This window comes from Dasypus novemcinctus, chromosome 12 (genome assembly GCF_030445035.2).
Source record: "Dasypus novemcinctus isolate mDasNov1 chromosome 12, mDasNov1.1.hap2, whole genome shotgun sequence".
NCBI classification, from domain to species: domain Eukaryota; kingdom Metazoa; phylum Chordata; class Mammalia; order Cingulata; family Dasypodidae; genus Dasypus; species Dasypus novemcinctus.
The window spans coordinates 32,149,814-32,219,254 of record NC_080684.1 but is presented as its reverse complement, the minus strand read 5'-3'; the positions used below and the strand labels follow the sequence as shown (position 1 = coordinate 32,219,254).

Sequence of the window (69,441 nt, the reverse complement as noted above, 5' to 3'; positions counted from 1 at the left end):
TGAACATGGTCTCATCTGAGAGGCAGCAGAGATGTCTGGGGACTGGCATTTTCCCCCCAAGAAGAATCGAGGCCGCTGGACTTTGGGTGGGGGGCAGTGTCGGCTCCAACGCAGCCCAGAGGCCCCTTCGGTCCGTCCTCTCATGGCTGAGAGCCCGGGCAAGTGCCAGAGGCCTAAAAGAGAAAAACGAAGATGCGGGATCCGGGGAGGGTCCCTGTGACCCCTCTCGGCCCCAGAGGTCCAGGCCCTGCAGCCGGAGCCGACAGGGCGTGAGAGGGCGAGAACGGGGAGAAGAGGGCAGCAGAGGGGTGTGGGAGGTGCAGGGAAGCAGTGTGGCTGGCGGCGCCCTGCGCCCCGTCCCCGGGCCAGCGGCCTCGCCAGCAGCGCCTGAAGCCCAGTGCCCCGGCCCTGGCCTGCTCACCGCGCAGCGCTCTGGTCGGTTTTGTTTTATGTTATTGTCATCGTGTCCGACTGATTTTGGCAGTGTCCCCCATCCCATGTTGTCTTCCAATGCGAGGACACCCAGGGTTTGCTTTTGAATGTTTTGTGTGTTGTTGTTTAAGAAGTGACTCAGTGGAAAATGTGTTTCTCCGTCTCTCTTTAGACCAAATGGGTCACTCGCTTGCGGAAAAGAATCCCAAGCTCTGAAAAAGGCCTGTGACTTAAATCTTTTTAAAGTTCTCATGTTGGCTTGTTTTAGGGTCATCTTCTTTTCTCCCTCCCCCGCCCCTTTAAAAAAGTTGAGTTGGCTGGTTTGTGTTTTTATATTTTCCTCCTTTTTGGGGGGTACAATGGCTTTTAAAGGAGAGATTTCGTTGGACCCGAAACTTTGAGGCGTGCCTCCCCTCCTGCCAACCCTGCGTCCCTTCAACTCCAGCCTCCCCCTCCTTCAAGTAAATAAAGTAATAAAATTGTCCGAAAATTGTACCTGGAGAAAACGAAGAGGACGTTGCCGGAGACGGGGGAGCACGGTCTTGTCTTCCTTTTATTGAAATCGGCTGCGCTCCAAGCCCGCGAAGGGAAAGTCAGCGCCTCGCCCCCTCCCTTTCTTCTTTTCTGAAAAGAACCTCAGAAGGGAACTTTCCTCTGGCCCCGGGAGCCCCGGGCCTCGCTCTTCCCGCTCCGGGCGGCCGTAAATGCTTTTCCGCCTCCGCTCGTCCTCCTGCAGCTCTGCGGGGCCCAGGCCGGCCCGAGGCTGCGGCCACCGCCTCAGCCATCTCCGCCCCTCGGCCTGGCCCCGCATGTGTGGCCTCTTCTTTGAAACGGGGGCTCCCAGAGCGTCCCCAAAGCCGCCAAGCACCCTCATATGTGGGGTACTGTCCTCTGACCGCTCAAAGCAAAAGCTGGAGGGAAAAAAAAAAAAAGCAGGAAAGCGTGCTGTCACTGCTCTCCCGCCCCTCCGCCAGCGGAGGACCCGGTCCGGCGTGGGGGCTCGCAACCGCAGCCCCCCAGGGCCGGTGGAGAAGCTAACTTTCTCCCTCTCTCTCATCTTCTCCTCGGATGCTGTGCTACCGTCTTCTGCCCCTCTCCCCTTAGCTAAATAGCCCTTCTTGCATTTTATTGTTATTCTGCTAGGGAGGGACTGTTAACTACTGTTATTATTATTATTTATTATTTACTGTTACTATGATTGTGGTTAGGGATTTGTTCGCAGGGTTCAGGGGACAGCAGGCTGGCCCAGAGGGAAGCCTGCCTGTCACACACGAACACACGCGCACACATACCCCTTGCACGGTGCACACCCTTCCACCAATATGCCCACACATGCCTGTTCAGCAATTCGCCGGAGCAAGCGTTCCCCCACCCCAGCTCACAAACAACACACTGCCCGCACACGGCAGCCTGCGGGCGAGCACCCGCCCCCACCCCACCCCACAGAGCTGGTAAGTAGAGGAAAACACACAAGAACCCACTTGCAGAGATCCCTGCTCTCCCACAACCTGGAGGGGCGAGCCAGGCCTCGGTCTCTCTCCCCTAGTCTCTCTCCCTCGCCTTCTCTTTTTTTCCTCCTTGTTTACAGCTTCAGGGAGCTCAAGGCCCATAAATCTTGAGGGGCCTACGGAGCGCGGAGCACATTTGTATGCATCGTTAGGACTCGCTAATACCTAAGCCCATTAAGAGCGTGTATGCGCGTGGTTTCCGGTGTGTATTAACTTAGAGTTAAATTCTGGAGGAAAGGGCGTTGTGAATTAACATATACGAAATCCATCACCGGCTTTTGTCACAGCAGCCGTGGGTTTGGGGGAGCGGGTTACCTGGGTCGGGGTGCACTCACCCTCCAAACTTTCTGAAGCGAGCCGGGCGGCCTTGGAGGAGGCCCACCCCCGACCGGTCATTCCGATCCCCCCGGCCACGAGCGCTGCGCCCCCGCGGGCTGGCGGCGGGCAGGAGTCCCGGGTCGCGAGGCCGTGGCCGGCGGAGGCGAGCGGGAGCCGGGAGGCCCCGCCGGCGGCCGCGGGGTGGCCAGGAGGCCGCTCGGCCGGTGGCCGCCGGGCTGTCTCGTTTCCGCTTTCCGGGAAGGAGAGGCGAGGCGAGCGGACTCGCTGAACTTTAATTAAACCGAAGAGAAGTCAGTGGGAGCAGGAGGAACGACCAGAGGAGGAGGGGGCCGAGGGGCGAGGAAGGGAGCCGGCCCGGGCCGGTGCGGGGCGCCCGGCGAGCTCTCGCAGGAGCTGCACGCTGGGTCGCTGCGCGCACGCCTTCCTTCCCGCCCTAGGGTTACTCCGCCTCGCTCGGGGCGGCTAGGTCGGCCCTTGAAAGGAAAGAAAGAAAGGGGAAAAGAAAAATCCTTTCTTTCTAATTACATGGCATGTCTCAGCCAGGTGTTCCTGGTTCCAATGACTCAGACCTTGCTGGAGCCCCAAGGATCTGGATAATTGGGCCTGTATAGACAGAGATGAAGGATGCCAGTTCGGGGGTGGGGTGGGGGGAGGAGAGAAAGGTCTATCTCGTGGGGTCCTGGAGAAAATGCCAGACAAAACAAGCTAAATTATTGTGCCTGTATAGACCTATTTGCCTAGTAAAGACAACAAACCGGGAGGGGGGAGCAGGGCATAAGCTGCCAGGACCGAGAGGGGCGGAAGGGGAGAAAACGCCGCTCTCCCCGCTTCTCCCCCATCCCCCGCCACCCCGCGCCCCCAGTCCTCCTTTGCAGGAGCAGAGCGGCCGAGGGGCCTCCTCCGCGCAGCCCGGGCGGCCGTGCGGGCTGGCGGGGCCGGGCCGGGCTGGGGGAGGGGCGCCGGGGGGGGGAGGGGCGCCGGGGGGGAGGGGCGCCGGGGAGGGGAGCGGGGCGGGCCCTCCCCGGGCGCTGTGAACTTTAGCTGGGCCGCCGCCTGTCAGCCCCAGAAAGCGTTAAAGGTGCAGCAGCCCGCGCCAGCCTCCGCAGCCGCCTTTGTACGCGTGATTTATGACTTCAATCTTGGTTCACCGAGAGTTCACACGGCTTTCGCTGCTGTTGAAGGTTAAAAGATGGTCTTCGCTTGACAAGTGGGACTATTGAAAATTCCTTCTTCTTCTTCTTCTCTTTTTTTTTTTTTTTTAAGAAGCGAAGAGCTGGAGACTCAGGAGAGAGAAAAATTTGGGGGGAGGGGACAGGGGTTGCAGGTGGGGCGAGATGGCAGGTCAGGAAGGTTTGCCCCCTACTTGTGGAATTTTTTTGGTAACTAGGATTGGGGTGTGACTGTTGGAGAAAGGGAGTAGAGACTAGGCGGGAGCTAGGAAAGGGACTTAAAGGTCTTTCGTATTTGGAGGGCAAAGGAATGGCATTGAAAACAAACAAACAACAACAACCACAAAAAACCCACCTCGTGGTTCCGCAGTTAGTTATCATCCAAAAGCAGGCCCGGGAAGGAGAGAGCTGGGGGTGAAGGGCCCACTGTGTGTTTTTCCCGGCAGTGGCTCTCTACCGGGTGTGCTTGGGTGCTTTTCAAGATTTGGCAAGGGTCTTTTTAGATAGCAATCTTCCAACCCCCTCAATCTAAAAACCTAGCTTGGCAAAAGTTAAGGCGAATGAAGAGGCTGATGGGAAGGTTGTAGTGTTGGGACTGGAAATTGGAAATCCTTCCTCTTCCCTGCTTCCCATGCCCATGATCTGGTCCCTCTTCCTTCTAGCATCTTGGAGAATGGAGTGTCACAGCAGAGATGTTGGCCAGGCAGCTCCTAATGGCCAGAAGATAATGCTCCTTTGCAGACTGAGGCTTTGAGTGTTTGTAAGAACAAGAACCTCGCCTCCTTTTCAGATTCCCTGTGGGTGAGAGGTGTTGGGTAGGCATAATGATTTTTTTTTTTAACTCTGGGAGTCCAAAGAAGGGAGAGAAACCTCAGTCACTGGAGGGTGAGAAGACGAAAAGAGAAAGGGGGTGACAGAAATGGAGATAAGAAGGTCTCCTCAAGCTATGAAGACTCCTGAGTGACTGGGGTTTCTTTAAGAGATATTCAAATCCCCTGGAGTGGGAATTGGGGCTTATGGTATGAGGGAGGGGAGGGGAGAGAGTTGGGTCTGGTTTTGGCATGCCTCCCCAGCTCTGTGTAGACATCTGAGGTCAGAGCCAGCCCCTCGAACTCAGATCCCTGAACCTACCCATGACATCCACGCTAGAGAGCGCGCCCTCTATTTCCCTTCCTGGGTAGAGTGGGAGAGGTCTTTCACCACAAGAGGAGGGCTCCAGGCAATCCCCTGAGAGGAGAGGAGGAAGGAGAGGAGGAAGGAGAGAGAGGAAGATGGCCATACCTCCCTGGGACACCCAATGCCATCCCCTCCCGCAGGACTCCACACCCAAACAGCAGAACAGAGGGCAGGTTGCAGAGAGACCCTAGAAATCCAGAGTCTCGATTCAGAAGTCACGTTGACAGGGAGAGGGACCCTCTGGCCTCGGGAAGAACAGAGAAGCAGTGTGGCTCTGTTTAGAAGCTTGGGGGGTGGGTAGCTGTTTGGAGGAGTGGGCTGAGGAAGCTAATGAATCTCTTCCAGCTTCAGCTTGGGAAGGAGAGGAATGACTTAGCCTCTGGATATAATGGTTCCATTGAAGTCCCCTTCTCGCCCCCTCCGGCTGCATTCCTCCCTGGGAAATAATTTCAGTGGGCTTGTGTTTATCTGCAAGTCTGGAATCATTATAAATTATTAATTCATAATTAAGACTGTTGATTGTGACCATCGCTCTCCGATGGACCCGTTTATTTCTGTCTTCTCTGTGAAGCTGAGGGCAGCCTCTGTTAGCCCTTGCCCTCTGTAACAAGCAAACCCCGGGTGCAGCCCCTCCTGAGGGCAGCCCTTGAACTCAGGACCTGTGTGGGATGGTTGCTTCGTTGCTGGTCAAGTCACATTGCACCTCACAGAGGATTCGTGCTCAATGCGGCCACCTCCGCCTAACTTCAGATTTCCAAGGGCTCTGTGTACTTGGCTCCTGGAGAGAGAGAGTGGGGGTATGGGAGGGAGGCCCCACCAGAAGAAGCTGCTTGGCCAAGCTCTTTGTGGAGAAAGGACTCAAGCCCCAGCAGCGGGGCTTCCAGGCGCAACACCAGAGCTCTCTGGGTCAGGACTGGGCCTTCTGCGCCCCCTGCCCTGAGCTGCTGCCGGGGGCCCTTGAATATACACCTGGCTCCTTTCCCCCCGCCCTGCCCCCTTATAGGAGGCACAGGCTTCAAGACACACCAGACACTGGAGTGGAGGGGGGGTGGGAAACTGAGAGCTGACAGTTGTTTCACATCTGTAAGGACCTGGACAGGGAGAAAACTCTCAGTGTGGGGGAGAAGGGGTGAGGCAGCTCTGGAACAGCTGCACCTAGAGAAAGAGACTGAAGGAGGAAACGAGAGAGGGCTCAAACCAGAGATCTCCGCTGCTTCAGTTCTACCGCCACTCCTTGAACCCAGCTCAATACGCTGAAATGAGGGCCGCGGAAAGGCCCCCTTCTTCCTCATTCCAAGAACATTGCTCTGAGAATGCCACCACCTTCCGTAGGACATTCGGGGACCCAACTCCCAAGCATCTCTCAGTCCCTCTCTGCTCCAAAGCGAAGCCTGTGGCCCAGCCAGCAGATCGCCCCTTCCCACCCCACTAGGGAGACGGTCCGTGGAGTTATCTGGACCTCCACCCCAAGCCTCGCTCGCACATCCCTGGAGACCTCCCAGCATCCCTTGGTCTCCCTCAAGCAGGAGGCAGGTAGGAAGCCCATCCAGGAGAGTCCCCAGGAGCTGGGGAGTATATTTTAATTTACTGTTTGATGCTAAATAAAGAGACCTTGGGAAAAAGGGGCAGGAGCAATTGCACAGGCCCCTCCTCCGGACATTGGCTTTCTCCATGAAACAGTGCACTGTTGTTCTTGGACTACCATTCCCTACCATCTCCGTTCGAAGGGTTTGAGTTTCACCCTTGGTTCACCCCCATTAATCACCCCAGCAGCTAAACATCACCCAGCCCCCTCTGCCCTTTCTCTTCTTCTTGCCCTTAGTATTCATGGCGGGGCATTCCTCACTGCTGCCTGCCTCACAAAGACCCCTCCTCCGTCACAAGGCCCTGCCCGTCCTCAGCTACCCAGTGCACAGTGGGCACTCGCCGCTCGTGATGTCCTGACCACCAGCAGTCAACCACTTCTGAACCCCATTCCCCACCTTTCTCCATAGCCACTGCCCCATTCCCATGCCACATCCTCCATCCTGTACCTCATTTCACCCCTGCACACACTCTTCAGCCTCTCCCACCCACTATCACTCCTTCCCCCATGCCTCTTCCACTGTGGTCTCCATCTGCCTTTCGATACTTCTCCTTGCTCCTCTTTTTCTTCTTTTTTCTTCCAAGACATTCCCTAGGTCCATTGGATAGTGGCTTTAAAACATTTCCCTTCCAGCCTGAGAAACTGGGAGGCAGTGTAGCACAGTGGCTAAACACGTGGATTTTGGATTCAAATCCCAGATCTGTTCTTGCTAGTTGTGCAACCTTAGGCAAGTTCCGTAATTTCTCTGAGCCATCGATAAAATGGACATTCCCACTGATCTTATAGGGTTGCTGTGTAGACCAGATTAAATTATATTTGCATAGATCCAAACATTCAGCAAGGGCCTGATGAATGGTAGTTATTAATGTAAGAAGCTTCTTGTGAGGCAAGAATGGGATGCTCTTCAGATTCCTCCAGCACCTGAGAGAGAGAATTAAAATTACAGTCTTTCGATAACCCATTTACCAGGCAGCCATACTCTTCTATTAGCTCTAGAGCCAAGGTTCTCCACTGTGGCTGCACACTGGAAGCCATTAAAAAGTACCTCGCCCCTAGAGGGTCTAATTCTTTGGGTCTGGAATAGAGCCCAGTTTTAAAAACTCCCCAGGTGATGCTAATATGCAGCCAAGGATTGAGAATGGGGGCTCTAGAAGATGATACTAGAGGTAAGGGTAAGGGTGCCAGCTCTGCACCCCTTTTGCGTGTGCGTGAAGAGCAAGGAGAGGAAGGGGAATGAGAGCCAAGAGCTTCTTCTCAAAGTGGGGTACCCCCCCACCAGCCACATTGCTTCAGTGTGGGAGGAATGTCACCGAGAAGGAGTGCTCTTGAGATTTCAGAATTTCAGGGCCTCTCATCCTTTTCATTTCCTACAACTATTTTAGGATTTAGAAAGGGGCCACCCCAAGAGGGGACAGGGGAGTGGACAAATTGACCTCATCAAGAACCCTCTCTCATCAGAAATGCGTATTGTCCTCAGACCACCAGTGACAGAGGCACTCCCCAGTAGCAGGAAAATTTGTAGTTACGTAGTAAATGGAGTATCTATCTGGTTGCTACAATAATAGGCCAAGCAATTAGGATTCAAGTTTCCAGGATCTTTTCCTATATTTCCAAAAAGATAAATCACCCCCAGGAACAGAATCTGCATATTGTAATTAACTGATAAATATTTCATGCCTGGTTCAAACTTTCTTCTCTTCTATTTAATGGCCACAAACTTGAGCGAAGAGGAAACAAGGGAATGTAGAAGGTGGGGGGGGGGAGGGTTGGGAGGGGAGAGCCTCTATGCTGGCTTTGGGGGAGGGAGAATCTGTCTTCGTAGCTCCTTTCTTTATTTACGTTCCTCCTGTTCCTTTAAGAAAACATTGCTCACCTGGAGAAAATCAGGTCACAGCTGGGAGAGGGTGTGACTTGGGTTTGTTGGCCTCAGCCCTGACCTCCCCCTCAAGAGGCCAGTGTCTGGTGACCCTGGGGGCCCTGGGAGCAGCTGGCTCTGGCGTCCAAGGGCCCAATGTTTGAATACAGGCTGTGTTCTATGACTTATTAACTGGATGCTTGTAGGGAATTTACTTAATTTCTTTGAAACTCAGTTTCTTTTTCTGTAAAACAGGTATAGCAATATTGACCTCATAGGATTGCCTGGGTCCAGTAGTTGATAACTACCAACAGTAACAATTTATAATCACTAGCCACTCCATTGCCTTGCACAGCTTCCCTTGCCCACCCGCCACTGTAGTGCGTAGGGCACTTACTTGGATGATGATAAACCAGCAGTCAGCAACTGAACGCCTACTGCCAATACCGTGCAGGCCTCATCTCATTTCATCAGCACCATGCCCTTAGGAAGGGGATATATTATTATCCCCATTTATTTTCTGTGTTTTGCAAATGAGGAAACTGAGGTATGTGGAAGTTGAGTACCTGTCCCAGAGTCACATAGCTAATGAGTGGTTAAGAGCAAAAGCGCAGGCTCCGTAGCTGACTGTGTAGGTTCAGCTATTTCATTGAGAGCTGTAGGGTTTGGCATAAGCCTTTTAACCTCCCTAAGCCTCAGTTTCTTCATCTGTAAATTGGGAATATCAGTGGTACTGCCTGGAAGGTAATTGTGAGAATTAAGTGGGAAATACACGTGCAGTACATAGCTCCGTCCTGGCCCACAGTAAGCACCCAATAAATGCTAGTCACCACGCTTATCCTCTTGTCACTGCTAACAGCCCCAGGGCGCCCTGACCCAGGGCCAGGGTGTCTCTGCTCCTGGGTGTGGTCTGGGGGTGCGTGCGTGCGTGAGGGCTCTCCAGCACCACAGAGCTGCACTCTCATTAACTCCTCCCCACCCCACCCCCACTTCAGGATCCAGGACTTGGGAAAAAGGACACTAAGCAGATTATGACTCCATTTCGAGAATTAAATCAAAACTCAAGGCTAACTCAATTTGGCTTCTGACGAGAGGGAAAGGTTAAAAGGGAGTGAGGAGGCGCCCGGGTGTGCTCTCAGAATCGTAATTCTAGATCCTGGCCCTCCAGCCCCAGCCCAGGGTCCATGCCTAAGGGGTGCCCTCGGGTGGAGGACTGGGGAAGCCTAAGTACACCTGGAGGCAGGTGAGGGCTTGAGAGCTGGTCCAGGAGCTGGTCTCCCTTAGACCGCTTAGCCCACCTTACCCAGGCCTGCAGGAGGCCTGGGGGCTTAGCCTGGGGGTGGCCTGGGTGGAGCCAGAGAGAGCCCTGCTTGAGGCGGTCCCTTCCCTGAAGGAACACCTGCGCCAATGTTCTCCTTAGATGTCTGAGCAGTACTGGCACTGTCAATGCTTACGTTCAGATGTATTTATTAGATAGCCTAAAATTATTACGCGTATGTGTATCAGCATATATCCTGTGTGAATAGCCACTCGACTCTTGTTCAGCCTCATCCACATGGCCCAGATTTTCCCAAGTACTGTCATCTAAAAGTAAAAATCAAGATTTCTACCGGAAGAGACTGTAACTGCAATCCGTGTTTTCTCCTTTGCTCTCAGCGCTCTTCACCCAGGCTTGCAACCATTCCCCATTTTACAGAAAGGCAAACTGAGGTTCCAGATGAGCAACCTGTTCAGAATCACAGACACAATGTGGGATCCGAGAATGATTCCAAGACTGAAACTAGCATCTTGGGAGAGAGAGGGCAGGGAAAGCCTCCTCCTGGGCCCTGACCCCGAGGTCTCAGGCCCCTCCAAAGCCCAGTGGGATGGGCAGAGCGCGCAGGAGGCAAGCGCTGCGAAGGGAGGGCCTGGCCGAGCAGCGGGGCCTCGGGCGAGAGCGTCGCCAGCGCGTCCTCATTCCGCGATTACTGTCAGGGGACCATCCATCAGCGCCGCCCGGGACGCTCGGGCCAGACTGCCCGCCGCCCGCCCGGGTCTCTCCAGATCGCATTAGCGCGGGGCGAGGGCGCAGCGCGGCACCGGCTGCTGGGAGAGGGGCGGGCCCGTGCTCCCGGCCCGGAGGTGGGGCAGAAGCGGGAGGGTTGGAGGACCGCGGGGAGGCTGCTTTAGGATTTTCGGATGCCTCCTCTTCTTCCAGGGCCCTTTCCGCTGTCCAGGGTCGATAAGGGTAGTGGCGGAGGAATCACCAGGGGCAGAAAAAGGAGAAACGCTGGTAAAGGGGAAAAACAGGAGAAAGGGTGGGGAAGGGAGAAACATCACAGAGGAGCACAGTGCAGAGAAGGGGGTTAAGTAGGAAAGAAGGCTGTAAAGGGGAAGGGAAACTGGATGGAGAGAGAGAAAGAGACAACTGGAAAGGAAGAGGAGGGCAGAGAAATAGAGAACCATAGATTGCCGGGGATGGGAAAAGCCATGTAGTGTCCCCCCATGTTTTACAGATGAAGAAACTGAGGCCCAGGGACATCCCTTATCCCAAGACCCGCTCCAGCTGCTCACTGGGCCAGCTCTTGGCCCCAAGGCTCATTTATTCATTGAACCCATTTTTTTTTTTAAGCCATGCACGTATTTTTTTTTAAGATTTATTTTTATTTCTTTTTTTTTTTTTAAAGATTTACTTATTTATTTAATTTCCCCCCCCTCCCCTGGTTGTCTGTTCTTGGTGTCTATTTGCTGCGTCTTGTTTCTTTGTCCGCTTCTGTTGTCATCAGCGGCACGGGAAGTGTGGGCGGCGCCATTCCTGGGCAGGCTGCACTTTCTTTTCACGCTGGGCGGCTTTCCTCACGGGCGCACTCCTTGCGTGTGGGGCTCCCGCACGCGGGGGACAACCTTGCGTGGCACGGCACTCCTTGCGCGCATCAGCACTGCGCATGGCCAGCTCCACACGGGTCAAGGAGGCCCGGGGTTTGAACCACGGACCTCCCATATGGTAGACGGACGCCCTAACCACTGGGCCAAAGTCCGTTTCCCTATTTTTATTTCTTTCTTTCCCCTTCCGCCACCCCCCAGTTGTCTTCTCTCTGCATCCATTCACTGTGTGTTCTTTTGTGTCCACTTGCATACTTGTCAGGTGGCACCAGCAATTTGTGTCTCTCTTTGTTGCGTCACCTTGCTGTGTCAGCTCTCTGTGTGTGCGGTGCCACTCCTGGGCGTGCTGCGCTTTCTTTGCATGGGGCGGCTCTCCTTGCCTGGCACACTCATTGCGCGGGGGGCACCCCTACACGAGGGGCACCCCTTGCACACCGCAGCGCTGGGCCAGCTCACCACATGTACCAGGAGGCCCTGGGTATCGAACCCTGGACCTCTTATATGGTAGGTAGGGGCTCTATCAGTTGAGCCACATCCGCTTCCCTGAACCCACTTTTTTTGAGCACCTGCTTTGTGCAGGGCCCTGGGGCTGCTGACCAGGCAGGATGTTTCTGCCCTACAGGAGCTGTGCACTCGCTCCTCCAGGGGTGGGGAGGGGAGCTGCACAACCAGAAGAGCTCTCTCGCCCTCAGCCAAGAGGGGTTCCCTGACCCCCACCTCTTGTACTCACTGAATCCCCCTTGCCCTCTCCTCTCCCACTTACATCCTTGTGGAGTGTGGCAGCTCCATGGAAGAGAGCCATGAACTGTCCACAGGAAGTAACATCACCACACACTCACCTTTGAAGGGACTTCCCAGGAGCAGGGGCAGGCGCTTGAGGGTTTGGCCAACCTGTCCTACCTCCCATGGCCAGCAGCGAGGCCTGAAAGCAAGGCCTTTATTCCCTCCTCAGTTTGTCCTTTGGGTTGGATTGAGATCCAGTGGCACTGCAGTGAGCAGGATTGAGGGTGGACATGAAGAACTTTCAGGTCTGTCCTACAATCTGGAACCATTTTTTGCTGGGGCTGTAAAGCAACTGTGCCTCCCCGAGTGTGGGGTTGCTGTCGTCTTCTAGGAAAAGACTCATCTTCTTCAGATTCTCTGATCTGGCCTGTGTAAAGCACTGTGCCGGACATACTGGGGCTTCAAGATAACCTGGTCACTGCCCACGGGGCTTGTTCTCTAGATACGGGTGGACTGACATCTCCTTGGCTTCCTCCACAGTCTCTGCCAGCACTGCAGCATGGAATCCCTGAATCCTTTGCAAGAATTAGATTATTTCCATTATCCTCCTGCCTCTGGGAGGGCTGTGCCTTGGTGGTTCCATCTAACCGTCCATAGCCTCTCTGTAAACTCATTTCCTAATAATCAGGAAGTACCTCATTACATCTAAACTTATTTCTTCTTTGCTGCACATGTCCATCATCGTCGCCTTGGCACAGATTTTGTCATCACCAAGGCTGGAGCAGCATATTTTTTGTACAAATAGCATCCCCACCTCCATCTCCCCCAACCCCCACAGTGATCCTCGCGTAATCCTCAGCGGCCAGGCATGGCGTGGGACATCCTCCGCCACGAGCTCTGGAAACTTTTCTTTCCTTCATCTGAAACGAGATCATATCTACTCTGAGATGGTGGTGCTGGTGGTGGTTTTGAAGAAGGGGCTATCTTTTCTCCGCTCCCCAGGTTACATTCAGAGGGAGGCAAAATGAGAGGATCTTCAGCCCCAGAATCTTAGCCTCCACAGCAGTCCCCAAAGAGAGTGGAGCTCAGGACAGGCGAGGACAGATGCCTGAGCAGAGCTGGGACATTCCATGAGTAGGTTCCATGCCCTATCCCTTTTCCAGTCCTAACTCCCAGGGGCGGGAGAGGTGGACACTCCTGACGTCCCAGACTAAAGACTCACAGACACGATTCAGCATTATTCCAACTTGCAAGGAAAGTGATCCCCTCGGGATCAACCCAAGTGGCAATGCCTGGAAAGAGGCGATTTCTGCAGCCCCTGACACTTCATGTAGAGCAGGAGGTCAGCCTCCCCCTTGAACAGTGCTAGAAGGTGGGAAGGGAGGAGTAGACGGAGGCAGTCCCTCGAAGGGCATGTCAGATAAGGGAGTGGGAGGACCCAACCCGGAAATGTACCCATGGAAGGAGGCCTTGGCAATAATTCTCTCTGTCTCTGGCCTCCCTTCCCTACATGGTCTTGTGTGATCTTCAGTGCCAGGGTCCCGCACCTGGCACAGAACGCATGCTTGTTATACAAATGGATAAATGAAGAGCCGTGGGAGGTAGGTCACGTTCCTCACTTATAGATGAAGAAACAGAGACACAGAAAGGTTAAATGGCTTGCTCAAGGTCACATGTCTCGTCCGGGGCAGAGCCAAGTTTCAGGGGAGAGCCCCATGGGTGGTAGAGGCTCTTGAAGAGGAGGGAGGCAGGACGAGAGGGGATACCACACAGGGGGACCAGGAGCGTCCATAGAGCTGACCCCCTTTGAAAGATGACATTTAAGATCATGCAGCTTTTAAAACACAGTCCCTGAAGTCTGGTTTATCGCATATACTTGGTCTTGCAAATATCATGGAGAAGGCAAGGGGGAGACTGGACTCCTAAAGGCTAGGATTGACACTGAGAGGCCGGGCACCTGATCACCAGACCTTTGCTAGCCCCTAACTGCTGTGCAGCATTGGACCAGCCACACCGCATCTCTGAGCCTCTAAGAGAACGGAGATGCCAGATGAGGAGGAGGGTGCACTTGGGAGAGAAGGGCCAGCCCCTCTTCAGAGGAACAGTTGTAGGCATTGTGTTCCCATTGCCCTGGATCCATTCGTTGTTGTTGTGGTAGTTGTTGCTTTTGTCTGATTTTAATCATTTTATCTTTTTTGAATAGGAAATACATGTACATGGGTCAGTACTCAAAGGGCACCAAAGATTGTACAGTGACAAGTAAGTCTCCCTCCCATCCTCGGGGCAGCCAGGCCACTCGGGTCCTTTCTGCAGCCCCTGTCACCACTGTCACCACTATCCTGTATAAGATCCAAAAATATTTTCCCCTTCTCCTGGCTGGGTTCATACTCTGCAGGTGCCACAGCGTTTAGCTGAGCTGATGTTTTGAGAAAAGGTGGAAAAGGGGGCTCCAATCTCCTGGACTGATGGGGCGCCTTGGAGTACCGAAGACTCTCGGTTTCTCCCGCCCCCCCCTGGTAAGAGGCGGGAGAGAGGGCACGTGGCTGCTCACCTTCAGCGCTCAGAAGCCGCGCAGGTGGGAGGGTGGGCGGGGGGCGGCAGAGCAGCAGCCTCACCAGGGCTCGACACCCCACACTCCTTCCTCAAGGCTTCGCACACCCCCAGCTCTAGCCTGGCTGCGGCGGGCGGGCCCGTTCCTTCTGCCGTCGATGCGGCCCGCGGCCTTTCATTCTGTTCTCAGTGGAGGTGGAATAGCCTCCGTGAGCGGATAACCAGAAGCGACCCCGCTCCCTTCTCCCGGCTGAAGAGCACGGCCTCCCTCCAGGCCCTGTGCTCCCACCTTGCTCTTTTTTCCCAGCCTCAGAAGACATGTAGCTGCGCTGCTGTCTCTTTGCCACCCTCCCCCCACCTCGGTGGCTGCTGACTTCCCAGTCCACCCTGTCATTTCCCCCCACCTCATTCTTGCCTGGATGCCCCGTCAGTATTGTTATTCCAACAGTACGCTGTGCCCCGGAGATGATGAAATCCCAACCTAAAGCCAAGTCCACCACCAAATCCAGGGGGTGAATGCAGGCGGACGCCTTTGCTGACTGGATCTCCCCATTTTCGGGGATGCCCCGGCCCAACTCCCGTACTTGTGCCCATCACCTTGACCTCCCAGCTTCTCACACATGGCCTGCTGTGAGAGGAGACAAGCTGAGCCCAAGCTTCCTCTCCAAACCCTGTCCCGGGCAACCTCATTCTTTGCCTTTACGCACTGAGCAATTACTATTCAGCAGCACTCCAGGTTCTTGGGATACTCTGGTGAACAAATCAGAGTCATGCCCTTGGAGTTTACGTTCTAGCAGGGAAAGATAGATAATAAATAATACACTTACTGGGTGAGAAAATTATATTGTATATTAGAAGGTGAGAAGGGTTACAGGAAAAAAAATAGATGAGGGAATGGGAGATCAGGATAGACAAGAATTCTGCAATTTAAAATATGGTAGACAGGGAGTCTTGTTGAGAAGATGGCATTTGAACAAAGATCGAGAGGGGAGGGAGTCAGCCTGCAGATATCTTGGGGGAAGGGTTTGGTAAGCAGAGGGAACAGCTAGTGCAAAGGCCCTGAGGCAGGAGCATGTCTGGAGGCCAGTGTGGCTGGAGTGGCCCGAGCAATCAGGAGAAAAGGAGGGCACGACCTCCCAGAGAGGTGATGAGGGGCCAGACCACACCGAGTTTTTAGGTGATTTTTTTAAGGACTTTGATTTTCACTCTGAATAAATGGGCAGGGGGCCTGGACACGTGATTGGACTTCGGTTTTTCAAAGGGCCTTCTGTCTTTTGTGTGGGAAATAGAGTCCAGAGGCCGAGGGAGGACGCAGGGAGGCCTGTTGAGAAGCTATGGCCTGAATCCGGGTGAGAAGCGAGGGGTCTGGACCGGGCGGCAGCAGTGGACAGGGGACGTGGTGAGAAGGGCCCGGATTCCCGATGCACTTCCAAAGTAGGGCGGACAGGATCCGGCGGCAGTTCTCTCTCTCTGGGCTTCCAGCCCGGTGTTCTCTCCTCTCTCTCGTCTAGGCTGCGCGGTGTCTGTTCCCTTGAAGGTGGGGTGCTCTCTGAGGGCGGCGGCGGCTCCGTGTAGAGGGCAGACCAGGCCGGCATGGGCCGACGGGGGGGCTCCCGCCTCCCCCAGCCCCGGGCTTCCTCCAGCGGCGTGATGGACGGTTATCGAAGGCGCTCAGCTGGGGCTCCTCTCCAGTCTTAATGGGAGCTACCCTAAAGGAAATCATAACCAGCTCTTAAAAACATGTTAAGACCAAAGCTGGCGTGTGCGTGTGAGCAGGCTTCAGACAGCTACTTAACACCGGGGGCCTCCGGGCCTTTGATTCCTCTACCCCTCGCCTTGCCGCCCCCCCCCACACCCCCATCTGGCTGGTGTTTATCGGCCAAGCCATTGTTTAAATCCCACTACTTTCCCGTAAACATTTCACTGACATGCCATCCGCTGCTCCGGAGATTCATCTATCACCGGCTCAGGGGGTACTTGAGGAGCCTCGGGGTGACGGCTCCCCATCTCTCGCCCCTGTCCCCCGTGCCCCCGCCTCTCCTGCCCGTGCTCTCAGGTTTCACGCCCTAAGAGCTGCTTCCCCTCGCTGTAACAGGGCACTTAGTGCCAGGGTTATTTATAGCGGTGGAGATGGCGACGGGCTGTGGGGAGCAGCCAAGCCCGTGGACTGGCTTTCCAAGCTCAATACATGGACCTGAATCGCCGTGGGCCGCCTGAGCTTTCCACCTCCTCTTTGCTCGGGCCTCGGGGGGGAATTGGGGACAATGAGGGGGCAAGGGATGGGACAGAGTCAAGGCTGCCTCCAAGCTGAAGGTGCTTCTAAGTCAGGCCACGTAAATGCACCCCCTCACCTCCTTTTATTCCCCATTCCCCATTTCCAGCCAGACCCTCCCCTGCCTCGGGCGAGCTCTCTTCTTGGCTAGGAGCTGCTCCTGGGGCTTTTTCCTCCCCAGAGCCGGCACCAGGCTGCCAGCACAGCGCGGAGCCGCCACTCAAGCTGAGGAAGGTCCTCTGACCTGGAGCGCGCTGGGAACGGAGGGCGTCCCGAGAGCTTCTTCCCAGGAAAGGTTTGAAGGGATTCAGCTCAGGTTAGAGCGGAGGCAGACGGATGAATCCCCTTCCTGAGGCCTGAACGCTGCCTTACGGTCCCCCTCCTCCAGGCACAGGGGCACCGCCAGCTCCCGCCCTCCGCACCTGTGCCCGCTCACCGCGCCGGGGAGGCCCCAGGTGAGTCCCAGGCAGAGCCCAGGTGAGAGCCTACAAGTAGGGAGGGGTCAGGGCCGGTCCAATGTGGGGCAGGCGGGCGAGGCATCCCTGGTCTTTGGGGGTCAAGTCATGCCCCCCTTACCGGCCAAATGAAGGGAAAAAGTTCTAAGGGAAGCACGTGACTCCATAAAATAAAGGGACATAATTGGGAGCGATATCTAATTTATCTATTGAATGCCTCCTCCGTACTCTTTTATCACTTAGATGGACAGAATATAATTGGTGTGCTGAACGCCATCAATCTCAGGGCCTGGGCTTCCTGTGCTGGCTACACCTATTACTGTCAGATTATGACACTGTAATACCAAGATCAATGACATTTTAAATGTGCTCCAGTTATGGGCAATTGCTGACAATAAAAACAGTGACAAATTGACGAAACTTGGGCAGCGATGATCTGGTGTCAAAAATAAACCATAAATAATCTGCTTTCCAAACTGGATGAGGTGCCTGGGATACCAGTTTAGGGCCAAGGGGCTCAGGGAGAGGAGAACTTTTTCCACCCGCAGCGTCCGGGTCACTCGTGAAACCCACCTGCCTTGGGAAGCTCCCTCAGGCTGCACTGCCGGCCCCGACGGGAAGATCCCGAAGCAGTCGGAAAGGCCAGGGACTTAGGGTCCCGGTCCCTGAGACTCGGACAGCGCCTGTGTGTGGCTGTCAAGGACGGGGCCGTGCAGATTCGCGGGACACTGGTGCGGTCTCACGGGCCCTTTCAGGGCTCTGCTCACGCTGAGGAATTCCCGCAGACCGGCCGAATCCCTGCGTGGACTCGGCGTGGAGGCTGAGGGAGGCCTGAGGGCGTCTCCTGGCAAGGGTGTGGCTCTGTCCTCCAGCCTGGCTCCCGCAGAGAGTTCTGGGTCCTCCCTGCCTTAACCTGTCCCCCGGGCATCCTTTTTTCCAGGCTCACCCCCCGTTTCCAGGAGATGCTTGCTGTCTTTCCTGGAAGGACTGAGTCTAGGTGTGTCCTGGGTGCTGGGCACCCTCAAGGGTGGGGATGGGATGGAGGGAGGGGTGTTCTTATTGGGGTCATGGAGAAAAGATGGAAAAAATAACATGAGCCCTGACCGCCCCTCTGGCTTCAACTTATGTGAGAGGGAATCCAGACCTTCGGTGAGCAGGTAGACCTTTTCCCAGTTCCTGATTCTTGAGGAAGAGCCTTACTTTGTAGATTGGCCCTCACTCATTTCTCTCATTTTATTGATCACGATTTCTTGACATGGGTGCAACTGTCATTACTGCTATTATACGGTGGTGACTTACCATGATGGGGGGCATTTGTTGAGCAACTACTACATGCCAAACCCTGTTCCAAGTGTTTTGTTATGTTTAATCCCCTGTGAAGTTGGTATTATTTTTCACATTTTAGAGGTGAGGAAACCAAGGCTTAGAGACACAGTGACTTGCCTAAGATGACATAGCCAGTGTATCCATTTTCCTAGGGTTGTCATAACAAAGTATCACAAACCACGTGGGGTTCTTTTGTTGTTCAGCGTTTGTTTGTTGGTTTGTTTGAGGTACCAGGGTCGGGGATTGAACCCAGGACCTCGGGCGTGGGAGGAGAGCACTCAGCAACGGAGCCACCTCATCTCCCCCAAGTTGGTTTTTACATCTGTGTGTCTGTTTTGTTTTACATTGGTTGGTTGCTTTTTGTTTTGTTTTACGTATGTTTGGTTTTTTGGTTTTGTTTTGTTTTTAGGAGGCACCAGGAGCCAAACCCAGGACCTCCCACGTAAGAAGCAGGTACGCAACTGCTTGAGCCACATTTGCTCCCCAAACTGGGTGTTTCGGTTCTTTTTTTAAGATTTATTTTTATTTTTATTTATTTATCGCCCCCCCCCCCCCGTTGTTTGCGCTCACTGTCGGCTCTCTGTGTCCATTTGCTGTGTGCTTTCTTGTCTGCTTGTCTTCTCTTTAGGAACTGAACCTGGGACCTCCTATGTCGGAGAGAGGCACTCAATCGCTTGAGCCACCTCAGCTCCCTGCTTTGTTGTGTCTCTCATTGTCTTTCCTCTTTGTGTCTCCCTGTTGTGTCATCTTGTTGCATCAGCTTGCTGTGCCAGCCCTTCCTGCCAGGTCACTGTCCCGCTTGTCCTCTCCAGGAGGCACCGGGAACTGAACCTGGGACCTCCTGTGTGGTAGGCAGGAGCTCAATCACTCGAGCCACATCTGCTTCCAGAAACTGGGTGTTTTTAAACCACCAGAAATTTATTGTCTCACAGCTCTGGAGACGCAAAGTCTGAAATGCAGGTGCCGGCAGGCCGTGCTCCTTCAGAACCCTTTAGGAGAGAATCTTCTTGCCTCTCCTAGCTCCCGGTGTTGACGGGCAGCCCTGGGCATTTCCTGGCTTGTAGCTGCATCAGTCCGATCTTGGCCTCCCTCTTCACGTGGACTTCTTCACTGTGCCTTTTTTCCTCTTCTAGAGACACCAGTCGCAGAAGATGGTGGTCCACCTAATTCTGCGTGGCCGCAGCTTAACGCGACTACAACTGCAGAGGCTCTGTTTCCAAATAAGGTCACGTTCACAGGTGCAGGGGCAGGGTGGGGACCTCAGTATCTCTTTCTAGGGACAGAATTCACCCCTAGCAGCCAGTCAGCAGCAGAGCAACCGAGAAGCCTGGGGTAACGACTCTAAGGCCCCTCTCTCTTCCACTGTCCCCTGCATAGAGCTTTTACATTCCGTTTTACAGAGGAGGGCGGGAGGCGGAGGCCCTCCCCCAGGAACCCGCTGCTGGTCAGGGGGCTGGGCCCAAACTCGGCTTTTCTGACTCCTCCTTTATTTTGCCTAGGCTCTTTCTGAATGCTTGGCTTTAGAGCCAAGCAGACTTGCTTTTTTAAAATTTAAAGATACATAGATCACACAAAATGTTACATTAAAAAATACAAGAGGTTCCCATATACCCCACTCCCCACCCCACTCCTCCCACATCAGCAACTTCTTTCTTCAGTGTGGTACATTCATTGCTTTTGTTGTATACATTTTGGAGCACTGCTGCACCACATGGATTATAGTTTCACGCTCTCGCAGTCCATTCAGTGGGTTATGGCAGCCTTGCTTCTGAATCCTTGCCATTTCATAGCTGTGTGACCTTAGGCAAATTACTTCATCTCTCTGAGTTTTAGGTGGTTGTGAGAATTTACATGATACAATGCATGTAAAGCCTTAGAGATGTAGCAGTCACCTTGGAGAGTGGCGAGGAAGTGGCAGGAAGAAGGGACTGACTCGGGGTCCACAGTGTAGCGCCTCTCGCCTGGGTATAATTGCCCCAGGGTCACACTGGTGATTTTTGAGGGTGTCACAGCATACATAAGAAACCTCTCTGAGGATCACAGAAGAAGTTTTTTTATGACAGTTTTAAAACATCATTTCCGTATTAAGACCCACAAAATATATTATGTAATACAAGGCACAATTTTCATAATTTTGAAGCTAAAACTTAAGGCCTCAAAGGAATTTGGTCCTTCAGGCCCAAGTTCACTCTCCTCTCCCTAATATCACAGGGACTTTGGTGGAAATTTAAAAAAAAATTTTTTTAATTTCCTGCCCTCTCTGAGATGGCTCTCTCATCTGTCTGCTTGTTGTTTCTGCTCACTGTCTGCTCATTGTGTCTGCTTGTTGTGCCTGCTCATCTTCTTTAGGGGGCACCAGGAACAAAACCCAGAGCCTCCCGTGTGGGAGGTAAGTGCTACATCTGCTCCCCTGGTGGAAATTTTTTTTTCTGTCTGTGTCCATTTGCTGTATGATCTTCTGTATCTATTTCTCTTTTTGTCTTTCTATTCTTGTCTTAATCCTTTAGGATTCACCGGGATTCGATCCTGGGGAATTCTGATGTGGAGAGAGGTTCCCTGTCAATTGCACCACCTCAATTCCTGATCTCTGCTGTGTTTCACCTTGACACTCCCATATTTGTTTTTGTTGCGTCATCATCTTGCTGCGTGACTCACTTGCGCGGGCACTCGGTTTGCTGCACAGGCACTTGGCTCGCCGTGCAGGCACTGGCTCACCGCGCAGGCACTTGTGCAGGCACTCGGCTAGCCTCATGAGCCTTTGGCTCGCTGCGTGGGCACTTGGCTCACCACATGGGCATGCTTTCTCTTCTTTTTCACCAGGAGGCCCCAGGGGTCGAACGCAGGTTCTCCCATATGGTAGGCAGAGGCCTTATCACTTGAGCCACATCCATTTCCCTGGTGGAAATTTTTGAGAATCCCTGTGTCATGAAAAGAGCTTGGGCAAGAGCCAGGATATCTGACTTCCTCACTCTTTAAAAGAGCAAAACAGACAAATGACAAAACTATTTCTCGACCTTCCCACTGTTTCATCTTCAAGTTTAGCATTAAGAACATGAAGTGTCCACTTTAAATAGATGACAACTTATTTTTTATTCTTTCCTGCTTACTAGTTACTTGCGCAACCACCAACTGGAAGAACGGTCACCCTGTATAGATAGACGGCTACAAGCAGAATGCTTGTAACTGGCTGGGTTCTTAAGGGAAAGCCTGGAGGCTGCCTGACGTAGGTGCTCTTACGTCTCGCCATTGTGGAGCCTGATCACCCTCTCCTTGCTTTTCACTCCTTCCTCTTGAGCAGGGTCTTCCTTTTGGTCCCCTGTCTTGCGTCACCCCCACTCTACCCTTCTCCAGGTGCCCTCTGTTGGCCCCGTCTTGGGGCTTCCAATGGCCCCAAGACTGAACATTGAAGAGAAATTTAACAGTCCAGATAGGCAAAAAGCAGGAAGGGAAGAGCCCCAGTAGTTCCCCTCCGAGGAAGAGCACTGGTCAGCGGGGCCAGGCATGGGACTCCGGAGGCCTTGTGGCGTCTACACCTGTTTAAGGTGGAGGCGGAAGTCTACCCAGTTTGGTTCACTGATGGCTTAGCTCTCTGCTCAGCACGGCGGGGCAGGGGTGGTATTCTGCAGGCTGTCCTGCTCTGATGAAAATCCGCAGGCTGCACGAGCTCAGCGTCGGAGGGATTCGCCACACCCGGTCCAAGGACCATTCGCTTGGTCCTTTGGTGATTCTGGGGGTAGGATATAGAGGACAGGGGGCTTTGTCAGATGCCTACCCTCCCAACTCTGCTCCCGCCACCCCTGAAAATAAGCTCATGGAGAGGGGAGAGGTGCTACATGATATTTATACTTCCCTAATAAAGAATGACCAAATGGCAAGTAGTCCTAGGAAAGTGAGCCGTGAGACTTAAATCCTTGGCCGCTCCATTTCTGAGAGGAGGGCCTGCCTTACTCTGTAAATCAAACAAAACTAAAGTGACCCCTGTGAGTCCCCCCAAGAGAGGGGAGGTTGGGGATGGTAAAAGCATTCCTGCCTCAGAGTCCATGGATGGAGCAGGAAAATACCACTTAACCCTACTCAGAACCTAAGAAATCCGAGGCAGAGCTATGGATGGCTCAAATGAGAGGCTGGAAGGAGGGACGAAGACAGAGGACAGAAGCGTGAGCAGCCAGCCTCTGTTCTGGACACCAGTGTGGGGGCAATGGGAAGGAAGGGGCAGGGAAGGCTTCTGAGGAAGGGGAGTGTGTCAGGGAAGAGCAAGGCTGAGTGGAGGGGCAGGGCAGGGGACTGTTCCAGGTGAATTCCCAGCCCAGGGAGGGTGGACGGCTGGGCCCGGGGCAGGGTGTGGGGCGGCGAGGACGGGAGGGCGGCAGTGGCTCTGAAGGTCTTTGCAGAGGGCAGTCCTGCGTGTGAAGGGCCAGAACTCCAGCTCTTAAAAGCAGGAAAGCAAGTTATATTTCACATTCTTCCCTGAATAGAAAGATTGGATTTGGTCAAGAATAAGTCCCCAGGAGGTGATTGGGAACCCTGCCCATTCATCTTGCTGATGAATACGGAAGGGGAGCAAAGTGGGGAGTGTGGGAGTCCGACCAGGTCTTTATGATTCTGGAATCACTTACTGCACCGCCTTCCTCCTCCTCTGCCTTGGCTAATGAGCGGCAGGGCCCACAGCTTGGAGAGCGGCATGGCGGGCAGTGCAGAGACTCGCCCTGCCCTCCTGGCCTTCTGGGGGAGCTGGGCTTTGTCTTCTGTTTGTTTTTCAGTGATCCCTTTGCCCCCAGCATGCCTGACCCTTGCCCCCCTTCTGAAATCTCTGGGTCCCTTCAGATCCTTCAGGATTCCTAGTCGTCTACAACTGCCTGCTCCAGGATTTCCAATCCTGAGGGCTGGAAGTCCCTTCTGCTCCCTGACATCCATCCCTCCTGCTGCCATGCAGCCTCCTTCCTGCTGCACTGGAAAGACGGCCCCTGAAATCCGGGTTTCCTGCTGGGACCCGCATCCTGGAGGCCGGCACCAACCTCCAGCCAGTCACGCTGAAGCTCTGGGAGTCATCCCGAATCCCTCCACCCCGTCAGCCTCTCTGGGTCAACAAGTGTTTACTGAGCCTCTGCGAGGAGCCAGGCCCTGTTCAAGGTGCTGAAGAGCAGCGAGTCCCCTGCCAGCCCCTGCCCACGCCCGCTGGTACCCGGGACCGACCGCAAGTCTCCCTCTGAACAGCTATTATCTCTGTCCCCTTTTTTCCACTGTCACCACCCTGCGTCCTCCTCTGTCACCTGGAATCCTCTGTTTGGCAGCCACAGCGATGTCTCCAAAGCCAGTTCTGCTCTGGTCATTGCTTTGCCAAAACCTCAAATGAACTCAATGGATGTATAACCAAGACGTAAAAAAATAAAATAAAGAGGAGGGGAAAAAAAGCAAGTTTTAAATGATATCATAATGGTTGGACAACTTTTTTTAAAACAAAAAGCATCTAAGGGGTATTCTGCTATTCATAGACACATGCACGTGGGTGATACATAGTTACATCAGCGAGGGCTGGAAGAGCCCCAAGTTCAAGGTTGTTAGGGAAGGGAATGGGAATGGGAAGAGGGACAAAGGATGCTTCAGCTTTATGTGTAAATGACCTGTTTATTGATTTTTAAAAGTCAAAAGCAAAGTTGACAAAATGTTAACAGTAGCTTAATAAAAACCTTAAGTCTGAATAGTGGGTACAAGAGGGTTATGTTATCCTCTGTATTTTCTGTAATTGTAGAAGAAACAGTAAAAATTTAAACCACAGAACCTCGGGGGACCCTTAGTGTCTCCACCCCTGTGGCCTGGCCTAGGGGATCCTGCCCAAGCAGGTGCCCCCTTCTCTGCAGCCTCATCTCTACGCTGAAGGACCTGCAGTTCTCTGGCCTCTGAGCCTTTGCCCATGCCATGCCCCTCTTCCGAGAGTCCTTTCCTGCTTTGCTGCTTCGCCCCTGCCCTTTCAGACTCAGCTGCAGGGGGGCGCAGGTATGGGGAAGCAGACATGCCTTCTGGTCCTGGTTTGTATACAGCTGCAGCTAGAGAGACAGATGACCTGTTTCTTTTTATTTTAAATCTGGTTTGTTTCAAAACTGTTATCAGTGACTGGGAGGTGGAAAACAAAAGACCTTGCACAGAGCCCTCCCACCCCCCAGAGAGCCTGGTCCTGAGGCAGAAGCTTCCCAGCAGAGACAGGAAGGCCCCCCAAACCTCATGTCCTGCCCTGGCTCTGCGAGGGTTCGGGTCGGGCTTTCCCCGCAGGTGTTGCTGTGGGCGGCGCTGCTGTGGTCAGTGCCATCCTGTGACTACAGCGGGGAGGCTGGCCTGGGCCAGCTCTGGCCACCAGCTCCTGGCCGGATGCTGAGCACACGCCATCCTGCAGCTGCCTGCCACCCAGCCTTTGAGCCTGGCATGGTGTCACCTCTTCTACCTCAGCTTTGCTTCCCCTTCACGGGCTAGGGTAGGTCTCATAGGCCCTCCCAGAGGCAACTGTCCTTCTTCCTTCACAGCACGTCCCACTGAATTATAACTACCTGTTGATGTGTCTGCCTTCCACACCAGGCGGTGTGCCTCTGACAGGGCAGGAGCTGGGTTTCTCTCATTCACAGGAGGCAGTTCAAGCACCTGCCCCTCTGCCTGGCTTACAGGAAGTGCTGGGATGAATGAGTGAACTCTCTCCCCGACTAGACTGTGACCTCCTTGTTGGCAGGACCCTGCTCAGATGATCTCTGGATCCTCAGTGCCCTTGGAGAGTGCTTAGCACTAAGTAGGTGCTCAATAAATTGAGTGAATGGAACTTAGTTTCTCTCCCGACAGGCGGGGAGGGAAGGAGAGACTCCCTGCTTCTCCCGCTGTCCTCCCCTAGCCTGTGTCAGGGCTGATGGCTAATGCTGGAGGCCCTTCCTGCCTGCGATGACGCAGACCCAGACATTCTAAAGGTGCAGCAGGAAGCGGCGCCCGAGGCCCTGCGCTCAGGCACCCCTCCTGGAACCTGCCCCAGGTATGGAGGAGGCCTCAGGACAAGGGGCACGTCGCGACCTTTTCCCACTCGCTTCCGTCTCCAGCATTAGCAAAGATCCCTCGGTCTCCCCTCAGTTCTTCCTGCTATCACACAAGTCTTCTCTTCTCAGGGAAGCCAGTTGTATCTGCTCCTCAACCCTATCTAAAATAGAGATTCTGTCTCACTTTAGAACCAGTGTTTCCCCATCTGGAACTTTCTTTTCAAGTTCTTATCACCATTCCCCTTTCAAATGGTCTCCCCCCTTCAAAAAGCCTTCCTTGATTAAGTTAACACGTTTTCATTTTTACCCCATTCTCTCAGTACTCTACATCCCAACGGCATTTGCAAACTCAGTTTGTGTGTCCCCTATGCTACTTTTGGTGTGTATTCTGTCTTTCTAACCACACTGCACAAGCAAGAACTATTTCAAGCAGGACTGATAGATGATGATAGCAAATTGACAAGAAAAAACATAGTATACACATAAAGTAGTAGATTTGGTATTTTCTTTCTTTCTTTCTTCTTCCCTTTTTTTTTTTTTTCTTGCCCCCTATAACAGAATTTATCATCTTGGTGCTTGCAAATAGCAAGCTGCCTAGCACAGTGAGAAGAGATTTTGATTTCTGCAAAATATTTCAGAACACATGAATTGCTTAAAAGTGCATGTAAATACACGGGAATGATAAAGACCATGGCTTTTATTTATAGTATTTTTTCTAACCCCTCCACTCTATTGGGTTTTGCCCAAAGTCATTGGTTTAAATCCTGAGTTGATTGGCTGACTTAGCTTTGGATTGTGGTCCACTGAGATCCCTGGATCCTTTTAGGCTGAAGAGTTATACCCTGTCATGTGAATGCAGGTGGGGGGAAGGAACTCATAAGTGTCACCCAGGAGAGAGGTAGTTCTCCTTGGCTTCAGGCCCCAGGCTGTGAGGGGTGAGGGTGGAGACAGAGCTGTACACGGAGCTGGCAGTTGGGGGCAAGTTTGGGGCAGGGGAGGATTGGGGGAAAGGGAAAAGAGGGATCTGGGCCAAGGCCAGAGGTGGCTCCCGGGGGAGTCCTCAGCGCGGGCAGCCGGACGTCGCTCCATCCTTCCCGCCTGACGGATGGGTCTGCTGCTCAGGCACAAGCTGTCGGGCCAGGCCGCTGCCAAGGCAGAACAGTGGCGCGTCTGTGCTCCCGCGCGGCGCGCCTGGAGCATGGGGCCCGGCCGGGAGGCCGAGGCGGTGATGGAGAAAGCAGACCGGGCCCGGGCACGAGCCGCGAGGGATAGAACTCCGGGCGGGCCGCCGGGGTCACCGGAAGCATGTTTACCTCCCGGCACCGAGGGCCGCAGGATGCCCGCAGAGGGGGATAGTGGAAAACCGTGGGAGGGGGGAAGAGGGCTGCAAGAAGACGTGGGGCGCGTGGGAGCATTTGGCTGGAGCTGTTGGCAGGAGGAAAAGCAGCAGAAGGAAGAAAGCTGGAGAAAGGTTGGGGTGGAGAGCTCCGTCCTTTGGCCAAAGTCCCTCTTTGCTTACAGTACCCATTTGCCTTTCCTTACTTGATCGTGGTTTCCTGGTCAGGCCATGGGAAACAGCCGCACCTCTTCCCCACCCGCCGCCTCCCCCTTCTCTACGGGCATCTCCCGCAGCCTCCCTCGGGCCTGGGAACCCGGGACCCACCACCCTTTCCCGGCCAGGCCCCGCCGGCGCGATCCCCGCGGCTGCTGCTCGGGACCCGGGCGCCCGGGAGGCCCCGCGCTCCGCCCCCGCCGCGCTCCGGCCCCGCGCGCAGCCGCCTCCCCCTCAGCGTTAATTAAAACTGGCGAGATGGAGAGGCTGGCGCGGGCGGCTCCGTTTTATTTGCAGCATCTTTCATGCTGCTGACGATCGTAAAGGGCTTTAATATTGAAATATGGGCCATTTTCCCAGCTCCAGCCCTCGCCGCGCGCTCCCCACGCCCCCACACCCAGCCACCCCGCGCTTGATAAAAGAGGCCCTGCAAATCCATTAAGAAGAGATAATTGAAAACTCGGGGGTAATATTTAAGGCCGCGCGCCGCCGCCGGGCGGAGGACCCGACTGAGCCCGCGGTGCCCGTCAGTCCCGGGGCGTGCGGGTGTCGCCGCGCCCGCGGCCACCGAGCGCGTCCTCTAGGCCCGCCGAGGCCCCCGGCTCCGAAGGAGCCTGCTCGGCGCTCGCCCGGCGCTGAAGACGTGCCTCGAGGGACTCCCAGTTCCAAACAGCGCGAAGAGCCGAGCGGCGACCCCAGGGCCACCGCGCCCCACGCCGCCGGCTCGGACTTGGCGCCGCAGCCGCGGGAGCTGCCTCGAGCCTGGGGCACTCCGTTGCCCTCTGCCCGCGGGTCCTCCCAGAGCCTGTCCTCGCCGGCGACTGCTGTTCCTCCTGCAAAAACCAACCCCGGGAATGCAAAGCAATGCCGCGGAGGGGCTGGGTGGGAGCACTGATACCTCGAGAGTGACCTGTGAGGCACCCCTGTCGAAGCCGCCTGATGAGGACACTGCGGCTTTATTGCACTATTCCGTTTTTCTACGTTTTCAGTTTTCTACAACAGCAAATTAAAAAAACAAAAAACAGCTCAAGCATCCTTCTTTATGCCTCCCTCCCCCATAAAGATGAACTACCTGGTTGTTGTCATGGTCTGTTAAAAGTCTGTCCCCACTAGGCTGTGACCTCCTGAGGACAGGGACTGAGTCTAATTTCCCTCCTTATCCCTTGCCCCTGGCTCTGTGCCTGGCACATAATATGTGCTCAGTAAACGCCATTGAACTGGCTGCTGTCTGAGCTCTTCGGGGTCTCCAGGGTGTTTTGATTAGGATGTAAGCACAAAAGCATGAAGAGGGGTTGGGGCTGTGGGGCTGGGTTGGGGTCACTTCTGTCTCCCACAGTGACAGGCTTCAGGACGTTCCCAGAACGAAGGAAGGGGGGAGGGGAAGGGCAGAGGATGCTGCTCTGCTCTGAGGTTTAGGAATCCTCAGGCTTTGTGTCCTTTGGGGGTGTTTCTCTGCTCCATTCGGCTCACTCCCACACTCAGGTCAGACTCCAAGGTCCTGCTGTGTGTGTGCCTTGCGCTAGAGGACTGGAAGGTGAGGTAGAGGGAAGTTAGATGAAGACTTGCCTGGGCAAAAGGTGTGAGTGCTTCAGGCACTTTCATCCACCCCCTACGCCTCCCCAGACTCCCCCCAACACTGCGCCCAGTACCTGCCAGGGGATGGCCCATGGGATGGCACCACTGAGGGAGGGGCTGTTTGGACTCAGCCCCCACCACTGGCCCTGGCCCCTGAGGCCACCAGCAGTGCCTATGATGCCCTCTGGATAGCCATGACCCAGCTATCCATTTCCACCCCCAAGGACTCCTCATTAGAACTACAAAACATCAGAACTGGAAGGGGCCTCAAGAACATGGAGTCCGCCCCCCAACCCCCTTAATAGCGATGGGGCAGCCGAGGCACAGAAAAGGTCTGTGAAGTGCTCCGGGTCACAAAGCCGGTGGTGGTAGAGCCAATGCTAGAATCTCGGCAAGTTAGCCGGCAGAACTGGATTTAGGGTTTCAATCTCTTGACACACTTAAACAAACACAATTAGTATTTTAAGTGCCTTCCACAAACTGTCTCATTGAGTTCCTGCTAACCTAGGAGAACGCACTACAATCTCCGTCTACAGGTGAGGACACAGGCTCAGGGCGACTAAACGATTTATCTAATACCACGCACTGGTAATGACAGATCCAGGTTCTGAACCCCAGTTCAATGGGCTCCAACGCTAGCGCCCTTTTTCACTCTCTTCTCTAGCGTCCCCTTCCCCCTACTGTCAAGGTGGGCCGGCTTCCCACTCACTGCCCCTTCCCCCTGGGATCTCTGAAGCCAGAGCCCTTGCTTCTCCTGCCACTGCCCCCACGCGGGCCAGGCTTCGCCCCCACGCGGGCGGCGGCTCCTCCCGCGGTGCCCGCACAGGCCGCGCCGACCGAAGCCGCGGAGCCCGAGCTCCTGCGCGCCGCCGCCTTCCCGTCCGGAGGCCACTGGGGCCTCCACCATAAATCCCCGGGTCTCAGCTCATAACCATTAGCAGGCGATTGGGCTCATCAGGACGCCTTTATGAGGCTCAGGTCAGATAAATGGATAGCCGGAGGTCAGGAACGGGGGGCTCTCCTCGCTCTGCCTCGCTTCGGAGGTGGCCCCACCGCCCAGAGGCTGGCAGATTCCATTTGACTTGCAGCTATAGGTGAAAGTGGGGGCTTTGTCACAGTGGGGTAATCCAAACCCAGGGACGGAGAAGGACCTGGAAACGCGAAGCCTCAGATAAGCCAGTCCCCGGGCCCGAGGATGCGCACGCGCGCGCCTGCGCACGCGCACTCGCAGGCCGAGTCCCAACCCAGGACACGCTTTCCCACCCTCTGCCTGATTCAAAGCCAAAAGCTCCAGCAACCACCCCCCACCCCAGCCCACCTCGAGTCTCCAGATGTCCTCAGGCGCCGTTCCACCTTTGAAGTGTTATCTAGACCAGAGCTTCCCCAAAGTTACCGAGCTTACAAATCACCCGGGATCTTGTTAAAATGCGGGTTCTGATTGGGCAGCTCTGGGGTGGAGACAGACTCTGCATTCCTAACCAGCTCTCTCCCAGGTGATGCTGATTCTCCAAGGACCCTGAGCAGCGCTCCTTTCCTAGTGGAGGGGTGGGAGTTTTCGGAATGCAGAAGTGGGAGTGTGTAGTTTGGAAAGCCCCTCCAGAGGCTTCTGCTTAGCCTGCGCAGCTGATAGGGAAACTTCTCATCCTGGAATGGTACTCCCCTGGCTCTTTCTGGGGCTCCTTCCTGCCCTTCAGCTCTCACATCTGATGTCACCTCCTCAGAGAAGCCTTCCCTGACCACTTAGTCTAAAGTGCGTGCCTACTCCACTTGGGCTGTAAGGATCTTAGCCCCTTCACAGCAGGCATCACAACATGCATCTACGCATTTGATAGTCTGAGTACTTTTTTTTTCTTTTGCCTGTCTCACCCTCTGAAACGTAGGCTCCCTGAGCTGAGGGATCATACCTGCTGTGTTCATCAGTGAATTCTCAGCACCCAATGCCTAGCACATAGTAGATGTTCCATAGATATTGCTAAATGAAGGAACTGATGAATGAGCGGTGGGGGAGGAGCTGTCTGAATCAGGGGCGGGGCCTTGAGCATCAGAGAAAGCTTCTTGGAGGAAGAAAAATGGAAGAAAAAGAACATTCTGTGAAGGAGGTAAGGGAAGAGACCCTAGGAAAGGGGGGAAGGGCTGATATGACAGGGGTAGGGAAGGGTTCTGGAGGGAGGGGCTCATGGGGAAATGCAGATGCTGCAGGGGCTTAAAAACCAAGGCAGGCAACGGGAAGGCAGAGGGTCCCCCATCTAGCCTTCACTTGTTTATTCTTCCCCACGCCTGACGAATCCTTACTGAGTCCCTGCGGTGTGCCAGGCCCTGTGCTGGGTGTTGACTATACAGGGTGAATGCAACAGACCTGATTCCTGCCCTCGTGGAGTTTACAGTCCGTCATGAGAGACTGACATGAAACGAGTTCATCTGTTATAGCTGGGCCAAGTCTGCAAAGAAGTGCATGATGAGGGGCGAGATGTGTGGCTGGAAGCTTCCCTGGAGAGTGACATTCACCAAGAGTCCTGACGGGTGGGGGCCCTTCCTCGCCAGCCCCTGAATGCCTCGGCTCTCATCCCGGACACTCGGGCGTTCAGCCGCACTGTGCCTTTAAGAGGAGCACCTCTTCCTTGAGCAGAGGAGTTTCCGGGCACACAGCCCGCGCTCGCCAAGGTTGCAGGTTATAAATCAACGCTGGCACTCCCTTGGCAGCGGGCTCTCCTCTGAGCTGCCCAGATGGCGAGCAGGCCTGGGGCTCCAGGGGCAGCCAGGCACACGGGAGGGGGTGGCGGGCGAGGTGGGGACACAGCTGGGCCCCAGGCCCCGATGGCAGCTGCCCACCTCTGTCGAAGGGCCTCAGGCCAGGGAAAATGCCAAGGTCACGGGCACCCTCTGCCTCCCGGGTGAGTCACCGGCTGACACAGGCCTTAAAGTCATTACCCCCACCCCTCCAGACATCTCAGACATCCTCGGGGACCAAGGGCCACAGGTTTTCTCTCTTGGATGGCCTCGTGGAGTCACAGCCTGCTTGTTGTCTAACATCCAGCCTGAAAGTTCTGCCCGTGGTTTGACCCTCGCCCCTCTCGCTGTAGCCAAGGTGTGTCTACAGTCTGTAAAGGCCAGCGGCTCCCTGTCCTGTGGGCGCTGGGGGCTGTGAGGATATGGCCCCTCTGGCTCACTTGAAGCCTCTCAGACAGGCGGGATAAGAGCTCTCACGGTGAGTCAGAGCGGGTGGCGCTCTGCCCTCTTGGGGTGCCGCCCCTCAGGCACCCTCACAGATGCTGTAGCAGAAGGACCATATGTCCCTCCACCCAGGACAGCGACAACATCTCAGCAACGTCAGCCCCGCATTGCTCAGCCCAGCAGACCCCGAGGGAACTGGAAAGGCCACTCCTCCCCAGGGCACGAGGAAGACGTGGAAGCAAAGCCTGGAGCCCCCTCCCACTCAAAGAAACAGACTTGCCCGCTCCACCCCCTCAAAACAGCCGATAATGTGTCTAGAACAGCAGGAGGAGTAGAATAGTAGAGGCTTCTTGGGATGCCCTTGTCTTCAGATTCTCTGAAAAGTTGGCAGGGAGCAGATGAAGCGCGAGCGGTTGAGCACCTGCTTCCCATGTACGAGGTCCCAGGTTCGATTTCTGATACCTCCTAAAAAAAAAAAAGTTGGAGCTCACAGGGGCTTAGGGGTCCTCTCCTACGTGCTCATTATGCAGATAGGAAACTGAGGCCCAGAAACATACATTTGCCTCTTGGAATAGAAACTCCCTGAGCCACCACTGACTTTATGCTGCTCTTACGGTAGAGCAGATGGAGGTTAGATAACAAGCAGAACTTTCTCATAATAGTGGATCACAGAAGGGGATGAGTGATAAACTAAGGAAAGGAATTGAGTTCTCCAAAACAGTCATGGGGGGTGGGAGTGGAGAGAGGGAGTGCATGGAGTCAAGAACCAGATTGGAACTGAGCAAAAAGCTAGTGAATACAGAGAACTGGGGAGAAAGAGGCTAGCACGGAGGCCAGCGCAGGGCAGCCGACGAGTACGAGCGGCTGGCCTCGTCTCTGGGCATGCAGCTGCCGGGGCTCTTCACGCAGGAGTCCCCGCGTCACCTGTGCCGGGCCTTACCTCAGCTGATTCTCTTGGCTTATTCCTTACTCTCCCCGGATGGCTTATCTGGCTGCCAGAGTCGTTTGCCATCTCTAATTCGTGTTTAAATTAAAGGTTCCCACAAACAGGGGCTTAATGTGCTGTTACCAAGAGCTCCCGGCCAAGAGTTTTCCTCCGGGAAGTCGAGGGGGCTGGCGGGAGGAGGCCACTTTACGCGCATCGAGGCCGATCCCACCGGGCACCGGGACGGTGTGGATGGCCCCGCTCGGTGTCTGGGGACCCTGTTGCTCTCTCCAAAAGGGTGATGCCTGGGGCAGGGCCGGGCCAGTCATGCTCACAAAGGGCTCGGAGATCAACCCACTCCTCAAGGGGCTCCGGGTTGTTGGTCTTTTTTCAGGGCCTTGGGAAATTGGCGAGTGTGGGAAATAAGTGGGCAGGAGGGTGGAAAATAAGGAAAGTGCATGAGGCTCCGTTTATTTAATTAACACTTCTACGCAGCACTTGCTCTTTGCCAGCTGCCGTTCCTAAGCTCTTCCTAACCACTAACTAACTTAACCTTTCCACAGCCCTGTTATCCTCATCCCCATTTATACAGATGGGGAAACTGAGGCACAGAGGGGTCAAGTAACATGCCCAAGGTCACACAGCCAGTAAGAGGGGGATTCAGGATTCAACCCATGCAGCCTGCTGTGAGGCTGCCACCCTTCAGCCAAGGTCTGCGCGTCACCTTCCAGGCTCCTGCTCCTGGGGTGGGGCTTCTCTTTGATTGCCAAAGAAGATAACTGAGACAGGGGAGCTCCTGTGCTGCTTCCTCTTAACCTCTCGGAGGAGCCACAATCCTCACCTGTGAACTGGGGATGGTGATATCTAGAGGGATTAAAGGAAGGTTTAATGAGATAGCTTGTCAGAGGGACCAGCACAGGGTAGGTCCCCAGTAATTGTCAGTTTACTTCCCTTTGGCTTAACTACAAGCCTCCCTGCATTACCTCTTTTTCTTTTCTTCAAAGATTTGTTTTATTTATTTCTTTCCCTGTCTCCATTCCTCCACCCCCCCACACCCCGTTCCCTCCGTTCTCTGCTCTCTGTGTCCATTCGCTGTGTGTTCTTCTGTGTCTGCTTGTATTCTCATTAGGCGTCTCCAGGAACCGATCCTGGGACCTTCTGGAGCGAGAGAGAGGCGATCATTCTCTTGCACCACCCTTATCTCCCTGTTCTGCTATGTCTTCTTATCTTCTCTCCTGCGTCTCTTATTGCATCATCTTGTTGCGCCAGCTCCCAGCGTTGGCTGGCACTCCTGTGTGGGGCAGCTTTCCTGCGCTGGGCAGCACTCCCTTGCAGAGGGGCACTCCTGTGTGGGGCAGCATTCCAGCGTGGGCCAACACTCCACGTGGGCCAGCTCACCACATGGGCCAGCTTGCCCTCACCAGGAGGCCTTGGCCATTGAACCCTGGGCCTCCTCTATGGTAGACAGGACCCCAACTAGTTGAGCCACATCCACTTCCCTATTTTTTTTTGAGATTTATTTTACTTATCTCTTTCTCCCCACCCCCCTCATTGTTTGCATTTGCTGCATCTCTTCATCTTCCTTGTTTCCTTGGGAGGCACCCGGAACTGAACCGGGGACTGAATCCGGGACCTCCAACGTGGGAGGGAGGTGCCTAATTACTTGAGCCACCTCCATTCCCTACTTTTGTTATGTCTCTTTATGTTTTTCTTCTTGTGTCTCTTGTTAAGTCATCTTGCTGCATCATCTTGCCACACCTACCCATCGTGTCAGCTCACTGTCTTGCTTTTCTTCTTTAGGTGGCACCAGGAACCTCTGCCCCCTGCGTCATTGTGCCTCATTTTTTCTTCTTGTGTCTTTTGTTGTGTCAGCTTGCCACACCTGTCCATTTCACCAGTTCACTGCCTTCTTTAAGAGGCACTGAGAACCAGACCAGGGACCTCCCTTGTGGTAGGTGGGAGCTCATTCGCTTGAACCACATCTGCCTCCCCCTGCACTACCTCTTTTTTTTTTTCTCCCTGCATTACCTCTTTTTTTAAAAGATTTATTATTTATTTATTTATTTCCCCTTCCCCCCACCCCCCAGTGCTCTCTATGTCCTTTTGCTGTGTGTTCTTGTGTCCGCTTTGTATTCTTGTCAGTGGCACCCAGAATCTGTGTCTCATTTTTGTTGCATCATCTTGCTGCATCAGCTCTCCGTGTGTGCAGTGCCACTCATGGGCAGGCTGCACTTTTTTCACTCTGGGCGGCTCTTCTTACGGGGTGCACTCCTTGAGCATGGCACGCGGGGGACACCCCTGCGTGGCACGGCACTCCTTGCGCACATCAGCACTGCGCATGGGCCAGCTTCACACGGGTCAGGAGGCCTGGGGTTTGAACTGCGGACCTCCCATGTGGTAGGCAGATGCCCTATCCTTGGGCCAAATCCACTTTCCCTGCATTACCTCTTGACTGTGTTTTCAGGGGAGCTATAAGCAGTGATTCCTCAGGCCTTAGTGAAAACCTTCAGTAGAGAGTTGTCCCTCACTCATTCTTCCAAATCCTCTCTCTTCCTCTGGGGATCCCCTGGGGAAGAGAGGGGCAATAAAGCAAACCTGGAGCCCCAGAGTGGCCAGTCCACACCTGCTAGGAGATGGAAACGAGGCCACCAGAAACGGTGAGTGCCGGGGTCATGGGAGAGGGGCCATCCGGCAAGGCCATGGCCACAGAGGGACCACCACCACGGCCAGAGCTCCTTCAGCTCGGAGGAGGGGGCAAGGACACGGGAGAACAAATACCCCAACTCCCCTCCCCCTTTGCTGCCAGGACCCACCACCCAAACCCTGCTAGAAGCAAGCGGGCGGGGGGCCCAAACGATGGAGTCTATCTCCGTCAGCTTTCAGGGACCTGGAGTGGCACCACACAGAAACAAATCCCCACCCCACCCACCCCTGGGGTCCCGTTCTCCTGATGGGGACACTGTATTTCTGCAGCTCTGTCGTCACCCCGTTCGCTGCCTGCAGCCAAACCGCCACTGACAAGGAAGGACACTCTGGAGACGCCTGCCCTGACGTCCCAGCTCACAAGGCAGGCGGGCTCCAGGCAGAGGGGAGCTGAAGGAAGGAGACTGCTGGGCGGCAGTGAGCCACGGGCCGCTCACTCCCAGCACGGGGAGGAAAAGAAAAGGACAGCAGCGGGGTTAGGGATGTCAAAGGACGATGCTAAATGATGCTCCCTCCTCAGCATTTGACACAAGTCCCTGTGCGCCCTGCTCGGCCTCCCGTGTCTGGACCGTGAGCCCCCGAGGGGCAGGGGTCTCGTCGTGTTCACCCTCGACACCCAGCACGGTGCCCCTTAGGTGTGTAATCAGAACGGAGCAAATGAGTGTGCGAGCCCACTCGCCGCCCACGTGCACGCGCCTGTTGAAGGAACGACACACAGCATTCCTCCCCAAGTTTTCACCTCAGCCCCCACCACCTCAGATGTTCCCGCAGCCGCTCCGTCCTCGCCCGAGCGCACCGCCCTCTCCGCGCTGACCAGCAGGCTGCACGTGGATAGCACGTTCAAGTCCACAGCGACGTCACTTGGCTCCTCTTGGAGGGGGGAGAGGGGGAACAGCAAGTTCTTTCATTTCTCACAGCAGCCTTCCTGTCAGCTCTTTCTCCGGAGAAATCTTGATCCATGGCAAACCGTCTGTGGTATTCCCGGCTGGAGCCCTTGGCAAGAGATGGGAAGAGAGAATGACAGTGCCAAGGAGGCAGCTGAAGGATCGTCACCCTGGGAGCCACAGCTCCGGCTTGCTTTTTCCAATGGACCATAAAGACCGAGGGAGGCAGGGGAAAGGGGAGGGGGGCTCACCAGAAAAACAAACTAGAGTTCCCAAGGGCAGCCCCCGTGCCAAGCACACCCGGGGCAGCGGTTCCACCCACCGATCCCGGGCGGCAGCTGGATCCATAGTCTCCGCCCCACCGCGGGCTGGCTGCTTGACCTCGGGCAAGATGCTTGAGTGCGGTGCCTCAGTTTCTTCCCCTAAAAAAATGTGGATGATACGATTATTTAGCTCACGTGGTGATGGAGAAGAGCAGACGAGTAAGAGGCACGGGATAACTAGCCGAGGACCTGGTCCTAGAAGGCTGTGCGTCAATGCCTGTACATCACGTTGAGCAGGACACTTGCCAGGTTCTAGCCCCACACGTCTGCTTTCTCTGTAATAAGCTCAGCCTCAGATACCTCTTGTTTGCTGTGAGAAATGAGCTAAAGCAGGTGACAATTACAGCATGTTGAGGTTGGTTTGGGGCCATCAAGTTCATGGAAGAGGCCTGATTTGGGGGGGGGGGGCGGGGGTGCTCCAAGGCTGTCAGTTGTCAGCTTCTGAGGATCTGCTTTGCTGAGGCCCGCTTCTCAGCAGCTTCGCTGGCCCTTTGTTGACAGCATCCAGGCCTGGCGGGGTTCCTCCCGCACACAACCGGCAGCTCCGCCCAGGCTGGGAGGGAGAGGCCTTTGAAAGCAAAACTGTTTTTTTCCCTCCCTCCCCGCAAGGAAGGTGTAGCCACAGGACTGCAGGCGCGTCCACCTAGGCCCGCTTTGACCTCGTGCCATCAGGCTTTTGTGGAGGGGGAGGGCAGAGGTGGGGAAGGGTGGCCAGCTCCCATCTGTGCCTGGGCCTCGGAGAGACGTGCCACTGTTTGTCACGAAGGGCTGGGGATGGAAACAATGCACGTCCCAGAGTCAAGTGCAAATGTTCTGCCACTTAACCCCTGCCTCTGTGATTTCAGATGGTTACTTAACCTCTCTGAACCCCACTTTTCTCATCTTCACAATGGGAATAATTATGCCTAATTCGGAGGGTGAAGATCAATGAGATATATAAATGGCTTGCTATACTGATGTTTCCAACAAATGGGAGCGACTATTAGCTAATGTGTTGCGTTTTTCTGCTTCTGACGGATGGAGAAGTAAGTGCCAACTTCCAGACTAAAAAAGGTGGTGAGAAGAGCAGAAAGTGACTCAGAGCTCTATTTGTTCACATTTTCTTTCCAGAGCTTATAGTAAGTACTCATTCATCTGTTCATTCATTCATTCAACAACTGTTTACAGAGCTGCTAAAACTTGCCATCGCTTTGGTCACTTGTATGTGTCTAGAACTGCAAGGTTCATGAGGGCAGGGACAGTGACTGCTGGGTTCCCCAGATGCCTAATAAGCAATTGCTAGGAGTGGAAAGACTGAACTCAAAGCAAATCTACAAGGCTGAAATGGCCAGGCAAGGAGGTGGGACCCAGGCATGCCTCCAAAAACATCACATTCCCTGAATTCCGGCTGTGAGATACTGGAGGATCACTGAGACCAGACTCAGGCACCCTTTCTGTGGTGGAAGGACATCCTCTCATCAACTCGGGTATCTCTGAAACCCCAGGAGAAGGGTCTGAGCAGAATAGAAAGTGACCAAGATAACAAAAATGATTTTAAGAAAGAGAGAATTGGGGGAGACGGGGTTGAGCATCCACCTCCCACATGGGAGGTCCCAGGTTCCAGTCCCGCCTGAAAAAACAAACAAGCAAAACAAGTGACAAAAACCAACTCAGGGAAGCTGATGTGGCTCAGTGGTTGAGCGCCAGCTTCCCACATACAAGGTCCCAGGTTCAATCCCTGGCACTGGTACCTCAAAAAAACAAAAAACAAAAAAACAAAAAAGCAAGAGAATAGGTAGAGAAAGGAGGAGGAAGCCCTGTGCTGCTTCAGTGACTGTTACAAAGGGAGGAAAGTTCCAGCTCAGTGCATGTAATAAACACAAAAGAGGACAGATCCTAACACCCTGCTTGCATGGGTATTGGGTGCTCCCACCATATATCACGCCCATTCTCTCCCAGGGTCCCCTTTGACGCGGCCCAGGCTGTCTAGAGGCACAGTGAAGGGGGCAGTTGAGGAGGAGCAGGGAGGCGGCGGTCAGAAACGAAGCCCAGGCCCCGTCTGTCCCGGCTGCCCCCAAGCCAGGCCTGCACCCCACACAGGCCACGTTATGGTGGCTCCAAGCCACGGCTGGCGAAGATGGATTGATCCCAGAAGGCATGGGGCTGGGTCCCTTCTCCCCTGACAGCTCCCTCTCTGTGTTTTTTCTGGCACAAGAAACATTCTGTCGCCTTGTATAAATAAGGGAAATGTATGATATTTCCCCCTTCTCCTCCCTAGTGGGCTACTAGGAAGGGGCCTGGGGGGAAGAGGGGGCCCCACTTTCCAGATATAGACGTGGAAAGACTAGCGCGTGTCGGGGGGAGCCCTTGGCCTGCTTGGCTCTGGCCCCAGCTCTCCTTTCCCTCTGCCTTTTTCACTCTCAGGGTGGTGAGGGAGAGGAGGCAAGGTGCAGCCCCTTCCTCCCCCAGCTCAGAGCAGGAGGGCGCGGGGGAAGTCACAGAAACGCAGCGTGGCTGGCTATCCCGAAGGGTTCAGGGAGGAGGCGCAGGCCTCCCGTCTGCGTTTGTCTGTTTTGTGTTACTCCGCTTGTCGAGGCAGCCTGATGAGGTGGTAGAGAACGCGTTTGGGATTCAGAAAAATTGGCAGGAAAATGTGTGGCCTTGAGCAAGTCACTTTCTCTCTCTGGGCCTCGGTGGCCGTCCCTGTACAAGAAGCGGATTGGACTTACCAGGGGTTTTCAAACTGATTTTCACTGCGGGGTCCTTTTGCTCAAATACGTCTTGTGTCGCGACCTAACATAGGACATGGGTGCCCTGGGGAGCGGGTGGAGCTCTGTGGTTGAGCGCCTGCTTCACATGTACAAGGTCCCAGGTTCAATCCCCAGTACCTCCTAAAAACAACAAATGGGTGCTCTGTGGAACTTTCTGGGTGTGGGTGAGGGGAGGTCGGAGCCCTGATATCCAATGCCCTGGGGTGGCCCTGAAGGGGCTTGGCCGCCCACAGGAAGCACTCCGAGGTCCCGCCAGCTCTGTCCTCAGGAGGAGCTCGGCAAGCACTGCAACCCTGCCCGTCTACCACTACTGTGTGTCCATCAGCACATCACCAACCTTCTCCAGGCCTCAGTTTCCTCCTCTGTAAACTGGAATAATACCATCTGTCTGAAAGGAATGCCATGAGGATTACAGCAAACAACACACTTCATGTCCTCCTCAGCATCGTGTCTGGTGCTCAATAAATATCACTGTGCCTCTTCTCCGGCCTCATGTGATCTTGTGGTGGGTTTGGATTGACAAATCTGGTGTGCGAAGGTATGTTAGCAAGGGCGATGGCAAAACAAAACACAGCAGCATAGAGAAACTACGAGTTTATTTCTCACATAACAGTCTGGAAGGAGGCCCTCGCGGGTGGCGGGCGCCTCTGCTCCACCCGGACGGTCGGTCGGGGACCTGGGCTCGTCTCTCGTTGCTGCTCTGCCTCTCGGGGAGCGCCCCTCAAGCGCATGGTCCAAGTTCAGCCGCAGGTGCACCTGGCCCCAGCTCAGGAAAAAGAGCAGGAAGGAGAACATGCCCAGTGCCTGGAGGCTCTGACCACGTCGCTCGGCTCACATCCCCGCCGGGCCCAGCTGGCAGGCTAGCCTCACGCACAAGGGGAGATGGGGCTGCAGTGGGCCCTGGCAGCGCTAGTCCAGGCCTCAGAACCCAGGCCTGAGCCGCCCTCTCCCTCTTCCCCTCGCACAGCCCCGGGGGGAGACACTTGGAAGGCTCCCTGCAGGGACAGAGCCCTTCCACCGGCTCTCCCAGCCTCACCCCACTCTGTCCCCTTGCTCCCAGTTACTATGAATGTGGGGGCTCAGGATGGCTTGAAGCAGGCATGGAAGAGGCGGCGGGGGCCGGGGCCGTGCTGAGCGGACGGCACACCCCGCCACCAACTATGTGACCTTACGGCGGGATTAAGCTGTCCCAGCATCCACTGACTCTTGGAAACAGGAATAAGAAACCCATCTGTCAGGGTTGTGAGCATGAAATGACATAACTTACGTGCCTGGCACATAGCAGGCCCTCAATAAATAATTCATTTTACTTCGTGCCAGCAAGCAAATCCCAGGCAAGTCTGACTCCCCTTCCCTGCCCTTACCCAGCCTTGGTATGGCCCTTCCTTGCTGACACTGACACACGGCAACTTCCTGCCCTCTTTACTTCCTAGCCTCGTTCCCCTCCCACCTAAGCTCTGATCTGTCCTCTCTCCTCCACGATGTCTTCCCTGAAGGGAAAATCCTCACTTGGTCTCTTCTCCTCCCCTCCCCCACCTCCCGGCTGCCCTGTGGCCCCAGCCCTGTCCTTGTCCCAAAGGGCACGGCCCCACCTCCCCCTTCAGAAGCGCGCAGGACAGGAGAGGGGTGAGGGGTTGTCTGCAGGCAGATCAGAGGTCACACCCCAGCTCTGCCACTTTCCAGCTTTAGGACTCTGGCAAGTCATCTCTCTGGACCTCTGTCCCCTCCTTGGTCCTCCAGTGAGGTCAGGTGCCTGTATGTGGGGTGGGGTGGACACTGGTCCGTAGTTGGGTGTTTAGTAAATGTCAGTCTCCTCTGCTCTACCCAACCTCCTCCAACCCACACCCCAGGCAGGCACGGGCCCTAGAGCGTCCACCTCCTCCTCCTCCTCGACCCTACCAAAGGGAGATGTTAAACCAGGAAAATATTGCCATCATCATCGGCCCCTCCCGAGGGCAAAAGAAGTGATTTCCCCCTCCCTTTTTTTTTTCCTTTTTTAAGTGATTTTGCCTCGAAGTCTGTGAGCCCTGGGAGGGGACCCCTGGCCCGAGTTCCAGAGCAGAAGCCAGGGGAAAACTGAGGTGCCCCAGCTCCCAGGGTCACAGGGTCTCACTCCCCCCATCCCATGCAGTCCCAGTTGTGAGACCAGATTCAGAGGATGGGGGTCGGAGAGTTGATCCTGGTCACAATCTTAGAGAATCCATCGAATCCCTGTAAGAGGGAACTCACCTGTGCCATCTCCAACCTTCTTGACTCCTAGGCGCAGCATCAGGACTGACTAATGCTGGCGTGGTGCTTGCCGGGGGGGTGGCGTTGTTCCAGGCTCCTTACCGTCTTAACTCCTTTAATCCTCAACAGCCCATGAGGAGGCTGCTACCAACTCTGCTTTACAGATGAGGAAACTGAGGCACAGAGGGGTCAAGAAACTTGCCTGAGGTCATACAGCCGGTAAAAGGCAGGGCTGAGATTCAAAACCAGGCAGCCTGGCTTCAGAATCCTCGCGCTCCGTCACCGTGCTATGACGACAGCTGACCTTTCCTGGCAGTTTCTATGCACCTAGCACTGTGGAAAACAACTTAATGTGTAGTTCATTTAATCTCAGACAACCGCTTAAGATCCATACTAGTATTATTATCCCAGGTCAAAAAACGAAGGCAGAGAGAAAAGTTAAGTAACTTGCCTGAAGTCGTAGTTACAGAGCTCCAGAAGCCCCGCGGTTTTGCTTACCTCCACCCCCACCCCTCCTTCTGTAAGCGGGTCTTTGAGCTGCTAACACCTGATTCTCCCAACCTACCTGACGCCCACAGCCCACAACCCTTGTTCTCCCAATGACTCCTGTTCACTTCGCTCCCTCTTCCCTCGCCACTTCCCCGAGTATCCCCTGGTCCCTTCCCTCTCCCCGCAGTGTCCCCCAGTCCTTTGCCCCCCCCCAATGTCCCCCAACCCCGTGTGTTTTCGCTCTGTTGCCCTCCAGCTCCTGCTGAGTTGAATGGATTTCCCCAGCAAGCCCCGCCGTTTCCCCATCAGGGCCCACTGCGCCTGGATCGCAGGCCCCCGGGGGAGGGCAGCTGGAGAGCCACAAATAAAATCCTCTTTCTACTCCTCCGCCCCCAATTCCCATCACTCATCTGGGAATCCAGGGTGAAGAAGGGAGCTAAAGTGCAGAGTGTTCATTTAATATTAACAAATTGAAATGAATTCTTTAATGCCAATTAACTTGGAACGGCCCCTTATTAATAGTAATTTAGATTCATACTTGGGAGAAGCAGGGGCGGAGGGGGGGGGCGAATGTGCCCAGAACATCAGTGTGACAGCCTCGCCGGGTGGAGAGGGGAGGGCAGCAGCTTTACTTCTCCCGAGTGGAGGAACGAATGAACAAAGTCACTGGAGCAAACATGGGTTACTTTTGTCCTTGTTGATAGTGTCTCATATTTTATTTTTGCAGCTATGCTGAGTCTGAATAGGCTGAATAGGCTAAAGTAAATCATTTTAAAGGTTTACTTCACAATAATGCTAAAAAGAGGGCTTTCCTCAGAGCCAAGATTTACCCCAAACTCTCCTAAGCCAAACCTCTTTGACCAGAAGTGATCGATCGAGTTCCCAGGCCAGCTCTCTTCTCTGGTGTCTACTCAGAATCAGAGCCAGGGGTCAAAATGAGGTCCCCCCACCCCTGCCACCTCCCCCTTAACCAAAAGTAAAAGGGGGAATAAACATGCGTCTCTCTGGGAATCCTCCTCCAAGAGGACAGCGACCTAACAGGCTGACCCTGAGATAAGAGTGTACATTTAGGGGAGGAAAAAAAAATCTTTGTGGTTTTCTTAGGACTTCAGGGAAAGAGGAGGATTAAAATTCGATTTTGGATTACCGGAGAAGTTGACAAGAACAGGTCCAAGTGGAAAGACTTTAGTCCAGATGAAAAAGTTGAACGGATATTTTGCTTTCCTGATTCTGCTGGTCTGGGGCAGGGAGCGGCAGGAAGGGGGCGGGGAGGGGGCAGGGAGGAGGCTGTCAGAGTGGAGGTGCCAGAAGTGAAGCCAAGCCGAGGCTCTGACCAAGCAGGACACTTACTTCTTCCGAGGTGTCCCCCTGGATTTTCCCTCCCTAGTGGTGTTCTTTCTGGAGGGGGAGATGGGGGGTGAGAATTGGAAGCTGGGAATTGCGGAAGTTGTGGCATTCTGGGATGGAGAGGGCTGGAGTGCAAAGGGAGTTAGGGAAGGGTGAACACGTACAAAATGGTGAAGTTCCAAAAATCAAAACTTAAAAAAATGGTTTAGCATACCAAATATTACATTTAAAGAACAGGCCAAATTTTAAAAGGAGATAAAATACCTTAAAATCAAAACATGATAAACAAAACGGAGAAATAGGTATAAAGCATTTCAAATAAACCGCTCTTAAAAAGAGGAGGGATTGGGATTAATCAAAGGAGACTTTGTTCACACCCTCACAGAGTTGCCCAAACAATAAAGTCATTTACAAAACAAAAAGAGAAATTAACACAAAACTAAAGACTTGGTGCACACAAAGAGAAAAGAACTGGAGATCCAGTAACAGTTGAAAAAAACTAGTGAGGGGGGAGAAAAACAAAAGAATAAATTTCAAGTCTGCTAATTATTTTCTGGTAAATATTGAAATTGGAGGGGGAATGGAGCAAAAAGGAATGAACTTGAAATCATTAAAGAAGTGAAACTTGAAAAACATAAGGTTAACTCATTCTCAAAGAGAAATAAACTCTCCCCAAGACTGCCCCTCCACAAGAGAGGGGAGATTAAAATTTATCAAAAAAGAGAAAAGTACTGTTCACTCTCCAAGGAAAGTATATTAATCTGAAATTAATCTTTCGACAAATCCGAAATAGATTACACAAAAGAATACGGAAGGATTTTTTTTCTTTCAACGAAGAGAAAAACAAAATCACATTTAAACTGTCTGATGGGACAAGGAACGGGGAGCTGTTTACAGGTGCGGGAAAGGATGGGGTGGGGGCGTTTGCTGGGTGGAGGACCGGCTTACCTTGCTCTGGAGCCGCGGCCAGACAGAGTGGGTGAGGGTCCCTGCGAGTGCCTGCATCTTGGGGAAAAAAGAAATCGGGGATCTGAGTGGCCACGGACGAATCAGGAGGGCGGGAGGGCTAGGGGTGCCCGTCTCCCCGCCTCCGCCGGCCTCCCTCGCTCGGGTACCCAGGCCGAGAGAGCTACTGAAAGTTACAAATTGCTCCCATTATTAGCTCATCCCGGGCGGCCTGGTCATTGGCCAGCCTCGGACCACGTGGTCCTTCGTACCCATCGATCGAATTTTTTGTTGCAATTCTCCGTCTGTCCCTTGCCTCTGGGGGGAGGGGGGGACGGTGGCGCGGGGCCTTGGGGAGGGCCGGGAAGGGGCCGCTCTTCGCCGCCTCCCCTCCCTCTCCGCCCTGGGGGAGCCCTGAGCGCCGCCCCAGAAGGGGTCGAGGGAATGTGGGCTGGGGCACACCCGGGAGGGCAGAGAACTGGAGGCAGCAGGAGACGTCGCGAGGGACCGAGGGCCCTCTCCTCCGCGCTCCCCGGCTCGCCCCGCCCCGCCGGCGGCTCCCTCTGGCGCGCACTCGGCCGCGGGCTCGCGGCGGGCCCCTGGCCCCGGCCCTGACTGCGCCCTTTCCCGGGCCCTGCTCCGGCCTCCAGTTTGGGGAAAGGGGCACCGAGCCCTGCTTCCCCCGGGCCCGCTCTGGCTCAGGGGCCTGCGCCCTCAGGGCGCCCTCCCAGGGCCGAGCTCCTGGGATCGTTTGAGAGCACAAACTTTTGAGTGGATGAAAATCAAGAGGAGCCGTCCCGAGCAGGTGAGCCGTGCCCAGGAGGCGTGCGCTTTAGCTGGAAAAGAATGTCTCCCCAGCTCTCGGTCTCTTTCCCTCCTTACCCCATCCTGATTCTCCTGCCGGCAGCCCCTGAGCTGCCCACCCTCTGGGAGCAAAGCGGGCTGGGAGTGGGCGTCTGTCAGACGCGTGGGGCCGGAGTAGCTCTGCCCGCCTGAGCCCCTGGACTCCGATGGCAGCTGGCGGGGACGGGGGGCGGGGGCGCGGGAGGAAGGGGGTTGCTCCGAGACTTAGGAGAAAGGGAGAAACTAGGGCTCCCAAGAGTCTAAGGAGATTACTTCTTTCCCCAGACGCAATTTGCGGGAACTTCAGAAAAGTTTTTTGAAGGGAGATGGGGAAGAGAGCGGAGCCGAGGTTTTGAGGGTTAACGCGGGGAGGGGCTCGGCGGCGGGGGCTGCGGGGAGGATGGCTTTGCTGCTTTCCCAGTCGCCGCTGATTACCAGAGTAGAAGCCGGCCCGGGTCCCAAACCCCTCACCCCAGCAAGCTTGGAGACGCTTGGAGATCCCCCAAGGGGTCTCGGCGCAAACGGGGAGAAGTCCTAGCGGAAAGTCGCAGAGTTTCTGGCGCTGCCGGGATGGGGACTGGGTCCCAAGTCTCAGTCTCCGCTGCCCCCGGGCCTTTCGCTTATTTTAAGGGACCCGAGAAAGGAACAACTGCCAAATATCTTTTTTTTTTTTAATCCAGTCTGACAGAGACCCATTTCCCAAAAATGGAGTCGGGGAGTGCCTCCCCTGGTCCCCACCCCAGCACAACCCAACCTTCCCTAGAGTTGCGGGAAACGAGCTCCCCTCCCTCCCAGTGCCCTGGCTGAGACTGCCCCGGGAGAAGGATGGGGAAGCGTCTTCCAAAGGCAGCCGTGGGCGGAGGCGCGGCTGCACTTGGGGACACCGCGACGAGAGTGGGGGCGGGGGTCGCGCTGGGGTGGGGGCGGGGCGGGCCTGCGGGGAGATCTTGGCGAGCCGGGAGCGCCGAGGCCGCTGCAGGTGCGCGGGCGGGGCCTGGAGAACTCCGGCGCCCGGCGGGGTGCCTGGGTGGGGAGACCCCTCCGGGGTGAACTCCCCGGGGTAGGGGGTCAGCGCTGCGCCTGAGGCTTCCGGGCCGGGGTGCTCCCGGGGACCCCCGGGCTGGCGGAGCAGGGCAGGCGGCAGGCGGCACCGGCCCCCGGGACCGCTTCCTGGAGGGGGCCGGGAGGAGCTGCGGATCCCAGGAGAGCAGGTCCTCACGTCCCGCGCGTGCTGTCCCTGGTCCCTGCGCTGCTGGGCCGGGAGCGGCGAATCCACCCGGCTTTTGTTTTCGCCGCTCGCGAGGTTTTTCCGCCCGCGGCCCAGCGGCCGCCCAGCACCTGCTGGCACCGCAGCCGCGGGATCGAGCCGGCCTGGCTGGGAGGGCCACGGCCTCACAGTCCAAAGAGACTCTGGTGTAGTCGCCAGACGACTTGTTCTTTCAGAGGGACGTGTCCAGGGGCACCTGATGCTCAAAACCATTCTAGGCCCTTTTCTTTCACCCCATCCCAGAGTTGTTGGATGGAAGGCCCCAGCACTCCCCGTCCCAACGCCAACAGGAGAGCTGTGGGGGCTGCCCTCTGGGCCCTGCCCCGGCTCTGGGTGCTCTGGGAGGGGGTTCTAGGCGGCTGGTTCTGGACTTGGCTTCTTCCCCCTCTAGACAAACCCTTCCTAGTAACCAGCGCTCCCCTCTCTCAACATCTCGTCACATTTCTGTGGGGTTGTCGCTTTCTTTTCTCTCTCTCTCTTCTTAGGGCTGATGAAGAGGCAGCGGTCTGACAAGGCTCTCCCCCTCGAGCCCGCACTGGGGAATTGTGGGCTCAGCCCTGACATTTTAACTCGGGGAGACAGTCCCATTCTTAGCCCCTTGGGGTTGCGCCCCACGTTGAGGGGGCTTGAGAAAGAATGGCCTGGAAGATGGGCTGACACAGGACAGAAACCCTGAGGGGCTGGGACAGCTTTATGCCATATGTCTACTGCAAAGAGAGGATTTAGTAACAAAGGAAGATGGAAAGAAGCAAAGAGCTGGAAAAATTCAGTGCAACAAAGAGAGAAAAAAACTGGAGATAGGAAAAGATGCTGTGGACGGGGGCAGGGTGGGAGAGAGATGAACACAAAAGTGATATTGATAAAGGGCAGAACTGGGAAGCAGGGTTAGGTATTTTTTTTAATAAGAAAAATGGGGAAAGAGAAAGAAAATGAAGGAAGGATCTAGGAGTAAAAGAAGAGAAGAAAAGAAAGGGATGTGAAAGAAAAACAGAAGGAAGATCAGTAGAAAAGAAGGAAAGTGATGAAAATAAAGGAAAGAGGGAGAAAAGCAAAGAAGGGAAGAATGGTGAAGGAAAGGAAAAATATAAGGAGAAAAAAGTGAAACTGGGGCAGAAAGAAAGCAAAAGAAGGAAGGAAAAGGAGAAATAAAGACAGATAAAGAGAAAAGAGAAAGAACGAGACAAAAAAAGAAAGAAAGAAAATGGGTTAACCGAAAGAGGATCCCTATTCCAGAGGAGCCCAGAGGGAGAAGGGGAGGTGTGGAGGGTGTTTGAAGAGGCCGGGGTGGGGGGGGCACAAAGGGGGAGACGGGGGGCGGGACAGTGGCAGGGCCTGCCAGGTACCCGGGCCCCCTCAACTGGAGCGGCCTGGGCCCTGACTCACCACCACCACGCCCGGTGCCCAGCCCAGCGACAGTGACTGGCCGCGACCAGGGCAGCAGAGGCAGAGGTCAGGTCCCTGAGATCCAGCTTCTCCACCAAGCAGCCGACCCAGCTGGAGGAATTTTCCTGCAGCACCGTGCTGACTGTCGAGCTGGCCTTGGCCTTGCAGCTCCCCCACACGCCCTCAAGCTCTGAGTGAAGAAGGGGCAGGAAGGGGCTGGTCACCCACTGCCCCGTGTCCCCGCTCCCGGGCTCTGTCCCCGCAGCAGCAGCCGCCAGTGCCCCCAGCCTGACGCTTCTGGCAGAAGCTGCCTAGAGACCAGCCGGCTTGGCTGCTGTGCTCTGGCTCTGTGGCCTGGGGCCTCAGTCTGATCATCTTCAAGTAAGCCCTTCGCACTGCAGGGTTTTCTCTCCCCAGCCTGTAGGTCTGCTGGTGAGGCGGGGTGAAGATCAGGCCTGCTCTCCTTTGGAAGGGGGCATCTTCATTTCCTTCCAGCCTTGTCTCCACCCCCGCCCCAGGAAACAACCTTCCCGGGCGAGGGGTTCCTCTGTGCCAGAAGGGGTTGGATTCATCTGTAAAGAGCTCGGCTGGAAGAGCCAAACCCTGGCTGGAAGAGCCAAACCCTGGCTCAGCTTGAAAGGGAACGAGGACATTCCCAACATGGCAAGTGGACCCTCGGTGTGAAGTCTATCTCAGTGAACTCAGATGCACGAAGAGAACGATGGCAGAGCGGCTTTGGGTTCAGCCTGTAGAGGGGGTGGACCGGGAGCTGGAGGCTGGCGGGTGTGTCTGTAGTTAGGCACGTGTGTGTGTGTGTGGAGGGCACGGATCAGAGTTGTAGGTATGTGGGTGTGATGGAGCTGCACCCCTGCCCTGACTGTGTTCTCCGGCTGCAACAGCCCAGTTTCATTCAGAGTTTTTAAACCCAATTAGATCATTTCTTTGTCTCCCAGGTGGGATCCTGGGCAGGTCAGGAGGTCAACCAGGTCTTCCAAGGGCAGTGTGACCCTTGAGGACAGACACAATCATAGTGAACCTTGCAATTCCCTCCCAGGGAGGTCTCCAGCCCAGCGCTTCCTGGGATGGCTTTGTAAGCTTTTCCTCCCCTCTTTTCTCCAGTACTTTTCTTCCTTCATTTATCGCCCTCCCTGTCTAACTCTCTTTCCACCTTTCCTTCCTCTCTTTATTTCCTTTCTCTCCTCCCCTTTTCATCTCGTCCAAGCTGGGCTCTGGGCTACCTTTGTATCCCAGAAGGCTTCGCCCTAGACATTGAGGCTAGCCAATAGGCACCCTTCCCGCCAGAGTTCCCTACCTGAATGCAAATCTCAGGATTGGAAGATGAGGGACAAAACAGGGAGTAAGCTTTGCTCACTCGGTGCAGGATGACTGTGACCTTTGTCCTCCCCTTGGCTAACCCCAGAACCCCCCTCCATCTACAAGCCACAGTCTGCCTGCCCTGCGCCTGCCCTGCCCTGGGAGTGGAGCTGCTAGAGCAGCCAGGCTGTCTTTTTCCTCCTAGGGTGAGTGAGGGCCTGGGGAGCTCACCTTAGTGCGGGGCCATGAGCTCAGGGATGCCGGGCCAGAGCGTCCTCTTAAACAGGCAAGGCCTATTTCCCTATTTCCCGAGTGTTTAGGGGTCCTCTTCCCCTGGGATGGGGCGGCCGGGCAATTCTCGCCCTTGGCTGTCTCTCCAGGGAACACCCGGATAAGGCGGGCACACTGCCAGGCCTCAGTGGAGGTCATGCAGACGGTCTGCCGAGAGCAGCCTCCTCGCTCCACCCTTGCAGGGTGGAAGGAACCCAGCAGCTCTCTCGGGATCCGGCATCTCAGCGGGCAGAGCCAACGGCTGCAGCTGCGTCCTGGAGCCTGCCGCTGGAAGGGGCGCCTGCTTTGGGCTTCGTGCCTGCCTCAGCCCCGATGCTCTGTTCTGTCTGCAGTCGTGGGGTTGATGGATAACAGGGGAACTCAGACCCCTCCCCGTGCCCCCACCACCTGCAGAGCTGCGGATCCAGATGCACTGCAGCTTCCAGCCCTGCATAGGAGCTATCCAAAGCAAATTCAAATCCTCTTCTGGCAGGAGGAAGGGCAAATGCTTCTTCCTCAGTCCTGCATTGCTCACTGATCTGTTTTGGGTTTTTTTTTTTTTTTTCAAAGATTTTATTTATTTTTACCCCCTCTCTCCATTTTCTGCTCTGGGTCCCTTCGCTGTGTGTGTCTGCTTGTATTCTCATTAGGTGGCTCTGGGAACTGATCCTGGAACCTTCTGGAGTAGGAAGAGGCAATTATTCTCTTGCACCACCTCAGCTCCCTGGTCTGCTGCGTCTCTTATTGTCTCTCCTCTGTGTCTTTTTTTGTTGCATCCTCTTGCTGTGCCAGCTCTCCGCGTGGGCCAGCACTCCTGCGCGGGGCAGCACTCCACGTGAGCCTGCTCCCCACACTGGCCAGCTCGCCTTCACCAGGAGGCCCTGGGCATCAAACCCTGCACCTCCTGTATGGTAGACAGGAGCCCAATTGCTTGAGCCACATCGGCTCCCCTCACTGATCTGTTTTGAGGGCATTTGGGGGTCAAAACTGAGACCAGATTTCTCCAATTGGTATAAAATTAGCATCTCACAATACACCAAAGGCGTCAAGGAGCAGGAAGCCCCTGAGGTCCTCACCCAGCCCAGCGATGATGGAAAGGCTTGTTGAGGGAACGGAAGGGCAAACAAGCAGTGTGTTTAATCTGGAAGTTAGTAGCTTCTGTGCATTCCATTAATATATCTATTTAGTACCTAGATGTGTGAAGCAGCCCACCTACCTCAGTTTGCCCTGACTGCCAGAAAAGACTTGCTAGTATGGGACTTCAATGTGTTGTGGACAAATATATAAATAAACAAGTGGTGGGGAGTGGGTGTAGCTCAATGGTTGAGCACCTGCTTCGCATGTACGAGGTCCCAGTTGCAATCCCTGGTACCTCCTAAAAAAATAAAAATAAACCAGTGGAAAAGAAAGTTTGATTTGGGTTCAGCTGATTGTGACCACAGTCGTCCATGCATCTTGGCTCAGAGCCCCAGTCTTCCCAGCTCCAGCTGCCCCGTCCCCGTTGGTTGAAAAACAGACTGTCCTAGGATCCCTTTTGTTTCCCCCCTGGAAAAAATATTAGGATGGGAGCATTAGGCATGGGATGGGATCAGTGGACATGAGAGCCCTGAAATGAAGGTTTGGGATGGTTGGTAGGTGTGCCCTCAGAAGGCGGTGGTGTGCACTGCCGGATGTCAGGTGGTGTGCTCTCTTCCCCTTGCTGAGCAGGTCTGTGAGTGTGCCTTGGTGTGACTGCACACCTGAAGGTGACCGCAAGGGTGTGCACGTGCAAGTGAGCCAAGGGGGAGGGGGTGGCAAGGGTGTGCCTGTGACAGGCTTGTGTGCACTGAGCCCCGAAAGACTGCACAGCTGTGTGTGTGCACCCACGCAGAGCTGAACATATCCCCGCATACGCGACCCTCCGTGGATGCAAGAGCATGTGTCCTGCTGAATTATTATAAAATTACACTGACCCTAACAGAAAATCCATACCGGCCTCGGCCTTTCTCCCCCGACCTCTCGACCTCTGGGGTGCCTGAGGAAAGAGCTGACCGGGTCACCGCCTCCCCCTAGTCAATGAGTCTCTCTCCATTAGCATAAAACATGAATCTGCTGGCAGCTTGACAAATTATAACTAGCAGCCAGAGTTTTGCCAACTGGCTGGCTTGGGCGCTGTCTATTTATCATTGAAAATGGTAAATCATAAGAATCCAGATGACTTAATTATTCAAATCCACCCAGGACCCAGAGAAGCTGCAGTCGCGTCAATCCCAGCCCTGGGCTCTGGGAGAAGGGCAGGGGGAAGAAATCCTTCTAGCTGTGAGCTGGGAGAAGCAGGTCCAGCCCCCGCCCCTTCCCTGCCTGGTGAGCAGGGTCTTTCTCCGCGGCTGCCTCCCCTTCCTGCCTTCCTGCCTACCTTCCCAAGCCTAAGCCTGGCCAGGGCCTTTGGGGGCCGACCCTCCCGAGCTGCTCTCTCCCTCACCCAGCTCCCACCACTGCTTCGCCAAGTGCAGGTGCTTCCCGGCCTCTCGTGGGGATCGCTGTCCGCTCTTTCTCTGTGGCAGTGCCTTCATTTTGCCTTTTCTCCTACTCCTTTGCCATTTTCTCTTTCTCTCTGTTCTCTCTCCTGCCCTTGCCTCTCCCTGGCGACGATCACCGACACCCCCCCACGCACACGGCCTCTCCCAGGGAGGTTTGCTGCTCTCTTGGCCCCTTTGTTCTCACTGTCCTAAATGGGTGCAGAGCTCAGGTCTGCCCACCCCGCCGCACCTCCCCCACTGCACCCTGCCCCCTCCCCCAGGTCTCCAATGTGCCGAAGGTCTGAATTCATTCTCCTCCTTGGGGCCGCACGAAACACCAATGTCGATGGATGATATTGCGCTTGCCCACCCTCCCTGTCTCTTTCTTCCCTGGATTTCTACGCACCCTTATGCGCGGCTTGGGAGGAAGTAGGCAGGCCAGCCAGGGGGTGTCCCCGCCACTGCGGCAGGACCGCGTCCGCAGAGGGCCCCTCCCTGGGCTCTCCCCTCATTCCTAGTCCTAGCAGAGCGATTGTTCACTGTGAGCTTTTCCCAGAAGGAAACGAATATATGTTTTCCTTGCAGAACAAATCCTAGATCCGAAAGTCTGCGCGCTCAGCTTCAGGGGCACGTTTTATCTCTGGGCCCTTTCTTCTTGGTATGCCTCACAACCTAGGACAAATACGTGTTGCTATTTCTTCCAGTCCTGGACCCCAAGGGTAGTTTGTGTTCTGCCCGGCCCCCCAGTGGGGTGGGGAGGGGTCTGGCTGGGTCTACACAACCTCTGGCATGATCGCATCCACGTTAAAGGAGACTGGAGCTGGGTGACCGGAGGCCCCCGCTTTGACTGGTGTCCTGGTTCATTCGTATGGAGGATTGCGCTCCCTGCAAGGGCCCAGAGCTGTCCCCAAAGGCTCCTCGAGCCCACCTCTGTGTCTGCAGTCTGAGTGGCTCCGCAGCGTGTGTGTAGGGAGGTGCACACACCCCTGTGTGCGTGAGCTGAAGTTCGAGCTGACTGAGGGGTCAGCCTGCTGGTGTGCATTCCTGCACACATGTGGGCTGGGGCCCCCAGTTTAGGGGGGAGGGTGTGTGAGCACACTCTTCCAGGAGAATCCCTTGTGCTGGAACAGCAAGTGACAATGTCCCCACCAACAGGAGACCTGAGGAAACAGTCCTTTCCCAGCAGTTCCATTTTAAGGGCTCTGAGCAACGTGCTCAATAAAATATCGGACTTCACATAAATGAGAAGGAGCCACCTGTTTCGGATCCCCCCCATCAACCTCAAAAGCAAGTTCTTCCTAGAGTCCAGCCTTCTCTTCCTCTCAGGTGGAGTCGGGGCATAGTCATAGCCCCAAGAGAACAAGTCTGGGGCCCTGCCACACCCAGGCCCACCCCCACTGCTAAAACTGCAGCTCCTCCCCCTTTTCTTCCTCCCCACCTTTCCCAGCCAGGTTAATATTTGACAACCAGAGTGGCTGGGAGGGAGGAAAGGGGTGGAGAAAAGCAAGACTCAAAAGCAGGCCAGGCGGCTGGAAAGCTGGACGATCAATAAGAGGAGAGGGATTGGAGACAGGTTTCCCTCACTTTTTTTTTCCTCCACTGGCTCAGCGCCCCCCGGCCCAGCTCCTGCGAGCAGCTGGGGGCCAGAGCCAAGCCATGGCCTCTGTCTGCCCTTCTAATCAAACAGGTTCCTAATCCCTGGGTAGAGGGTAAACAGCCTCCAAGCACGGCCATGATTAACCACAGAATTGCTGCTAAAGTATTTCGGGGCCCTGTTCCCTGCCCCCCTCCTACCCGTGTTACTAATTAGCCCCCGGCTTGGGAGGAGCCGCGAGGAATGCCTTTGAGCAGGCTCTGCAAGCCCGGCTCTGAGCTCTGGGTAGTGTTTCTGGTGCTAGGCTAGCTAAGGGTGGCAGGGGGGCGCCCACCCCTTCCCCACCCACAGACTCCTCATCAGCTCAAAGGCAGAGAGGGTTTTTCCCCTCTGCTCCCTCCCCGAACCCCCCTCGCTCCCCTTGGCTGTTCACAGCTGGGAGGCAGGTGGGGGACAAGCGGGAGCGTGGAATCAGCTCCGGAAATCAAACGACCCAATAAAAAATTAATTGTCTAATTAAAACCACGAGGAAGCCCCTTGCCAGAGTTTGGATCTGAGTCGTCAGGGCTATAAAGGGTGGGAAAATGAGTCTCAGCTCCTAATAAATTCCTGATTTGCAGCTTGCTCTATCAGCGGAAGGAGCACTGAGCTTCTGCCTGGTGAAGGCTCCCAGAGGTCATTCCATCCATCCCTCTGCCCCTGGCCCGGGCCATAACACTCACGCCTGCACGCCTGCATCCAGCCCAGGGAGACGGGGGAGTCCAGCCCTGAGTCCAGCCCAGGGAGACAGGCTTGATCAGGGCAGGCAAGTACCCCGGAGACCCCCCCCTCAGTATCCCTGCTCTGAATCTCACCCTTTTCTTCCTGGTCTTTCCTAGGAAAAGAACCTGGAAACTTCTTCACTGGAAAGTTCTTCACGTAGTTGAATTTATCTTTGTGATACACAAGTTTGTTGTGTAGGCTTGTGTTGACCTCATCCCCTTCCCTTCTGTGAAAAATGCGTTTTTACGGAATTGAACTGACCGGTCCTCTCCCTTCGACCTTAGAGAGTGCTGATTTGTGCAGGTGAGTGACAGAGAGCCAGGCCAAGAAGGGACTCTTCCGTCTAACAAAAGGGCTGTGCGCACTTTGCTGGGTTGACAGCCCACATCCTCCGGAAGTCCCGAGGGCAGTGGACAGTTAAGCAACTGACGGGTGTATGGGGGACTCAAACTTTATTATCCCAGGGTAATTGTGCCAGTTCTTCACTTGGGTCTTGTGTAGACACAGCCTCTGTGCTTCCATTCTCTCCCTTCCTTGGCAAAAACCAAGGCCTTAATTCACAGCATTTTAACAAGAGAAGGAAGAAGCGGTTAGCGTACAGACTTCAACAGCATTATTTTATTATGTAGACTACAATATGGGATATATGTCTGTGATTGGTTTCTCTAAATAGACATGGAAGGGGAGCGGATGTGGCTTAAGTAATTGAGCTCCTGCCTACCTCATGGGAGGTCCAGGTTCAGTTCTCGGTGCCGCCTAAAGAAGACAAGCAAGACAGCGAGCTGGCACGATGGGTGGTTGCAGCAAGCTGATGCAATAGGATGACACAACGAGAGACACACGGAGGAAAACATAATGAGAGGCACAACAAAGCAGGGAGCAGAGGTGGCTCAAGCGATTAGGTGCCTCCCTCCCACATGGGCGGTCCCAGATTAGGTTCCTGGTGCCTCCTAAAAAAAGAAGACCAGCACACAACGAACAGATGCAGCAAATGCAAACAACGAGGGGATAGGGGAAAATAAGTGAATAAAATAAATCTTTTTTAAAAAATGGAAGAACAATGTTTGTCCTTCAAAATATTCACTTCAGAAAGACATACATTTATTCTATATATGCCATACTGATTAGAACATTTCTACAAAGTCTTCTTTAAAAACTGACCTCAGAGCCAGTTTCCAAAATATTCGAGACAACCATTATTAACCATGAATTGTTTTTTGTCTGATTCCAAAAAAGCAAAGGATAAAGATTTGCCACCAATAAGAGCATTCAAAAAACTAAGTCACACACCCTAAAGACAAAAAAAAAAGGAGTTACAAAAATTACTCACATCACGGCAGCCCTGTTGGAATAATGGGGTCTCCCCCCAAGGTGACCACCTGGAGGCAACAGTGCTGGTTCAGATGCAGTTCCTTAGAGCCCCATCTGGAGCGCATTATTTATCGTCCCTGATGATCCTTCTTTCCTTCATCTGGTTGTTATTTTTCATCCTAAACAATGAACTAAACATTCCCTAAGCAGGACAAAAAGGGAAGGAAGCGAATTCTTGATCCTCATAGGGGTCAGGACCCAGTTCTGATTTCTACAAATTCTATGCACAAGTGTAACCAGGGTGGCTGGACTTTCCCACTGCCAAGAAGCCCAAACCTAGAGGCTGGGCTACAGGCGCGGGTTCTGCACCGCCTCGTCTTCACCTCACGTGGCTCAGGACCAGGCCCCACTGGGCACTCAAGGGTTATCCCGTTCCGTCTGGGGATTCAGGACAATTCTGATTGACTTTTGCATTTCCTTTCCCTGCTCCGTGGCCCTTTCGTTCTCAGAGACCAGATACCGCTCCCATTTCCCGGTGCCTGCCCCTTCCTCCCAAGGACTTCATTTTGGGGGTCAGTTTGTCCATCTCTGTCTCCAGGCAAGACCTCACTTGAACATTCCCTAGTTCTCAGGCTGGCCAGCTTGGGCTGAGGACAGACCCCTGTCCCCAAAAGGACACTATGGCAGCCCATGACCGCACCGTTCCCAGGCCCCCGTGCACACTGAATCCTATGTGAATGGCACCACCTAGAGTTGTGCTCCAGGAGTGCAGCGAGCGGGCTCCCCGGGGGCTGAGCGGTGCTGCCGCCCTGCAGCCCAGCGACGCCCGGTGACTCAGGCAGCCTCGCGGCCCTGCTGGATGAAAAGCTCCGGTTTTGACAACCAAGGTGTCAACACCTCGGCCCTGGAAAAAAGGCTCAAAGTGGAAATCCTCCCCGCCTCACTGACGGCAGGAAGATTTAGGCTCAGCCCGCAGCTCACCAATCTTCCCTCCATCAACTTCAAAGGCAGCTCTGGCCCGGGAGAGGGCTCCGAGGGTGTGGAGCAAAGCTGGTGTGCCCCAAGCCCGGTGTTGGGTGACGTTGCCAGGGCACAGGTCAGGCTGGGCCCAGAAGTCAGTGAAGCACAGGAACCCATCTGGAGCCTGGGAAGCGATGGGGGATGGGGCGTGAAGGGGTGGGGGGCTCTCTCGGGGTGCAGTGTGAATGTTTCCAATTGCCTGGGGCTCACTCTGGGTCCCTCGCCAGCAGGCAGAGCTGCCCTTGCCTCCTCACCCTCTGCCAAGCCTACCCCACCTGGAGATCCTTCCCATCCTCCACCCAGCCCTTCCCTTCCTCTCAACCTCTGTCACACTCTGTGCTCCCAAGGAGCCTGAGTACAGCCCACTGCCCTCGGTCACTCCCTCCAGCGCTGATTCCCTCTGCCTGCAGAGCCTCCGGCCCCCGGGCCCTGGCCTCACTGCGGCAGGAGCTCCCTCACGTGTCTTGTTCACCCCGTTATACCAGGACATCCCCGAATCGGCATCTCCTGGAAGCTCAGTCGTCAGACTCCAGATAAAGCCACCTCCTCAAAGACTGAGACCCTTAGAGGAGAGGATCGACCCATCAGGAGTCAATCCGCAACCTCAAACGTCTTTAAAAATAAAGTTTATTATATGAAAGAAAATCCAATAAAATTGCAAATGCATATATATGAAAAAAAAAAGAGTCGGCCCACACCGACTGAACTCTTCCTTCGTGCTCAGCCCTGGCGGCCATATAAAGGGCTGGGGTTGTCCAGCCCCAAAGAGCCTTTGATCTTGTGTGGCAAAAAAGACATGTTCATCTCAGATTTTAAAAATAATAGTAAATCTGCCCATGAAGGTGAGCCTTACAGACAATAAGTTTCAGCCGTGGGCGCAAGGGCTGTCAACTGAAAGCCTTCCCGAAAGCCTCCCGGAAAAGGTCAGCCAGGAGCTGCCCTCGTGGCCTCAGAAAGCCGAGAGCCCGTCACAGAACTCCAGGCTGCTGAGGAATCATCGCGGGGGTTGTCCTTGGTTTCTGGGGGGAATGGGTTCCGGTTGCAGCGGGGCGGCTGAGGGTAGCGTCGTTGAGCACCAACTCTCTACCAGGCACTGTGCCAGGCTCTAGGAACCTTTGAAGCAATGGCAGTCTTTAAAAAATTAGATCTTTATATGGTAAAATGGGAAGAACCAACTCCAAGGGCATATAGGAGCACCATGTACCATCAGCCTAAACCTCTCTGGGGAAAAAGGGAAAGGAAAGGGTCAGAGAAGGCTTCCTGAAGGGATGGGGGGGTATGTAAACTGTAAGCAAAATGGTATGCAAGTGGTACCCCTTGTTCTCCCACCCCCCTCCCAACTGAAAGCTGCCTTCCACCCCAAGAATAAACCTTTGGCTTCTCAACCCAAGGTCACGGCAGGGAGCCAACATCCAGCACACTCTCTCGCTTTTGCTCTGGGCAGATTATCCAAATCTGAACTGAAATTCCAGCTGGATCCGGGGTGCCTCCCTAACCCACCTTCCCGCAGACCGTCCTAACCTGCCAGGAGGAGGCCCAGCTGCCGGCCCGATTACCGGTCTGGAAGGAGCCTGGAGGGCAGGGAGGGAAGCGTCTACGGACTCCTAGAATCCACGACACAACAGCCTTCCTCTGTCACCCTGTGGGGAAGATGCCCCTGCTTGCCCCTCTCTCCGTTCCTGAGCCAGCTCCCACCCTCCCACTGCTGCAGCTGCTGGGTCCTCCCCCACCTTGGGAGAGCACACCCCTCCCCTCCAGCTCTCCCACCACAGGGGGTGCAGTGGGAGGGAGGCAGCAGATGGCCCCATTTTCCATGGCCTGGGCAGGCAATTTTGGAAATGAGAAACCCCCATTGCCCTTTCCTCCCCTCTCCACATTCCCTAAAAGTTCTTAGACGGAGATCCGTGCTACGTGCAGCTATGTGGTGAAATCACCGCTTTCCTGCCCCGGAGGCGCCGAGACTGGGAAGCGAGCCGACGCAGACCTTTGATGGAGGCACGTTTCACAAGGCCCACCTGTCCCCTGGCTCCCTCCACCCCCAGCCTGGAGCGCTGGAGCCCCTCATTCCAGCTTTGACTCCCAGGCCACCCCACCCCCAGCCCCACCAGGATCAGTTCGCACACTCCCACTCCCCCTGGGGGCATCAAACCCAACCCTGCCCACTCGGGGACATCTGTCTCCGGTGAGAAGGGAGGGATCCCAAACCTGAGGGGTTCTGTGACACTTAAAAGCTTCAAGCAGGAAGATCTGCATTTTCTCTTGGACCAGAGCCTGTGGGGAGGGTCTCTTGGAAACCCTCGTTTGATGTTGGGCTTTCATAGCTGAGGTTTGATCCAGATGTTCCCCAGTTGTGGGATTTTCTCGTCGGGAGGAAGGGGCCCTTGGCTGTGAAGACATTTCCGTCATGTGCACATTTTGCGTCTGGGCTGGCTGGGTGGGGGTGCTCCTCTAGCTGATATCACACCCTGGTCACCCTTTCCCCAGTGATCACATCCTTTTCTTTCCCATCCAAAGAAGAGAAGAAGATCATAAGGCGGGACTTCACAGATCCTTGTCGGTTTGCTGTGGGATTGACCAGAAATCGCTCTACCTCTTTGTTCCTCAGGCTCCAAAAGATGGAGCTGGAGTTGGTTCCCAAAGATGGTTCCCAGATCATGGGAAGGAGAGGAGAGGGAGTTCCAGAAGCAGATTTCTGGCCAAGGAACAAACAATTATCTAAGAAATTATTAATGGAATGGGGCAGGAAAGTGGATGAGTCAGGATTCTTTTTTTAATTAAAATTTTTAATTTTGAGATCATTATAGCCTCACATCCAGTTGTAAAGATAATGCAGAGAGATCACTTTACTCAGTTTCCCCCGGTGGTAACATCTAGCAAAATGTGAGTACAACATTGGAACCAGGGTATCAACAATGACACAGTCAAGATACAAAGCATTTCCCCCATCAGAAGGATCCCTCCCGGTGCCTTTTCACAGCCACAGCCATTTCCTTCCACTCATACCCTCCTGGACCCCTGATGACCACTAATCTGTTGTCCATTTCTATAATTCTGCCATTTCAGGAATGTTCTAATAAATGGAATCACAAAGTGTGCAGCATTTTGGAAGTGGCATTTTTCACTCGGCCTAATTGTCTGGAGATTCATTTAGGTTGTGGCTTGTACAAATAGGCCATTCCTTCTAGTTGCCGAGTAGTATTCTATGGTATGGACGTACCACCGTTTGTTTAGAGCCAGACCTCTTGAAAGGGGAGATGGCCACCCCTCTTTTGGGTCAGTCCTGCACGGTTGGTAGTAAACCTTTCCAGACTCCCCCTAGAACTTGAAAAAGTTAAGGTCATCCCTCCCCCAGGACGTCACTAAAACCCTGGAGAGCCTTCCTTGAACCTTAAGAGACTTCAAAGGTTCTTCCCTTGCCAGCCTCAGCCCCTGCTTGCTGTAGCAGGAAGTTGCTTCTCCAGGGAACACCACATCCATTGCACTCATTGGACTTCAGCATCCTTCCAGACACTTCTGCCTCACGGAATCCAGATCGGGGTGCTCTGGAGCTGTGCTGGCTACCGCATGAACACGTCAATCCTGGCCTGCACTGCTGAGGTCACAGCCCAGGTTGGACGCATGGATGTTGAGCACTAGAGGACAGACAGGCAAAAGTATCTCCAAACCCTGCTGGACCAAATGCAGCCTGAAGGAATGTCTTCCACCACACGTTCAGGTAGGTGCACTTTTTTTTAGGGGAAGAGGGCCCTGGGTGGGGAGAGAAGATGCTGGGGGGCTTCTTTCAGGAAGGGGAGTGTCAGAAGCCACGAGAGAGGCTGGAAGCCACCGAGTGGGTAAGGAGAGCCCGACACAAAGGCTGGGGGAAACCGTGAAAGACAAGCCAGTGGGCATAGACCGGAGGGTTGGAGAGCCCGGGCACAGGGAAGGAAGGCGGAAGGGGGAAACGCTCCACAGGACTGCTCCCTGGGGAATTCGAATGGCTCTTCCCAGCCCCCCTTACCCTCTGTAACTTTGGGGAAAATGCATGGTTTGGAGATCAGCCTTTCCCCTGGGGACCCTAAGGGACAGGTCTCAGCTCCCCCCTCCCCCCCGATTCTAATCAAGTCAAGCACAGATGGGTCAGGTCCTGGCGGCGTGGGGAGAGGGGGCGCGGGCTCTCCCTGACTTGAATTTTTTCTTATTCCCTCTCTTTCTTTAGGCAACCGTTTCTCATTTTTCCTGATCTTCCATACCCCATATGTGTCTAGCTCAGAGAGTTCAGAAACACTCTGTCAAGCTTAAGCGGGGCCTCGCCACCTGCAGGCCCCTCTCCTCCCACAGGCCCATGCTCACACAACTGGGGCACGCAGCGAGCTTCCCGCGGCCCCCCTCCCGCCCCTTTCCCCCCACACCCCATCCTTCTCATCTTTCTGACCAGAATTCGGGCCTCCTCTCCCGTTGCCTGGGGGCAGGGGGAGGCACAGTCAGGGACCACAACAGCTGGATAGCAGCTGGAAGGGCCCTGCCTATTTTGTGTACTCACAGAGACTCCCTGGAAGGGATACTGGACAAGAGGGAAAAGTGCGGGAAAAGTGTGGGGAGGGGGGAGAGTGCGGGGAAGGCTGGGCCCTTGTTCAACAAGGTATCCTGGGACTGGGAGAGGGGCTGACCAAAGGTGAGGCGCAGCCAGTCAGCGCGTCCGAAGACGGCTCTACTCACTCACCATTGCTGTGGGATCTAGAGGACACACCTGTCCCAGGGGCTTCCCTCATCCCTCCCTGGGACCCCGCTTCCACCACTCAACCCTTCTACCCAGGCCCCAAATTATCCCACCAGCCGGGTTCCAAGAGCCTGACCCAAACTCTACTCCAGAGACAGACCTGCTCCCCAACTCCCACTAAGGGTGTGGATGGAGAAAGCGAGGTGGGACCAGAAGAACTGCTGCCATCGCCTCCTGGAGGGCTCCAGACCTCCAGCCAGATCCCGAATGACGGCTCCAGGCTGAGGCGAACACCCCGAGAGCAGGGGGTGTCACACAGAAAGCTGGGGCTGGGAGCAGCAGCGCCCCCCCGCACGCCCTCCTTAGCCGCGCATGCACACAGAAGGGTTTCCCCAAAATGTGAGGGTTCTGCTCCGGAGCTAGGCAAGGCCCTAGCAGCACCTACTGCTCCTCCTCCTCCTCACCAGCCCCCTAATTCCCTCTAGAGAGTCTTCTGGGCAAGTTCCACCCTAGGCCAAGGTTACTAAAGCAGGGTGGGAGGGTAGAAGTGAGAGACATTTCCGTAGGTACCTGCAAACTCTGCCAGGCTAGAGGTGGCCTTTCTGACCCTTTCGGTCGGGCCCATGGGGCCATTCTACTGAAAACCTCCCTGGGCTATATGTGAGGCCACTGGACTCCCTGGAACTGAGAAATAAGAGCGTGAGCAGCGAGCAAGATGCTTGGAGCACCTGTCATGTACTTGGCCCTAGGCTGGCTCTGCAAGGGGTGATGGAGGGAGCAAGGGCCATTTCACCTGGTCTTGCACCCCCATACCCCATTAACCCAGAGAGGTGCATGCGACAGATATGGGGGCTCGCGTGCTGGTACAGGACCCCATAATCTCGCCCTCATCCCCGTTCAGTCGTGTGATACGTAGGTCTCAATCACACACACTGGACAGAAGAAAGGACTTCCCTGCAGAACGCGTTGTCAGTGCTGCACAGGAAAATCATCAGCCCTGAAGGTCCATCTTGGGAGACAGTCAACCAGGAGAGCCCCGTTTTGCTGAGCCAGGGGTGAGGTAAGGCTCCCGTCTGAAGGCAGGGGGATGGCTGAGATGACCCTCAAGATCCTGCCCAGGACACGCAGAGAGGTGGCAGTTCTGCTGGAGGGGCCTGAGATGGAGAGGGCAGGCAGAGGGACAGGCCAGTGGATGGAGGGCCTGGAGGAGAGGGGGAGCAGGGCTCGAGAGATGAATGGTCTCGGCTGGACTGATGGACGACGCGGGGATGGATGGATGGTGGCTGAGGTTTGTTTACTGGCAGCCCCCAGCCTGCTCTCGCCCGGGGAGAGGAATGGTGGTTGGCACATCAGAGGGCTCTTAGGAAGCTCATGGAGTTGATTTAGATGGGAATGAATCAGCTCCATATGGATTAAGTGTCCCCGCGAATCCTAGATCTTACAGATGAGGGGACGGGGCAAGGGCACCGAGGGGAGGGGTGAGGGTGGAGCTGGTGCAGGGACGCAGGCTGGAGCCTGGCACGGGGGCTGCCCCTCCCTGGGCCTGTTGACGGCCCCCGCCCCATTGCTCCTGCTCGGTCCCCGGCTTTAGGAAGGGACCTTCTCCTCCTCTCCAAACCCCGGCGTGGAGTGTCCTTTCTGGGCGAGTCTGTCTTCCTGGGTCTCTCCACCCTCAGTTTCCCATCCCTTCCATTCCCCAGCCTTCCTTCTCGGCGCTGCTTCATCTCCTCTCCTCCCACTTGCCCTCACCTCTCTCCGTCTCTTTTCCTGGAAGCGAATGCACAGGGGACAGTGGCCAGTTTCTAGAAACTCCAGGCTCCGTCGCCGAGGGCAGGTCTGGCGTGGCCTCCCTCTGGCTGCACGCGCGATGCTGCTCCCTCCCAGGGCCCTCAGGTGTGGAGGAGGTCGGGGACCTGAAATTGACCTTTTGGAGACTAAGCGTTCTTTCTCTTCTCTTCCCATCCCACCCCAACCTTCCCTCCTCCCAGCACAGACGCGGTGTGGCCTGTGGCACCAACGCCGAGTGGACCCTGGCGAGCTGCAGAGCGCGCGTTCCCGGGCGCGGGAGGCGGGGGTCGCCCGCTGGCCGCCCCGGGGCACCGTCTGCCCGCTCCTCCCCTGCCCTGCGTGGAGCCCCCAGAGTGGACGGCGGTGGTGGAGCCGGCTGCCGTGCGGCCGGCCTGGAGTCGGAGCGCGGGGAAGTCACATATGACAATCGGCTGAAATATCACGGCCGCTCCCCCCACCCCCACTGGTGATGTATGGGCTGCGTGCCCTGTAAAAATCATTTATCGGGGCCTCAGAGTGTCCTGATTTAGTGCCGCTGCCTCTGGGGCCGAGGGGCCTGCCTGTCCGCCCGAGCCTCAGCGTTAAACGACGCTAAAAAGTTAAACTGCCAACGTTGGGGGCTCACTTGAGGAGGCGCCATAAAGCTGTCGGAGCTGCTTAAATCAGGAGCGAGGGTTCCCCGGGACATCTTCCCGCCATATGCTGCGCATCCAGAGGACGCGCCACCCCTCCGCCCTCGGCCGTGCGCCGCGGCGGACGGGGCAGGTGGCCGGGGGCCAGGGGCCTGGGATGGAGGGGCCCGGAGGCCACGGAGGACCTGCTCCCCGCCTCCGCAGGGGCCGGGACCCCAAGTGGGAGAGGCCGTGCGGCCCAGCCCTCTGTCTCTGGGCAGGGGCCGCTCTGCTCAGGCCCAGTTTTTCAAAACCTCCCGGGGAAAGGCGAGGCCACCGCCTCTTCCTGCCGCCAGCGTGGGGCGGGCTCTGGCGCTCACCTCCACGCGTTTCTGTGGCCTGAACCCCCTCCTTGTCCCAGCTGCGTCAGGGGGCTCGTGTCCTTCCACTGGGGTTTGGAGAGGGTATTCTGTCCAAGCCGCCTGTGGCCTCTGGCCTCTGTGGCACGCCCCCCCCCACCATTCCCCCCACGTGCTGCTTCCTGAGGATCAGAGGCCCACCCTCTGGTCACCACCCTGCCCCGGGGCACCCCTGGGTGCTGGCAGGACCCTCCGGCTTCGCGTACGGGTTTTCCCATCCGAACCCCAGCCCGTGCTGCCACCGCCCGGCCGCCGAGCAAGAGGGAAGGTGGTCACCGCCGGCTGTCCATCACGCCTTCTTTCAGCAGCAATAAAACTCGCCTCTTAAAACCTCCGCTTGGGTCCCTAATATTTGCCTGGCCATATATCTCCGGTGATATATGGACAGAAATTGCTCATAAATGGCTATAAAACCTCTTAGTTGAGCCTGGGAGGAGGCACGTGGGGGTGGGCACGGGCCAGGCGCCTTCTGCAGGAGGATCAGAAGCTGAGCCGCTCCGCTGAGCCCGGCCTCGACACCCCCCCCCCGGGGGTCCCAGGACAAGAGCTGGGTGTGGGTCCCTGGGGCAAGGATGCAGGGAGGAGGCACCAGGGAAGACCCGGGAGCCTCTGAGAGCCGGGGGCTTCTCGCCTGGCTGCTCCACAGTTTCACCCCGTGGCCTCAGGTGAGTCCCTTGGCTGCTCAGAGCCTCAGTTTCCCCTGGCGAACTGGAGACTAACGACCCCTCCCAGGCTCCCTCCTCGGTCATCTTGGAGATCGAATGAGGAAATATAGAGAAGCCATCATCACTTTGCAAATGAACAGGGTCATAGTGGGTGCTACCCGCTGGGAGCGGCGTGCTATGATTTGAAGGCCTACTGTGTGCTGGATACGTTGCCTTGCGCTCTCTAAGGCTGGCATCCTGCCCTGTAGTTACCACCGTCACCGCGTTATAGCTGCAAAGGCTCAGAGGGGCTTGCACAGGCGGTTAGTGCCAGGCACGGCACGCTAACCGAGGCCCGATTCCAGAGCCGGTGAGCTTTCCACACCTCGGAATGAAATCCTGGCGACAGGAAGGGTCACAGGTAAGGTACTGGGGGGCTCCGGGGGGGATGGCTGAACAAGGCTGTGGCTCTTCTCTCCCCGGCCCCTCCCGGCCCTGTGACACTTCTGCTCCAGGCCTCAACGGAACCAACCACTCAGTGTAGTCCCCACCACTGCCCCCCTACCCACCCAGAGAAACAGCTCCCGAAGTGGAGGGGGGAAGCCCGGAGCCGTGGGTCCTGCGCCGTCCAGGGGAGTCGCAGCCTCGGTGGCGGCAGGTGGCCACCGCACAGCCCCGGGCCCCAGCCCCGCTCCACTGAGGACTCCCAGCCGCTGGCTTTCCCTTCTGGTGACCCCCGCAGCCCCAGGATGCCTCTTCCCCCAGTCTCCCAGTCTTCTTCCCACCGCCCCATGTCCCCTCAGGGCCCGGCTGTCTGTCTGTCTCCTCTGGCGACCCCGCACTCTCCCTCTCTCCACAGCATCCCCCTGAGAGCCCAGGCTATCCCTTCTGGTTATTCTGCCCTCCCCCCTAGGGTCCCCCTAGCCCCTGGCTGCCCCTTCCCTCCACCGGGACCCTTAGTTCTCTTCTGCCTCTCCCCACCTGCCCTCAGCCCCGGACTGTCCCCTCTGGTGGTTCATCATCTCCCTCCCGCCCAGGGCCCCCCGACCCTGGGCACCCCTTCTTTCCATGACCCCCCAGTCCTTAGTGTTCCTCTAATCCCCTCCCACCTGCCCTCCAGGACCACCAGCCCCTGCCTGCCCCACCCTTTGTCCCCTTCTGGTGACAAACAGCAGGCAGGTCACCCTTCCGACCCACACCTCCCTTCCCTGGCGGCTCCCACCCCCAACCCCACTTTTCTTTAAGTTTCCAAATCAACCTTCCTCCAATAATAATGATAAAGCAGGAAGCTGGGCCGGAGGACAGTGCAGATTTTTCTTCTTGACACGGAGTTTCCGATTAAAGGCAAAGGGACATAAATCCTCTGGCATAATTGCTGTGCTCCAGCCCAGAGCCACTGGGAAGGGAGGCTCCCACCCCCTCTGCCCCTGGGAGCCTCCACCCCCACCCGGAGCTGGGCCTGGTCCCCAGAGCGCGGGGATGAACTGGGAAGGGCAAGGGGAACGTTGCTGACACTGGCATGGCTGTGGGAAGGGGCTGGAATGAACTTGTTGGTGGCTCTTGGCGTTTCCCTTCCAGGGATCTGAACCCAGATCAACCATGGCCAATAGCCCACCTCAAAGTACCCCTTCTCCCAGGAGCACCTCAACCCCTCACATTGAGCATGAGCTTTATACTTTAGCCAAGCTTCTTGGCATTCATGATCTCATTTGATTCTTGTAAGGACTTGGTAAATTATTAAATAAGTAATTTACTTATTTGGGGAAGGGACCCTGCAAGATCAGCCAGTGTTACTCCCCTTGTTTTAAAGACGGGGAAACTGAGGCCTATGGAAAGGACTGGTTGGTGACAGAGCTGGGACTGGAATCCTGTCCTAGTCCCCAGAGGATCTTAATTTCTCAAGTGCCAGGAAGGGCCTGACACAGCTTAAGTCTATTAAATACGGGTCCATATGGCTTCCTCCCAAGCGGTTTTCTCACCCAGTAGAGAAGCTTTTCGAAAACTCATGTATGGGGGAGCAGATGTGCCTAAAGTGGTTGAATGGGGAAGCGGACTTGGCCCAGTGGTTAGGGCGTCCGCCTGCCACATGGGAAGTCCGCGGTTCAAACCCCGAGGCTCCTCGACCCGTGTGCAGCTGGCCATGCGCAGTGCTGATGCATGCAAAGAGTGCTGAGTCATGCAGGGGTGTCCCCCGTGTAGGGGAGCCCCACGCACAAGGCGTGTGCCCTGTAAGGAGAGCCGCCCAGCATGAAAGAAAAGTGTAGCCTGCCCAGGAATGCTGTCGCACACACGGAGAGCTGACACAACAAGATGACGCAACAAAAAGAGACACAGATTCCCGTGCTGCTGATAAGGATAGAAGCTGTCACAGAAGAACAGTGAATGGACACAGAGAGCAGACAACTGGCGGGGGCAGGGGGGCAGGGAAGGGGAGAGAAATAAATAAATAATAAATCCAAATAAATAAATAAAGTGGTTGAATGCCTGCTACCCCAGGTGCTGTTCCTGGGTGCCCCCTTAAAAAAAAAAAACAAGTCAGGGTAGTCGATGTTGAGAGCTTCCTTTACACATACAAGGTCCTGGGTTCAATCCCCAGCCCTAGTACCTGAAAAAAATAATAGTAATCACGTATGATCAATGGTCTTATCTCCTCTTTCCAGATTAGAGAAAGAAAACACTTAGAAGTGCATGTGAGGGAAGCGGATGTGGCTCAACTGACAGAGTGTCCGTCTACCACATAGGAGGTCCAGGGTTCGGTACCCAGGGCCTCCTGGCCGGTGTGATGAGCTGGCCCACTCACAGTGCTGCTGTGCACAAGGAGTGCTGTGCCACTGAGGGGTGCCCCCCGCGTAGGGGAGCCCCACGCGCAAGAAGTGCACCCTGCGAGGAGAGCCGCCCCGTGCGAAAAAAAGTCAACCTGCCCAGGAGTGGCGCCGCACACACAGAGAGCGGACGCAACAAAAAGAGACACAGATTCCCGGTGCTGCTGACAGGAATACCAGTGGACACAGAAGAACACACAGCGAATGGACACAGGGAGCAGGCAATAATGGGGGGCAGGGGTGAAGGGGAAATAAATAAATTTTAAAAAATAAAAATTTTAAAAAAGAAGTGCATGTGAATTCCCAACCTGGATGAGTCCCTAAGCCTCCTGACTCCGTGTCCACACTCTTTCCTTTTCAGAATTTTATACCCAGAGATTCCAATTTCCGGTGACTCTATAGGTTGAACTCTCACCCTGGCCAGGTAAATCTGCCTTGCAGCCAAAAGTAATCCTCACCCACTGCCCTCTGCGAGAGCCACGCAGAATCCCTGCCTAGGACCCTCCCCCCTCCTCCCTTTTCTTACAATCCTGCGGCCCACTCTCCTCCCCCATGAAGCCCTCCCTGATTTGGAAGTCTTGCTTTCATTGTTCCTAGTGTCCCCTGCACTGAACAACCTCCTCCAGCTATTTCTAATTCAGGTCCTGCAGGTCGGTCTCTTCCCTCTTATCAGACTAGAGAACGGGCCTACATCTCTTCCTTCTGAGCTGTCACCCCCAACCCTCCACCCACTATCTACACCATCATCTCCCACCCATACCCCCTGCGTGTGCGTGTGACTCGGGAACCCGGGAGCCCTCTCTCCTCTTCATGGAAGCGCTGGAATTCCCACATCGTGGCCTCTGGGTTTCCCTGCGCTCTAGATGCCCTCTGACCTACTGACTTCCCAGACCCCTTCCCTCCAGTATCTCAGGACAGAGGGGCCTTCAGATGGGACTGAACCAAACCGAAGTCACACTGTCTTTCTGCTTCCCCATCTGTGAATAAAAAAGAACCCAGCCAACTCAGACAGGGCCTCCCCAGGTCTTACCTCTAGGTCTCTTGCTTGAAGTTTCTTGGACGTTCTGACAAGGTGACGGAAAACTGCAGCCCTGGACCCACCCCCGGCAGAAGTTCTCCATCTCATACTCCACACCCTGTACCCCAGAGCTCCCCTCAACCACAGCAAAGCTCATTGGAGAACAAGGTCCGCTGAGGGCTTTGGAGTCTTCAAGCAAGAGGTCTTGTTTGGGTCAGGAAGGAAAGCACCAGAGGAGCTGGAAGGCCAGCTCAGAAGACTCCAGCATTCCTGCAGGGGTTGGTGTTGAGATTCCCGTGCAGTGCTTGGGTGATGCTGTTGCTCTATCCAGGCCCGGTCATTCTAGGTGTTTCTACCGGAGTTCTGGGAGGATGTTATTGTGAAGTCTAGATACTGTTGTAGAATCTGGGGGCATTACTGTGCAACTGCTCTGGAGATTACTGTGGGGTTTTCTAGGCTATAAGTGGGATTCCTACAGAGTGACTCTAGAAGCCCATAAGCCTGTGCTGGGGCCTTGGCCCAGAAGAGGGGAGGGAGCTAGGGCTGTAAACCACAGCTAGAGGACTTGGAGGCGGAAAGCCAGAGGTGGTCCAAGTGCCAAGGGGAGAGGAGGAATCTGAGGTTGCAGAGAAGCGAGGCCCCCCCTTTACCCCATTTCGGAATCTGGGTCCAAAGCTCTGGCCAACAGCCTCATTTGTTTGCAGCAAGGGACTGGCAGTAGAGAGGCACGCTTGCTCCCCAGGAGTGGTTGCAGGCCAGATGCTAAGCATGCTCTGTTTTCTGTAGGGAGGAAGGGCCACACAGAGGGACATGGGCAGCAGGATGGTCCTCCCAGGGATCCCTGGTGGTCTTCCTGGGTGTGTGTTCCCAATAACCAAGCTCTGAGCCCCCACCTCATTCTGAGCCCTGGGTGTTGCCGAGGCTGGGGAGAATCCAGAGGAAAAGATACAGACCTTTCTGTTTGGAGACTCCAGGCTTACAGGACAAGAGACCCTCCTCTTGGAACCAAGCAAGTACATGGAGAAT

The 69,441-nt window shown here is 55.3% G+C and overlaps 3 long non-coding RNA genes across 4 annotated transcripts in view; 1 reads left to right on the top strand and 2 right to left on the bottom strand.

Moving 5' to 3' along the window:
• LOC111766321 (uncharacterized) overlaps positions 1 to 2,654 on the bottom strand; it is a 2,912-nt gene extending 258 nt beyond the window's left edge. Inside the window, exons 1-3 of the long non-coding RNA XR_009188437.1 lie at positions 2,276 to 2,654; positions 929 to 1,343; positions 1 to 173 (exon numbers count right to left, since the gene is read on the bottom strand). The exon at positions 1 to 173 is cut by the window's left edge and continues 258 nt beyond it. This is a non-coding gene — a long non-coding RNA (uncharacterized lncRNA). The remainder of the gene's footprint in view (positions 174 to 928; positions 1,344 to 2,275) is intronic.
• A 37,067-nt stretch (positions 2,655 to 39,721) lies between these two features.
• LOC131280574 (uncharacterized) lies at positions 39,722 to 44,341 on the bottom strand. The gene is made up of 2 exons (XR_009188220.1): positions 44,156 to 44,341; positions 39,722 to 43,258 (listed from the first exon to the last, which is right to left on the bottom strand). It is a non-coding gene; the product is annotated as an uncharacterized lncRNA (long non-coding RNA).
• Positions 44,342 to 44,496: 155 nt separating this feature from the next.
• LOC131280573 (uncharacterized) lies at positions 44,497 to 57,202 on the top strand. Of its 2 annotated transcripts, none has more exons than XR_009188217.1 (3): positions 44,497 to 44,957; positions 46,748 to 54,386; positions 56,900 to 57,202. It is a non-coding gene; the product is annotated as an uncharacterized lncRNA (long non-coding RNA). The 2 variants fall into 2 exon arrangements; XR_009188219.2 differs by lacking the exon at positions 56,900 to 57,202 and adding an exon at positions 54,757 to 55,133.
• The last annotated feature ends 12,239 nt before the right edge of the window (positions 57,203 to 69,441 follow it).